At 41.5% G+C, this 51,903-nt stretch overlaps 1 protein-coding gene across 2 annotated transcripts; it reads left to right on the forward strand.

Moving 5' to 3' along the window:
• Nucleotides 1-9,174: 9,174 nt before the first annotated feature.
• Nucleotides 9,175-35,336, forward strand: LOC139387247 (E3 ubiquitin-protein ligase RING2). Of its 2 annotated transcripts, XR_011629144.1 has the most exons (9): nucleotides 9,175-9,225; nucleotides 12,833-12,928; nucleotides 15,840-16,000; nucleotides 18,336-18,551; nucleotides 19,003-19,102; nucleotides 19,615-19,793; nucleotides 20,544-20,733; nucleotides 30,246-30,681; nucleotides 34,318-35,336. XR_011629144.1 is itself a non-coding variant. In XM_071133356.1 (8 exons), exons 2-8 carry the CDS (start codon nucleotides 12,842-12,844, stop codon nucleotides 30,345-30,347), a joined length of 1,032 nt encoding a protein of 343 aa, XP_070989457.1. In that variant the 5' UTR covers nucleotides 9,175-9,225; nucleotides 12,833-12,841; the 3' UTR covers nucleotides 30,348-30,463. The 2 variants fall into 2 exon arrangements, 1 of the variants encoding a protein (XP_070989457.1); XM_071133356.1 differs by lacking the exon at nucleotides 34,318-35,336 and having other exon boundaries at nucleotides 19,618-19,793; nucleotides 30,246-30,463.
• The last annotated feature ends 16,567 nt before the right edge of the window (nucleotides 35,337-51,903 follow it).

Genomic DNA, 51,903 nt, shown 5'->3' on the forward strand with positions numbered 1-51,903 from the left:
GCAGAACAGCTAATGGTGCTTTCAAGATAACTGGGAACTCGGAAAAATGTGAGGTCAAATCAAATCATGAAGTCTGTGATTTTTAGGTCGGAAAGTCGGAGCTCTGGAAAGAGGCCCGAGTTCCCGAGTTGGAATTCCGAGTTGGATGTCCTTTCAAAACGATTTCCCCTGGTGTCTTGAACGCACTGAAGTCGGATGGGAACTCTGAAAAAAACAAGATCAAATCATGACATCACTGATCTTCAGTTCGGAAAGTCGGAGCTCTAGAAAGGTTTGCCAGAGTTCTCGAGTTGGAATTCCGAGTTGGATGACCAATCAAAAGATTTCAAAGTCAGAGCTCGTTTTTTCACTAGTTCCTAGTTGCACTGAAGTCAGAAGTCAGGGATTTCTGAGTTCCCAGTTGTTGTGAACACGCACAAGACAGCTGGGAACTCGGGCAAAAAAACTAGGTCAAATCATGATGTCAGTGATCTTCAGGTCGGAAAGTCAATGTTCTGGGAAGATGCCTGAGTTTGCAACTTTGAATTGGTGTGTCATGCCTGATGCCTCCTGTAAATATTGCCGCATTCAAAATAAATGGGAACTCTGAAAAATTTGAGGTCAAATCATGAAGTCAGTGATTTTCAGGTCAAAAAGTCGGAGCTCTGGAAAGAGGCCTGAGTTCCCGAGTTGGAATTCCGAGTTGGATGACCAATCAAAAGATTTTTCGAAGTCAGAGCTGTTTTTTCCCACTAATTCCTAGTTGCACTGAAGTCAGAAGTAGGACATTTCCAAGTTCCCAGTTGTTTTGAATGCAGCATTAGAAGTTTGGACGCACCCTACTCATTCAAGGGTTTTTCTAATAGTGAAGACATCAAAACTATGAAATAACACATATGGAATCATGTAGTAACCAAAAAAGTGTTAAACAAATCAAAACATATTTTATATTTGAGATTCTTATAAGTAGCCACCCTTTGCCTTGATGACAGCTTTGCACACTCTTGGCATTCTCTCAACCAGCTTCATGATGTAGTCATCTGGAATGTGTTATAAATACATAATACATGCATTATAAAAAATGGAATTGGAATATTATATTATAAATACAAGTTCAATCTGTACTTCAATGCACATCTGGCAACAACACATCTGCCATGCTGATCCTCAACACTGGGGCCCCTCAGGGGTGTGTACTTAGTCCCCTCCTGTACTCCCTGTTCACCCACGACTGCGTGGCCAAACAAGACTCCAACACCATCATTAAGTTTTCGACAACGATGAGACAGACTATAGGGAAGACGTCAAAGAACTGGCAGTGTGTTGCCAGGACAACAACCTCTCCCTCAACGATGAGACGGCCTATAGGGAGGAGGTCAGAGACCTGGCAGTGTGGTGCCAGGACAACAACCTCTCCCTCAATGATGAGACAGCCGATAGGGAGGAGGTCAGTGACCTGGCAGTGTGGTGCCAGGACGACAACCTCTCCCTCAATGTGAGCAAGACAAAGGAGCTGATCGTGGACTACAGAAAAAGGCAGGACGAACAGGCTCCCATTAACCTCGACGGGGCTGTAGTGGTTCCTATCATGGTCCAAACACACCAAGACAGTCATGAAGAGGGCACGACAAAACTTTTGCCCCTCAGGAGACTGAAACCCCATGCATTGTCACATCCACCAAAACCCCATGCATTGTCACATCCACCAAAACCCCATGCATTGTCACATCCACCAAAACCCCATGCATTGTCACATCCACCAAAACCCCATGCATTGTCACATCCACCAAAACCCCATGCATTGTCACATCCACCAAAACCCCATGCATTGTCTCATCCACCAAAACCCCATGCATTGTCTCATCCACCAAAACCCCATGCATTGTCACATCCACCAAAACCCCATGCATTGTCACATCCACCAAAACCCCATGCATTGTCACATCCACCAAAACCCCATGCATTGTCACATCCACCAAAACCCCATGCATTGTCACATCCATCACAACTATGACTATAACTGTCCATATCTATGGCTATAACTGTCCATATCTATGGCTATAACTGCCCATATCTATGGCTATAACTGCCCATATCTATGGCTATAACTGTCCATATCTATGGCTATAACTGCCCATATCTATGGCTATAACTGCCCATATCTATGGCTATAACTGTCCATATCTATGGCTATATATATGGCTATAACTGTCTATATCTATGGCTATATCTATGGCTATAACTGCCTATATCTATGGAAATATCTATGGCTATAACTGTCCATATCTATGGCTATAACTGCCCATATCTATGGCTATAACTGCCCATATCTATGGCTATAACTGTCCATATCTATGGCTATATATATGGCTATAACTGTCTATATCTATGGCTATTTCTATGGCTATAACTGCCTATATCTATGGAAATATCTATGGCTATAACTGTCCATATCTATGGCTATAACTGCCCATATCTATGGCTATAACTGTCCATATCTATGGCTATATATATGGCTATAACTGTCTATATCTATGGCTATATCTATGGCTATAACTGCCTATATCTATGGCTATATCTATGGCTATAACTGCCTATATCTATGGAAATATATATGGCTATAACTGTCTATATCTATGGCTATATCTATGGCTATAACTGTCCATATCTATGGCTATAACTGCCCATATCTATGGCTATAACTGTCCATATCTATGGCTATAACTGTCCATATCTATGGCTATAACTGTCCATATCTATGGCTATAACTGTCCATATCTATGGCTATAACTGTCCATATCTATGGCTATAACTGCCCATATCTATGGCTATAACTGTCCATATCTATGGTTAGAACTGCCCATATCTATGGCTATAACTGTCCATATCTATGGCTATAACTGTCCATATCTATGGCTATAACTGTCCATATCTATGGCTATAACTGTCCATATCTATGGCTATAACTGTCCATATCTATGGCTATAACTGTCCATATCTATGGCTATAACTGCCCATATCTATGGCTATAACTGTCCATATCTATGGCTATATCTATGGCTATAACTGTCTATATCTATGGCTATATCTATGGCTATAACTGCCTATATCTATGGAAATATCTATGGCTATAACTGTCTATATCTATGGCTATATCTATGGCTATAACTGTCCATATCTATGGCTATAACTGTCCATATCTATGGCTATAACTGTCCATATCTATGGCTATAACTGCCCATATCTATGGCTATAACTGTCCATATCTATGGCTATATCTATGGCTATAACTGTCTATATCTATGGCTATAACTGTCCATATCTATGGCTATAACTGCCCATATCTATGGCTATAACTGTCCATATCTATGGCTATAACTGGCCATATCTATGGCTATAACGGTTCATATCTTTGGCTATAACTGTCCATAGCTTTGGCTATAACTGTCCATATCTATGGCTATGACTGTCCATATCTATGCCTATAACTGTCCATATCTATGGCTATAACTGTCCATATCTATGGCTATAACTGTCCATATCTTTGGCTATAACTGTCCATATCTATGGCTATAACTGTCCATATCTATGGCTATAACTGTCCATATCTATGGCTATAACTGTCCATATCTATGGCTATAACTGTCCATATCTATGGCTATAGCTGTCCATATCTATGACTATAACTGTCCATATCTATGGCTATAACTGTCCATATTTATGGCTATAACTGTCCATATCTATGGCTATATCTGTCCATATTTATGGCTATAACTGTCCATATCTATGGCTATAACTGTCCATATCTATGGCTATAACTGTCCAAAGTAACACAAGTTCACATGCACTATAGCACCCCTTGTGGGCTGTCACATGCGCTGAATACAACATGATGAGTTTAAGTTGAGTTTATTTTTATTTTTACAATGCACATTAATCAACGTTTCAGTAAAAGTGCCGGTTTTAGCCAGCCGGCTAATTTTCAACCGATATTACCGTTCCCATGCGGTAGCAGAGAGAACAGTCTATGACATAGTGGCTGGAGTCTTTTTCAATTTTTAGGGCCTTCCTCTGACACCACCTGGTATAGAGGTCCGGGATGGCAGGAAGCTTAGCCCCAGTGATGCACTGGGCCGTACTCACTACCCTTTGTATCGCCTTGTGGTTGGAGGCAGAGCAGTTGCCATATCAGGCGGTGATGCAACCAGTCAGGTTGCTCTCGATGGTGCAGCTGTAGAACTTTTGAGGATCTGAGGACCCATCCCAAATCCTTGTAGTCTCTTGAGGGGGAAAGGCATTGTTGTGCCCGCTTCATGACTGTCTTGGTGTGTTTGGACCATGATAGTTTGTTGGTGATGTGGACACCAAGGAACTTGAAGCTCTCAACCTGCTCGACTGCAGCACCGTCGATGACAATGGGGGCGTGCTCGGCCCTCCTTTTCCTTTAGTCCACAATCATCTCCTTTGTCTTGATCACGTTGAGGGAGAGGTTGTTGTCCTGGTACCACCAGGTCTCTGACCTCCTCTCTATAGGCTGTCTCATCATTGTCGGTGATCAGGCCTGCCACTGTTGTGTCGTCGGCAATCTTAATGATGGTGTTGGAGTCGTTCTTGGCCACGCAGTCATGAGTGAACAGGGAGTACAGGAGGGGAATGAGCACGCAACCCTGAGGGTCCCCCATGTTGAGGATCAGCGTGGCAGATGTGTTGCATCAGCGTGGCCAGGATTCAGTTGCAGAGGGAGGTGAACAATGGAGAAATTTTAAAATACATGCAACTTAAAAGTGTCACAAAATGTAAAATGCAAAGTCCAAAATTTATGGGCAGAGTTAGATATTTTGCTGTCAGGGGTTTTACAATGTACATGTACTTTTAATCCGTCTGTCCGCATATTTCCAGATATGTTTTTATTTTAACTTTATTTAACTAGGTTTGGCAGTTAAGAACAAATTCTTATTTTACAATGATGGCCTACCCTGGCCAAACCCTCCCCTAACCCGGACGACCCTGGGCCAATTGTGGTCCGCCCTGTGGGACTCCATATCACGGCCGTTTGTGATACAGCCCAGGATCGAACCCGGGTCTGTAGTGACGATGCAGTGCCTTAGACCGCTGCACCACTCAGGATCCCTAACATATGAGGGTGCAGGGATATACCCAGTGGGTTGGACAATACTTTTCTCCTCAATCATCATGAAAAAAAATGTATACTCAACTGGAAATCAACCAATCCTCCATCATTAAAACAACGGAAAGGTGACCTGGTTTATTATCTAAATGTTGAACGTGTGTGGGTGACAGAGAGAAACTACATGGTGCAGTTTGAGGCCATGTGGCGGAGAGTGATGTGGGCGCTGGAGGGGGGGGGGGGGGGGGGGGGGGGGGGGTGACAGAGAGAAACTACATGGTGCAGTTTGAGGCCATGTGGCGGAGAGTGATGTGGGTGCTGGAGAGGGGGGGGGTTGACAATGTCGCGGAGAGTGATGTGGGCGCTGGAGAGGGGGGGGGGGGGGGGGGGGGGGGGGGGGGGGCAGAGCAGGTGGTTCTGGGCAGGTGTGATGTCATGTGTGTGCATCTCTATGCTGTTGTTTGTATGTGTATGTTTTGTATTGTTAAAAAATATATATACAAATGTTTTAAAAAAAATGTTGTGCATAAGCTAATGATCCATCATTCCTGGTAGTGTGTACATTTAAATGTATTTCCATAGCATGTTTGTATGTTCTCTATAGTTATGTACTTGAAAATGTATCAATTGACCAATATCGGCACATTTGGGCAAACTCCTGGCGGACTTGATACAAAATATTGTACAGCAATGTAATTCTTCACTGGATCAGTCTGAAACTTTGCACATACACTGCTGCCATCTGGTGGCCAAAATGTAAATGACACCTCGACTCCTATCTGAAAGTATGGCCTTTCTCTTGCATTTCAATGATGATGGATTATCTTTTAGCAGATCTTATCTCTTATATTCTCCTACGTTAATTTCACATTTCCACAAACTTCAGAGTGTTTCCTTTGAAATGGTACCAAGAATATGCATATCCTTACTTCAGGTCCTGAGCTGCAGGCAGTTAGATTTTGGTGTGTCATTTTAGGCAAAAAAAATGTTTTTAAAGGGTACAATCCTACAAAACTCCCCAGTACAGAAGATGCCTTCGTCCAATGACTCTTGTGACTGTAATGGAACTAGTCATGATCAGGGACTAGAGGAAATTTAGACCAACTTCCCTTATGAAATGACACCATATATAGATTCTACAGAGAGGAAGTAGAATCTCAACCCCACTTTAACTTCAGAACATCAAATCAAATTATATTGGTCACATACACATATTTAGCAGATGTTATTGCAGGTTTAGCAAAATGCTTGTGATCCTAGCTCCAACAGTGCAGTAGTATGTAACTAAATGCTTGTGATCCTAGCTCCAACAGTGCAGTAGTATGTAACTAAATGCTTGTGATCCTAGCTCCAACAGTGCAGTAGTATGTAACTAAATGCTTGTGATCCTAGCTCCAACAGTGCAGTAGTATCTAACTAAATGCTTGTGATCCTAGCTCCAACAGTGCAGTAGTATCTAACTAAATGCTTGTGATCCTAGCTCCAACGGTGCAGTAGTATGTAACTAAATGCTTGTGATCCTAGCTCCAACAGTGCAGTAGTATGTAACTAAATGCTTGTGATCCTAGCTCCAACAGTGCAGTAGTATGTAACTAAATGCTTGTGATCCTAGCTCCAACAGTGCAGTAGTATGTAACTAAATGCTTGTGATCCTAGCTCCAACAGTGCAGTAGTATGTAACTAAATGCTTGTGATCCTAGCTCCAACAGTGCAGTAGTATCTAACTAAATGCTTGTGATCCTAGCTCCAACGGTGCAGTAGTATGTAACTAAATGCTTGTGATCCTAGCTCCAACAGTGCAGTAGTAGTAGCTGAATACAACAGGTGTAGTAGACCTTACAGTGAAATGCTGAATACAACAGGTGTAGTAGACCTTACAGTGAAATGCTGAATACAACAGGTGTAGACCTCACAGTGAAATGCTGAATACAACAGGTGTAGTAGACCTTACAGTGAAATGCTGAATACAACAGGTGTAGTAGACCTTACAGTGAAATGCTGAATACAACAGGTGTAGTAGACCTTACAGTGAAATGCTGAATACAACAGGTGTAGTAGACCTGACAGTGAAATGCTGAATACAACAGGTGTAGTAGACCTTACAGTGAAATGCTGAATACAACAGGTGTAGTAGACCTGACAGTGAAATGCTGAATACAACAGGTGTAGTAGACCTAATAATAGAGCAGCAGTAAAATACAGTAGCTATATACACTATATTCGCTACACTCGCATTAACATCTGCTAAACATTGATATACAAGAGGTACCGGTACAGAGTCAATGTGGAGGCGATATACAGGGGGTACGGGTACAGAGTCAGTGTGGAGGCTATATACAGGGGGTACCGGTACAGAGTCAGTGTGGAGGCTATATACAGGGGGTACCGGTACCGAGTCAGTGTGGAGGCTATATACAGGGGGTACCGGTACAGAGTCAGTGTGGAGGCTATATACAGGGGGTACCGGTACAGAGTCAGTGTGGAGGCTATATACAGGGGGTACCGGTACCGAGTCAATGTGGAGGCTATATACAGGGGGTACCGGTACCGAGTCAGTGTGGAGGCTATATACAGGGGGTACCGGTACCGAGTCAATGTGGAGGCTATATACAGGGGGTACCGGTACCGAGTCAGTGTGGAGGCTATATACAGGGGGTACCGGTACAGAGTCAATGTGGAGGCTATATACAGGGGGTACCGGTACAGAGTCAATGTGGAGGCTATATACAGGGGGTACCGGTACAGAGTCAATGTGGAGGCTATATACAGGAGGTACCGGTACAGAGTCAATGTGGAGGCTATATACAGGGGGTACCGGTACAGAGTCAATGTGGAGGCTATATACAGGGGGTACCGGTACAGAGTCAATGTGGAGGCTATATACAGGGGTTACCGGTACCGAGTCAATGTGGAGGCTATATACAGGGGGTACCGGTACAGAGTCAATGTGGAGGCTATATACAGGGTGTTACGGTACAGAGTCAATGTGGAGGCTATATACAGGGGGTACCGGTACCGAGTCAATGTGGAGGCTCTATACAGGGGGTACCGGTACAGAGTCAATGTGGAGGTTATATACAGGGTGTTAGGGTACAGAGTCAATGTGGAGGCTATATACAGGGGTACCGGTACAGAGTCAATGTGGAGGTTATATACAGGGTGTTAGGGTACAGAGTCAATGTGGAGGCTATATACAGGGGGTACCGGTACAGAGTCAGTGTGCGGGAGCACAAGTTAGTCGAGGTAATATTTACATGTAGGTAGAGGTAAAATGATTATGCATAAATAATAAACAGAGTGCAGCGTAAACTAACATAGTCTGGGTAGCCATTTGATGAGCTGTTCAGGAGTCTTATGGCTTGGGGGTAGAAGCTGTTAAGAAGCCTTTTGGACCTAGACTTGGCGCTCCGGTACCGCTTGCCGTATGGTAGCAGAGAGAACACTCTATGACTAAGGTGGCTGGAATCTTTGACATTTTTTTTTAGCCTTCCTCTGACACCGCCTGGTTTAGAGGTCCTGGATGGCAGGAAGCTTGGTCCCAGTGATGTACTGGGCCGTACTCACTACCCTCTGTAGTGCCTTGCGGTCGGATACCGCTCCATTGACTCAATTCCAGACATTTTTATGGCCCGCCTCCACTGATAGATGCTGTTGACCCCACTGCGTCTTTTCAACCACACTTGTACCTCTATTTGACATCTAAATATACATTTGCTTTATCTTGTCCAGGTCGCACTTGTACATCAGAACTTGTTCTCAACTGGCCTACCTGGCTAAATAAAGGTGAATGAAAAAAAATATATAATAATAATATATACGTTTTTTTCTCTGCAGTCTCATGTTTTGAACAATCTGGACATTGTATTTTTTTTTCAATAGGGGTTTTTAGAAGCATATTTGTAATTGTTTCCATTAAGTCTTTCTAGCATTTGCTAACAAGCACACTAAAAATGGACATTGACTAAAATGTAATGTATTTTTGAATTAGTTATCCACATTTATGTTTTTTTTTTAAACGCGGGCTTTTATTTTGAATGATTCCTCATTACCATACAGGGTAACGTCAGTGTTTGTGCTGCTGGCAGAGTACTCGTCTGGTTCGTCTGTATCCACAACACGTAAGTACATAAACAAACACGCTTTGGTCATATATTTGATTGTTTTTCATCTAGACTCACACAGTAACGATAAGACAAGGGTTGACCGTCTAAATGTACATTGAAGAATACATATCTTCGTCTATTTTAGTGCATCGTTGATTGGTCGTGAGGCTTCGTCACAGCTCTAACGTTAGCAATCTAGCTAGCTAGCCTGTCTTTTTCTAGTGACATTGCAGAACGATATGCATATAAAGCGGTTTTATCTTGATGCACATACACCATTATTTCTAAACACGATTACAATTGAGCATGTAAAAGGCAAAAGCATATTTTATCCAGGCGATTCAGTATTTGCACATCTGTAGCACGCAGCCGGGATCCTACACAAAGAAGCTCTGTTAATACTGTGTTAAACTGATGTTACTTAATAATGTGGTGTCTGTGACATGAAACTGGAAATATAAAATACAGTTTGACAGTTTCCTCCCAACATAGTGTTCAGTATTCATTGGTGTGAATGTAACGTTATTCGGGGTAACTAGTTAATTCATGTGCTTTGGAGGCAGGACATTAACCCCACGGTAGTTACCTGTCAAACCATCAGATTGATTTGACAACTATTACCATGTTGAGGTTATTTTTTGTTGTCCAGTTGTTCCCTGATGATGTAGCTACAGTATTAATTTATCTACCTAGCTATCTATACTGAACAAAAATATAAACGCAACAATTTCAGAGATTTTCTTGAGTTTTATATTTCATATAAGGAAATCAATCAAGTGAAATAAATCAATTATGCCCTAATCTATGGATTTCACATGACTGGGGAAGGACACAGCCATTGATGGGCCTGGGAGGGCATATGCCCACCAACTTGGGAGCCAGGCCCAGCCAATCAGAATTAGTTTTCCCCCTCAAAAGGGTGTTATTACAGACATAAATACTCCTCAGTTTCATCAGCTGTCAGGGTGGCTGGTCTCAGACAATCCCTCAGGTGAAGAAGCAGGAAGTGGAGGTCCTGGGCTGGTGTGGTTATACATGGTCTGCGGTTGTGAGGCCGGTTGGACGGACTGACAAATTCTTTAAAATGACGTGGTTGCGGCTTATGCTAGAGAAATAAACATTAAATTATCTGGTGACAGCTCTGGTGGACATTCCTGCAGTCAGCATGCCAATTGCCCATTCCCTCAAAATTTGAGACATCTGTGGCAATGTGTTGTGACAAGTGCAGATTTTATTGTCTCCAGTACAAGGTGCACCTGTGTAATGATCACAATGACAGCATACCACCCTGCCTATGAAGGTAAACAGGGTTGGTCCTGGTCAGTCCCAGGATGGGAGACCAGATGCTGCTGGAAGTGGTGTTGGAGGGTCAGTAGGAAGCACTCTTTGGTCTAAAAAAATATCCAAATGCCCCAGGGCAGTGATTGGGGACATTGCCCTGTGTAGGGTTCTGTCTTTTGGATGTTATGTTAAACGGCTGACCTGACTCTGTGGTCACTAAAAGATCCCATGCCACTTATCATAAGAATAGGGGTGTTAACCTCGGTGTCCTGGCTAAATTCCCAATCTGGCCCTCATACCATCATGGCCACCTAATCTTCCCCAGCTTCCAATTGGCTCATTCATCCCCTTCATCTTCTCTGTAACTACCGCCCAGGTCATTGCTGACAATGTGTCCTCAGTCAACTTATCTGGTAAAATAACAAATCTACCTAGCAAGCTATTGGATTTATCTACCTATCTTGCTTCTCTGTTTTTGGCCATATACAGTTGAGGTCAGAAGTTGACATACACCTTAGCCAAATACATTTAAACTCAGTTTTTCACAATTCCTGACATTTAATCATAGTAAAAATTCCCTATCTTAGGTCAGTTAGGATCACCACTTTATTTTAAAAATGTGAAATGTCAGAATAATAGTAGAGAGAGTGATTTATTTCAGCGTTTATTTCTTTCATCACATTCCCAGTGGGTCAGAAGTTTACATACACTCCATTAGTATTTGGTAGCATTGCCTTTAAAATGTTTAACTTGGGTCAAATGTTTTGGGTAGCCTTCCACAAGCTTCCCACAATAAGTTGGGTGAATTTTGGCCCATTCCTCCTTGACAGAGCTGGTGCAACTGAGTCAGATTTGTAGACCTCCTTGCTCGCACATGCTTGTTCAGTTCTGCCCACAAATGTTCTACAGGATTGAGGTCAGGGCTTTGTGATGGCCACTCCAATACCTTGACTTTGTTGTCCTTAAGCCATTTTGCCACAACTTTGGAAGTATGCTTGGGGTCGTTGTCCATTTGGAAGACCCATTTGGGACCAAGCTTTAACTTCCTGACTGATGTCTTGAGATGTTGCTTCAATATATCCACATAATTTTTCCCCCTCATGATGCCATCTATTTTATGAAGTGCACCAGTCTCTCCTGCAGCAAAGCACCCCCACAACATGATGCTGCCACCCCCGTGCTTCATGGTTGGGATGGTGTTCTTCGGCTTGCAAGCCCCCCCCTTTTCCCTCCAAACATAACGATGGTCATGATGGCCAAACAGTTCTATTTTTGTTTCAGCAGACCAGAGGACATTTCTCCAAAAAGTACGATCTTTGTCCCCATGTGCAGTTGCAAACCATAGTCTGGCTTTTTTATGGCGGTTTTGGAGCAGTGGCTTCTTTCTTGCTGAGCGGCCTTTCAGGTTATGTCGATATAGAACTCGTTTTACTGTGGATATAGATACTTTTGTACCTGTTTCCTCCAGCATCTTCACAAGGCCCTGTGCTGTTGTTCTGGGATTGATTTGCACTTTTCGCACCAAAGTACGTTCATCTCTAGGAGACAGAACACGTCTCCTTCCTGAGTGGTATGACAGCTGCGGGGTCCCATGGTGTTTATACTTGCGTACTATTGTTTGTATAGATGAACGTGGTACCTTCAGGCGTTTGGAAGTTGCTCCCAAGGATGAACCAGACTTGTGGAGGTCTACAATTCTTTTTCTGAGGTCTTGGCTGATTTCTTTTGATTGTCCCATGCTGTCAAGCAAAGAGGCACTGAGTTTGAAGGTAGGCCTTGAAATACATCCACAGGTACACCTCCAATTGACCTAAATGATGTCAATTAGCCTTTCAGAAGCTTCTAAAGCCATGACATCATTTTCTGGAATTTTCCAAGCTGTTTAAAGGCACTGTCAACTTAGTGTATGTAAACTTCTGACCGACTGGAATTGTGATACAGTGAATTATAAATGAAATAATCTGTCTTTAAACAGTTGTTGGAAAAATTACTTGTGTCATGCACAAAGTTGATGTCGTAACTGACTTGCCAAAACTATAGTTTGTTAACAAGAAATTTGTGGAGTGGTTGAAAAACAAGTTTTAATGACTCCAACCTAAGTGTATGTAAACTTCCGACTTTAACAAACCCCAAGGTGCATTATTGCTGTTGTAAACTGGTTACTAACGTAACTAGAACAGTAAAGAAAATGTTTTGTCATACCCGTGGTATACGGTCTGATATACCATGGCTTTCAGCCAATGGTACATCAACTATGTTTTTTTTTTGATGCTGACCAAAAGTAAACTGTGTGCCTGTGTGTTTGGTCCATTTTAATGATGCTAATGTTTTTTTATTCCAGGTTGGGAGTATGACACAGACAGTGCAGACGAATGGGGTGCAGCCCCTCAGTAAGACATGGGAACTCAGTCTGTATGAGCTACAGAGGACTCCACAGGTAGGGGAGCACATTTACTGTAACACCTCTCTTTCTCTGAGCTACAGAGGACTCCGCAGGTAGGGGAGCACATTTACTGTAACACCTCTCTGTCTCTGAGCTACAGAGGACTCCACAGGTAAGGGAGCACATTTACTGTAACACCTCTCTGTCTCTGAGCTACAGAGGACTCCGCAGGTAGGGGAGCACATTTACTGTAACACCTCTCTGTCTCTGAGCTACAGAGGACTCCGCAGGTAGGGTTGCTTTTCATTTTTAGTTTTAAAGTGTTATTACGTAGATTTCCGTGTTTCACAGATCAGGGTTCGTATATATGTCCTGACATGGCTGCAGACACCGAACACCATCACTAGCTGCATTAGACTTAGCCCTAGTTCACCCGCCTGGTACCGTAGAGTGGAGGCGGAGCCGTCTGGTACCGTAGAGTGGAGGCGGAGCCGTCTGGTACCGTAGAGTGGAGGCGGAGCTGTCTGGTGCAGTAGAGTGGAGACGGAGCTGTCTGGTGCAGTAGAGTGGAGACGGAGCCGTCTGGTGCCGTAGAGCGGAGGCGGAGCCGCCTGGTACCGTAGAGCGGAGGCGGAGCCGCCTGGTACCGTAGAGCGGAGGCGGAGCCGCCTGGTACCGTAGAGCGGAGGCGGAGCCGCCTGGTACCGTAGAGTGGAGACGGAGCCGTCTGGTACCACATCCACAGTGGAAGGTAAAGGTACCACATCCACAGTGGAAGCACAGTAATGGCCTTGAATTGGCAGGTGGAGGACTTCTGTGAGGAGGGGAGCAGCTCTGTTTAAGTTAAAAGGTCTGAGGGGGTGTGGGATATGGCAAATTTACCACGGCTAAGGGCTGTGCTAAACCACGACACAACGCGGAGTGCCTGGATACAGCCCTTAGCCGTGGTATATTGGTCATATACAACAAACCCTTGAGGTGCCTTATTGCTGTTATAAACTGGTTACTAACGTAGTGTTTTGTCATACCCGTGGTATACTGTCTCAAATACCATTGCTTTCAGCCAATCAGCATTCAGGGCTCGAACCACCCAGTTTATAATATACGGTATTGATCACGGCATAGGCTAGCCAATCAGTTCAGATGTTACAGGGAGGCTCCTCATGGATTCCTTTGTAAAACGTTCTGAAATCTGAAGACATTACGTTAACCGAGACTCCTCAAATGCGTCATATTCACTGTTTCCAACATGAGCTTCTGTGTGAATCAGCTTTTTAGTGAAATAAACCCAGTGGTTTCTTTAGGTGGATGATGAGGCGCTGTATGAATCTAAAAATGATAAATAAGAAATTGTAACCCTTGGTGAATCTCTATTCCCTAGTTTCATTTTGTGTTGGTGTGTGTCTTCCGACATCATACCATGCCTTCGGAAAGTATTCAGACCCCTTGACTTTTTCCACATTTTGTTACGTTACAGCCTTAATCTAAAATGGATGAGGAAAATGTTGATTTAACCCATCTACACATCTATACCACATAATTACAAACAGTTTTTACATTTTTTGTAGAATAAAAAAACAGAAATGCCTTATTTACGTAAGTATTCAGATTCTTTGCTTTGAGACTTGAAATTGAGCTCAGGTGCATCCTGTTTCCATTGATGATCCTTGAGATGTTTCTACAACTTGATTGGTCTCCACCTGTGGTAAATTCAATTGATTGGACATGATTTGGAAAGGCACACACCTGTCTATATAAGGTTCCACAGTTGACAGTGCATGTCAGAGCAAAAACCAAGCCATGAGGTCGAAGAGCTCAGAGACAGGATTGTGTCGAGGCACAGATCTGCGGGAATGGTACCAACAAATGTCTGCAGCATTGAAGGTCCCCAAGAACACAGCGGCCTCCATCATTCTTAAATGGAAGAAGTTTGGAACCACCAAGACTCTTCCTAGAGCTGGCGGCCCGGCCAAACTGAGCAATCAGAGGACAAGGTCTGGGAGGTGGTCTGGGAGGTGACCAAGAACCCGATGGTCACTGGCAAAGCTCTAGAGATCCTCTGTGGAGATGGCAGAACCTTCCAGAAGAACACTCATCTCTGCAGCACTCCACCAATCAGGCCTTTATGGTAGAGTGGTCAGATGGAAGCCACTCCTCAGTAAAAGGCACATGACAGCCCACTTGGAGTTTGCCAAAAGGCACCTAAAAGACTCTGACCATGATCTGGAGGAAACCTGGCACCATCCCTACGGTGAAGCATGGTGGTGGCAGCATCATGCTGTGGGGATGTTTTTCAGCGGCAGGGACTGAGAGACTAGTCAGGATAGAGGTAAAGATGAACGGAGCAAAGTACAGAGAGATCCTTGATGAAAACCTGCTCCAGAGCGCTCAGGACCTCAGATTGGGGTGAAGGTTCACCTTCCAACAGGACAACGACCCAAAGCACACAGCCAAGATAACGCAGCAGTGGCTTTGGGACAAGTCTCTGAATGTCTTTGAGTGGCCCAGCCAGAGCCTGGACTTGGAGAGAGCTGAAAATAGCTGTGCAGAAATCCGCCCCATCCAACCTGACAGAGCTTGAGGATCTGCAGAGAAGAATGGGAGAAACTCCCCAAATACAGGTGTGCCAAGCTTGTAGCGTCATACCCAAGAAGACGTGAGGCTGTAATCGCTGCCAAAGGTGCTTCAACAAAGTACCTAGTAAAGGGTCTGAATACTTATGTGATATTTCATTATTTATTTATAATCTATACATTTGCTTTGTCAATATGAGGTATTGTGTGTAGATTGAGGGGGGAAAACAATTAAATCCATTTTAGAATAAGACTGTGAAGTAACAAAAAGTCAAGGGGTCTGAATACCCCATCCCCTGTGCAGGAGGCTATATAGGACCAGAGTAAGTATATAGGTTACTATATATAGGACCAGAGTAAGGTATATGTTTTCCTCTGTCCCCCCCGTACAGGAGGCCATCACAGATGGGCTGGAGATAGCGGTGTCTCCCAGGAGCCTCCACAGTGAGCTGATGTGTCCCATCTGTCTGGACATGCTGAAGAACACCATGACAACCAAGGAATGTCTGCACCGCTTCTGTGCCGACTGCATCATCACCGCCCTCCGATCAGGGTATGTACCCCTAACCTACCCTAAAGTAACCATACCTACCCTAAAGTAACCTACCCTAAAGTAACCTAACCTACCCATCATCACCGCCCTCCTATCAGGGTATGTACCCATACCCCAACCTACCCTAAAGTAACCTACCCTACCCATCATCACCGCCCTCCTATCAGGGTATGTACCCATACCCCAACCTACCCTAAAGTAACCTACCCTACCCATCATCACCGCCCTCCTATCAGGGTATGTACCCATACCCCAACCTACCCTAAAGTAACCTACCCTACCCATCATCACCGCCCTCCTATCAGGGTATGTACCCCTTCCCTAAGCTACCCTAAAGTAAACTACCCTAAAGTAACCTCACCTACCCATCATCACGCCCTCTGATCAGGGTATGTACCCCTAACCTACCCTGAAGTAACCTACCCTAAAGTAACCAACACTAACCTACCCTAAAGTAACCTACCCTAAAGTAACAATACCTACCCATCATCACCGCCCTCAGATCAGGGTATGTACCCCTAACCTACCCTAAAGTAAACTACCCTAAAGCAATCAACCCTAACCTACCCTAAAGTAACCTACCCTAAAGTAAACTACCCTAAAGCAACCAACCCTAACCTACCCTAAAGTAACCTACCCTAAAGTAACCAACCCTAACCTACCCTAAAGTAAGGTGGTAACCTACCCTAAACTACCCTAAAGTAACCTACCCTAAAGTAACCAACCCTAACTTACCCTAAAGTAACCTACCCTAACCTACCCTAAAGTAAGGTGGTAACCTACCCTGAAGTAACCTACCCTAAAGTAACCTACCCTAAAGTAAGGTGGTAACCTACCCTAAAGTAACCTACCCTAAAGTAACCAACCCAACCCTAACCTACCCTACTCTAACCTACCCTAAAGTAACCAACCCTACTCTAACCTACCCTAAAGTAACCAACCCTACCCTAACATACCCTAAAGTAACCAACCCTACGCTAACCTACCCTAAAGTAACCAACCCTAACCTACCCTAAAGTAACCTACCCTAAAGTAATCTACCCTAAAGTAACCAACCCTAAAGTAACCTACCCTAACGTAACCAACCCTAACCTACCCTAAAGTAACCAACCCTAACCTACCCTAAAGTAACCTACCCTAACCTACCCTAAATCAACCTAACCTAAAGTAACCAACCCTAAACTACCCTAAACTAACCTAGCTTAAACTACCCTAAACTAACCTAGCCTAAAGTAACCCAGCCTACCCTAAAGGAACCTAGCCTAGCCTGGCCTAAAGTAACCCAGCCTACCCTAAAGTAACCCAGCCTACCCTAAAGGAACCTAGCCTAGCCTGGCCTAAAGTAACCCAGCCTACCCTAAAGGAACCTAGACTAACCTGACCTAAAGTAACCCACCTACCCTAAAGGAACCTAGCCTAGCCTGACCTAAAGTAACCCACCTACCCTAAAGGAACCTAGCCTACCCTAAAGTAACCTAGCCTACCCTAAAGTAACCCAGCCTACCCTAAAGGAACCTAGCCTAACCTGACCTAAAGTAACCCAGCCTACCCTAAAGGAACCTACCCTAAAGCAACCTAACCTGACCTAAACTAACCCAGCCTACCCTAAAGTAACCCAGCCTACCCTAAAGGAACCTAGCCTAACCTGACCTAAAGTTACCCACCTACCCTAAAGGAACCCAGCCTACCCTAAAGGAACCTAGCCTAACTTGACCTAAAGTAACCCACCTACCCTAAAGTAACTTAGCCTACCCTAAAGGAACCTAGCCTAACCTGACCTAAAGTTACCCACCTACCCTAAAGTAACCCAGGCTACCCTAAAGGAACCTAGCCTTACCTGACCTAAAGTAACTTAGCCTAGCCTGACCTAGAGTAACTTAGCCTAGCCTGACCTCTAGTAACTTAGGTTACTTTAGGTCAGGCTAGGCTAACTACCTCTAACTAGTCTTGTGCTGACTGCATCATCATTGCATTCAGATCAGGGTAAAGGTTATGATAAAGATTTGTTATGTAGCCTAACCATGTTCACATGATGCTCCTCAGTTTGAGCAGAAAGCAGAAAGCAACACGACATGCCACTGTTGACACTAATCTATTCGTTTGGTCTCAGACACTGATTACTCTGCGGTTCTTTTTGTTGTATTTATCAAAGTCCTGATTGACAGCAGATATCTTTTGTTACACAGGACGTCATCACCACCACCACAGGGTTGATGTCCTGTATAACAAGGGGGTCAGGCTCTCATTGTAAATAAGAATGAGTTCTTTATTGACCTGCCTGGTAAAGAACAACTTAAAAGGGCTCGCTCGGTCTAACTCTGTCTGTTCCCCCTAGCAACAAGGAATGCCCTACGTGCAGGAAGAAGCTGGTGTCTAAGCGGTCCCTGCGGCCGGACCCTAACTTTGATGCCCTCATCAGTAAGATCTACCCCAGCAGAGATGAGTACGAGGCCCACCAGGAGAGGGTTCTGGCCCGCATCTCCAAACACAACAACCAGCAGGCCCTGTCCCACAGCATCGAGGAGGGCCTCAAGATACAGGCCATGAACAGGTACTGTACCCTGACCTTTAACCTCTAACCCCTGTCCCACAGCATCGAGGAGGGCCTCAAGATACAGGCCATGAACAGGTACTGTACCCTGACCTCTAAACCCTAACCCCTGTCCCACAGCATCGAGGAGGGCCTCAAGATACAGGTACTGTACCCTGACCTTTAAACCCTAACCCCTGTCCCACAGCATCGAGGAGGGCCTCAACATACAGACTGACTGTCCTGCTTCTCACTATTTCCCATTTCGGTGTCTCCTCACTAACAGAAACTATGATGTCTCCTCACCAACAGAAACTATGATGTCTCCTAACCAACAGAAACTATGATGTCTCCTCACTAACAGAAACTATGATGCAGAATATGTTTCTGGAACTATGTTCTTGAATGTTACTTTATCAATCCTCTCTGATCTTCCCTCCTCCCACCACTGGGTGTCCCCACCTCCCTCCAGGCTGCAGCGAGGGAAGAAGCACCAGCTGGAGAACGGGAGTGGGCTGGAGGACAACGGTGACTCCTCCCACTGCAGCAACGCCTCCGTCCACTCTAACCAGGTACAAGGATACCTTCATTCCCATGTAGGGTAGCAAAATTCTGGTAACTTCCCCCAAATTCCCAGGTTTATCAGAAATCCCGGTTGAAAAATTCCCAGGATCAGGGGGGGGGGGGGGGGGGGGGCTGGAAACCTCCCACTGGGACTCTTGATTAAAGGAGCTGGGGGGGTTTTCAACCCTAATCACATCTATCAAATACCTAAACGGCAATCAGTAAAGTTGAGCTGTGTTAGTACGCCTCTGACATAATGTGTAAGGGTAGGATATGTTATGTATGTGCCTATACGAGACGTGTGTGACATGGGATGGGTTAGCGTGCAATGTAATGTACTGTTATTATGACGCGATAACAATGCATGCATACAAATATACATTTTGTTGAGTAAAGATCAATCCCACCAGGAACGTGACACCAGGAACGTGACACCAGGAACGTTCTCCTGTCTTCCTGCTGTTACATGTTATCCCCTGGGTTGTACTCAGCGAGTCTTTCCCCCCCAATAAATGTAAAGCAGGAGGCGGGGCCGAGCATCAAGCGCACCAAGACGTCAGATGACTCTGGTCTGGACATGGACAACGCTACAGAGAACGGAGGGGGAGGGGACGTGGCCATGGACGGAGCCAGCGAGATAGAACTGGTGTTCTGTCCTCATCCTACGCTCATGGACAAGGAGGACACCGTGCAGACCAGGTGGCTTTGTGGGAGGGGATAACGTGTGGGAGGGGTTAACGTGTGGGAGGGAGGGGTTAATGTGTGAGAGGGAGGGAGGGGTTAGCGTGTGGGAGGGGCATAACGTGTGGTAGGGGTTAATGTGTGGGAGGGAGGAGGGGCATAACGTGTGGGAGGGGCATAACGTGTGGGAGGGGCATGACGTGTGGGAGGGGGGAGGGACATAACGTGTGGGAGGGAGGAGGGGCATCACGTGTGGGAGGGGCATAACGTGTGGGAGGGAGGGGGGGTGTTAACGTGTGGGAGGGAGGGGGGGGTTAACGTGTGGGAGGGAGGGGGGGGGGGTTAACGTGTGGGAGGGAGGGGGGGGGGGTTAACGTGTGGGAGGGAGGGGGGGGGGTTAACGTGTGGGAGGGGGGGGGTTAACGTGTGGGAGGGAGGGTTAACGTGTGGGGGGTTAACGTGTGGGAGGGAGGGGGGGGGTTAACGTGTGGGAGGGAGGGGGGGGGGTTAACGTGTGGGAGGTAGGAGGGGTTAACGTGTGGGGGGGAGGAGGGGGGTTAACGTGTGGGGGGGAGGAGGGGGGTTAACGTGTGGGGGGGAGGAGGGGCATAACGTGTGGGAGGGAGGGAGGGGTTAACGTGTGGGAGGTGGGAGGGGTTAACTTGTGGGAGAGGTTAACGTGTGGGAGGGGATACTTGTGTGTTGTTGTCTAAGTCTCTGGTCCAAGGCCCCTGGCTGAAGACATTAAGTAACACTTGTGTGTGGTAGTGTTGAGTTTGTTCCCAGGTACATCAAGACGTCGGGTAACGCCACAGTGGACCACCTGTCTAAGTACCTGGCTGTGCGTCTGGCTCTGGAGGAACTGAGGAAGAACGGAGAGGCCAGCCCTGTCAATGTAGACGCTGCCTCAGAGAAACAATACACCATTTATATCCCTACAGCCAACGGCCAGTTCACGGTAATGATACAATATATTACTACAATACACCATTTATATCCCTACAGCCAACGGCCAGTTCACGGTAATAATACAATATACTACTACAATACACCATTTATATCCCTACAGCCAACGGCCAGTTCACGGTAATGATACAATATATTACTACAAATACTACTACAATACACCATTTATATCGCTACAGCCAACGGCCAGTTCACGGTAATGATACAATATATTACTACAAATACTACTACAATACACCATTTATATCGCTACAGCCAACGGCCAGTTCACGGTAATGATACAATATATTACTACAAATACTACTACAATACACCATTTATATCCCTACAGCCAACGGCCAGTTCACGTTAATAATACAATATACTACTACAATACACCATTTATATCGCTACAGCCAACGGCCAGTTCACGGTAATGATACAATATATTACTACAAATACTACTACAATACACCATTTATATCGCTACAGCCAACGGCCAGTTCACGGTAATGATACAATATATTACTACAAATACTACTACAATACACCATTTATATCCCTACAGCCAACGGCCAGTTCACGTTAATAATACAATATACTACTACAATACACCATTTATATCCCTACAGCCAACGGCCAGTTCACGGTAATGATACAATATACTACTACAATACACCATTTATATCCCTACAGCCAACGGCCAGTTCACGGTAATAATACAATATACACTGCTCAAAAAAATAAAGGGAACACTAAAATAATACATCCTAGATCTGAATGAATGAAATATTCTTATTAAATACTTTTTTCTTTACATTGTTGAATGTGCTGACAACAAAATCACACAAAAATTATCAATGGAAATCAAATGTATCAACCCATGGAGGTCTGGATTTGTGTGGAAAACCACACTACAGGCTGATCCAACTTTGATGTAATGTCAAAATGAGGCTCAGTAGTGTGTGTGGCCTCCACGTGCCTGTATGACCTCCCTACAACGCCTGGGCATGCTCCTGATGAGGTGGCGGATGGTCTCCTGAGGGATCTCCTCCCAGACCTGGACTAAAGCATCCGCCAACTCCTGGACAGTCTGTGGTGCAACGTGGCGTTGGTGGATGGAGCGAGACATGATTCCCAGATGTGCTCAATTGGATTCAGGTCTGGGGAACGGGCGGGCCAGTCCATGGCATCAATGCCTTCCTCTTGTAGGAACTGCTGACACACTCCAGCCACATGAGGTCTAGCATTGTCTTGCATTAGGAGGAACCCAGGGCCAACCGCACCAGCATACGGTCTCACAAGGGGTCTGAGGATCTCATCTCGGTACCTAATGGCAGTCAGGCTACCTCTGGCGAGCACATGGAGGGCTGTGCAGCCCCCCAAAGAAATGCCACCCCACACCATGACTGACCCACCGCCAAACCGGTCATGCTGGAGGATGTTGCAGGCAGCAGAACGTTCTCCACGGCGTCTCCAGACTGTCACGTCTGTCACATGTGCTCAGTGTGAACCTGCTTTCATCTGTGAAGAGCACAGGGCGCCAGTGGCGAATTTGCCAATCTTGGTGTTCTCTGGCAAATGCCAAATGTCCATCACGGTGTTGGGCTGTAAGCACAACCCCCACCTGTGGATGTCGGGCCCTCATACCACCCTCATGGAGTCTGTTTCTGACCGTTTGAGCAGACACATGCACATTTGTGGCCTGCTGGAGGTCATTTTGCAGGGCTCTGGCAGTGCTCCTCCTGCTCCTCCTTGTACAAAGGCGGAGGTAGTGGTCCTGCTGCTGGGTTGTTGCCCTCCTATGTCCCCGCCACGTCTCCTGATGTACTGGCCTGTCTCCTGGTAGCGCCTCCATGCTCTGGACACTACGCTGACAGACACAGCAAACCTTCTTGCCACAGCTCGCATTAATAATGTGCCATCCTGGATGAGCTGCACTACCTGAGCCACTTGCGTGGGTTGTAGACTCCGTCTCATGCTACCACTAGAGTGAAAGCACTGCCAGCATTCAAAAGTGACCAAAACATCAGCCAGGAAGCATAGGAACTGAGAAGTGGTCTGTGGTCACCACCTGCAGAACCACTCCTTTATTGGGGGTGTCTTGCTAATTGCCTATGATTTCCACCTGTTGTCTATTCCATTTGCACAACAGCATGTGAAATGTATTGTCAATCAGTGTTGCTTCCTAAGTGGACAGTTTGATTTCACAGAAGTGTGATTTGACTTGGAGTTACATTGTGTTGTTTAAGGGTTCCCTTTATTTTTTTTGAGCAGTGTATTACTACAAATACTACTACAATACACCATTTATATCCCTACGGCCAATTCACGGTAATAATACAATATACTACTACAATACACCATTTATATCCCTACAGCCAACGGCCAGTTCACGGTAATGATACAATATACTACTACAATACACCATTTATATCCCTACCACTGTTACTGCTACTTCCACTGCAATTACTACTACTAATACTATCACTATTACTATCAATATTACTGATGCTACGACCAGTATTATTACTACTGCTACTATTACTACTGCTATTATTAATATCACTACCACTACTATTACTACCACTATTACTACTATTACTTTCACTACTATTACTACCACTACTATTACTACCACTATTACTACTACCACTATTACTACTATTACTACCACTACTACTACTACTACTACCACTATTACTACCACTATTACTACCACTATTACTACTATTACTATCACTGCTATTACCACTATTACTTTCACTACTATTACTACCACTATTACTACTATTACTACCACTACTACTATTACTACCACTATCACTACTATTACTATCACTATTACTACCACTATTACTACTATCACTACTATTACTATCACTATTACTACTATTACTATCACTATTACTACTATTACTACCACTATTATTACTACCACTATTACTACTATTACTACCACTCCTACTACTACTACTATTACTACCACTATCACTACTATTACTACCACTATTACTACTATTACTATCACTACTATCACTATTACTATCGCTATTACTATCGCTATTACTACTATTACTACTGCTACTATTACTATCACTATTACTACTATTACTATCACTACTATAACCATCACTACTATTACTACCACTATCACTACTATTACTACCACTATTACCACTATTACTATCACTACTATTACTATCACTATTACTACTATTACTATCACTACTATTACTACCACTAGCACGACTATTACTTCCACTATTACTACTATTACTATCACTACTATTACTACTGATATTATTACTACTATTACTACCACTCCTACTACTACTACTATTACTACCACTATTACTACTATTACTATTACTATCACTATTGCTACTATTACTGTCACTATTACTACTATTACTATCACTACTACTATTACTACCACTGTCACTACTATTACTACCACGATTACTACTATTACTATCACTACTATTACTATCACTATCACTACTATTACTACTGCTACTATTACTATCACTACTATTACTTTCACTACTATTACTACCACTAGCACGACTATTACTACCACTATTACTACTATTACTATTACTACTGATATTATTACTACCACTATTACTACTACTCCTACTACTATTACTATTACTACCACTATTACTACTATTACTATTACTATCACTATTGCTACTATTACTGTCACTATTACTACTATTACTATCACTACTACTATTACTACCACTGTCACTACTATTACTACCACGATTATTACTATCACTACTATTACTATCACTATCACTACTATTACTACTGCTACTATTACTATCACTACTACTATTACTACCACTATTACTACTATTACTACCACTATTACTACTATTACTATCGCTACTATTACTACCCACTACTATTACTATCACTACCACTACTGCTATTATAACTATCACTACTATTACTACTATTACTATCACTACTATTACTACTATTACTATCACTACTATTACTACTATTACTATCACTACTATTACTACTATTACTATCACTACTATTACTACTGATGTTATTACTATCACTACCATTACTATTACTACTGCTATTATTACTATCACCATTACTACTATTACTACCACTATTACTACTATTACTACCACTATTACTACTATTACTATCGCTACTATTACTACCCACTACTATTACTATCACTACCACTACTGCTATTATAACTATCACTACTATTACTACTATTACTATCACTACTATTACTACTATTACTATCACTACTATTACTACTATTACTATCACTACTATTACTACTATTACTATCACTACTATTACTACTATTACTATCACTACTATTACTACCATTACTATTACTACTGCTATTATTACTATCACCATTACTACTATTACTACCACTATTACTACTATTACTACCACTATCACTACTGCTATTATAACTATCACTACTATTACTACAATAACTATTACTACTATTACTATCACTACTATTACTACTATTACTATCACTACTATTACTACTATTACTATCACTACTATCACTACAATTACTACCACTAGCACTACTATTACTATCACTACCACTACTATTACTACTATTACTGTCACTATCACTACCACTATTACTACTATTACTATCACTACCACTTTCACTACCACTATCACTACTATTACTATCACGTCCACTATCACTACTATTACTATCACTACCACTATTACTACTACCACTATTACTACTATTACTACCACTATTACTACTATTACTATCGCTACTATTACTACCCACTACTATTACTATCACTACCACTACTGCTATTATAACTATCACTACTATTACTACTATTACTATCACTACTATTACTACTATTACTATCACTACTATTACTACTATTACTATCACTACTATTACTACTATTACTATCACTACTATTACTACTATTACTATCACTACTATTACTACTATTACTATCACTACTATTACTACCATTACTATTACTACTGCTATTATTACTATCACCATTACTACTATTACTACCACTATTACTACTATTACTACCACTATCACTACTGCTATTATAACTATCACTACTATTACTACAATAACTATCACTACTATTACTACAATAACTATTACTACTATTACTATCACTACTATTACTACTATTACTATCACTACTATTACTACTATTACTATCACTACTATCACTACAATTACTACCACTAGCACTACTATTACTATCACTACCACTACTATTACTACTATTACTGTCACTATCACTACCACTATTACTACTATTACTATCACTACCACTTTCACTACCACTATCACTACTATTACTATCACTTCCACTATCACTACTATTACTATCACTACCACTATTACTACTACCACTATTACTACTATTACTACCACTATTGCTACTACCACTATTACTACTACCACTATTGCTATTACTACTATTACTACCACTATTACTACTACCACTATTACTACTATTACTATCACTACTATTACTACCACTATCACTAATATTACTATCACTACCACTACTGCTATTATAACTATCACTACTATTACTACTATTACTATCACTACTATTACTACTATTACTATCACTACTATTACTACCACTGTCACTACTATTACTACCACGATTACTACTATTACTATCACTACTATTACATCACTATCACTACTATTACTACTGCTACTATTACCATCACTACTACTATTACTACCACTATTACTACTATTACTATCACTACTATTACTACTGATGTTATTACTATCACTACCATTACTATTACTACTGCTATTATTACTATCACCATTACTACTATTACTACCACTATTACTACTATTACTACCACTATTACCACTATTACTATCGCTACTATTACTACCCACTACTATTACTATCACTACCACTACTGCTATTATTACTATCACCATTACTACTATTACTATCACTACTATTACTATCACTTCCACTATCACTACTATTACTATCACTACCACTATTACTACTACCACTATTACTACCACTATTACTACTATTACTACCACTATTGCTACTACCACTATTACTACTACCACTATTGCTATTACTACTATTACTACCACTATTACTACTACCACTATTACTACTATTACTATCACTACTATTACTACCACTATCACTAATATTACTATCACTACCACTACTGCTATTATAACTATCACTACTATTACTACTATTACTATCACTACTATTACTACTATTACTATCACTACTATTACTACCACCATCACTACTATTACTACTATTACTATCACTACTATCACTACCACTATCACTACTATCACTACTATTACTACCACTATCACTACTATTACTACTATTACTATCACTACTATTACTACCACTATCACTACTATCACTACTATTACTATCACTACTATTACTACTATTACTATTACTACTATTACTATCACTACTATTACTACTATTACTACTATTACTATTACTACCACTACCACTACCACTATTACTACTATTACTATCACTACCACTATCACTTCTATTACTATCACTACTATTACTATCACTACTATTACTACTATTACTATCATTACTATTACTATCACTACTATTACTACCACTATCACTACTATCACTACCACTACTATTACTACTATTACTATCACTACCACTACTATTACTATCACTACTATTACTACTATTACTACTATTACTATTACTACCACTATCACTACCACTATTACTACTATTACTATCACTACCACTATCACTTCTATTACTATCACTACTATTACTATCACTACTATTACTACTATTACTATCATTACTATTACTATCACTACTATTACTACCACTATCACTACTATCACTACCACTACTATTACTACTATTACTATCACTACCACTATCACTACTATCACTACTATTACTATCACTACTATTACTACCACCATCACTACTATTACTACTATTACTATCACTACTATCACTACCACTATCACTACTATCACTACTATTACTACCACTATCACTACTATTACTACTATTACTATCACTACTATTACTACCACCATCACTACTATTACTACTATTACTATCACTACTATCACTACCACTATCACTACTTTCACTACTATTACTACCACTATCACTACTATTACTACTATTACTATCACTACTACTACTATTACTATCATTACTATTACTATCACTACTATTACTACCACTATCACTACTATCACTACCACTACTATTACTACTATTACTATCACTACCACTACTATTACTATCACTACTATTACTACTATTACTACTATTACTATTACTACCACTATCACTACCACTATTACTACTATTACTATCACTACCACTATCACTTCTATTACTATCACTACTATTACTATCACTACTATTACTACTATTACTATCATTACTATTACTATCACTACTATTACTACCACTATCACTACTATCACTACCACTACTATTACTACTATTACTATCACTACCACTATCACTACTATTACTACTATTACTATCACTACTATTACTACCACCATCACTACTATTACTACTATTACTATCACTACTATCACTACCACTATCACTACTATCACTACTATTACTACCACTATCACTACTATTACTACTATTACTATCACTACTATTACTACCACCATCACTACTATTACTACTATTACTATCACTACTATCACTACCACTATCACTACTATCACTACTATTACTACCACTATCACTACTATTACTACTATTACTATCACTACTATTACTACCACTATCACTACTATCACTACTCTTACTATCACTACTATTACTACCACTATCACTACTATTACTATCACTACTATTACTATCACTACTATTACTACTATTACTATTACTACTATTACTATCACTACTATTACTACTATTACTACTATTACTATTACTACCACTATCACTACCACTATTACTACTATTACTATCACTACCACTATCACTTCTATTACTATCACTACTATTACTATCACTACTATTACTACTATTACTATCATTACTATTACTATCACTACTATTACTACCACTATCACTACTATCACTACCACTACTATTACTACTATTACTATCACTATCACTACCGCTATTACTACTATTACTATCACTACCACTATCACTACTATTACTATCACTACCACAACCACTATTACTACTATTACTATCACTACCACTATCACTACCACTATTACTACTATTACTATCACTACCACTATCACTACTATTACTATCACTACCACTACCACTATTACTACTATTACTATCACTACCACTATCACTACCACTGTCACTACTATTACTATCACTACCACTATTACTACTACCACTATTGCTACCACTATTACTACTATTACTACCACTATTGCTACTACCACTATTACTACTACCACTATTGCTATTACTACTATTACTACCACTATTACTACTACCACTATTACTACCACCACTATTACCACTATTACTACTATTACTACTACTGATACTTCCACTGTTACTCTATTACTGTCACTATTACTCTATTACTACCTCTACTACTACCACTATTATTACTACCGCTATTACTACTACCGCTATTACTACTACCACTATTACTACTATTACTACTACTATTACTACCACTATTACTGCTATTACTGACACTATCACTACCACTATTACTACCACTATTATTACTATTACTACCACTATTACTACCACTACCACTATTACTACTACCACTATTACTACTACCACTATTACTACTATTACTACCACTATTACTACCACTATTACTGCTATTACTGACACTATTACTACTATTATTACTACCACTATTATTACTATTACTACCACTATCACTACCACTATTACTACTACCACTATTACTACTATTACTACCGCTATTACTACTATTACTACCACTATTACTACTACCACTATTACTACTATTACTACCGATATTACTACTATTACTACCACTATTACTACGATTACTACCGCTATTACTCTGTTACTACCACTATTACTACTACCACTATTACTATTACTACTACCACTATTACTATTATTACTATTACTACTACTATCACTACTATTACTACCACTATTACTACCACTACTATTACTGCTATTACTGACGCTATTACTACTATTACTACCACTATCACTACTTTTACTATCACTGTCACTACTATTACTATCTCTACTAGTAGTGATAGTGGTGGCCTGTGTTAAACATTTAGGATCCCATGGTTTAACAGCCCTCCTATCCAGAGAGACGTAAGAGGGTCAAGTATGTCAATCAGTATTTCCTGGTGACCTTTACCCTAGTGTTATCTCCTCTCACTCTTGGTGAGGTGAGCTTGTCTATCTGTATCTTGTGAACTGTGGGAAACATTTCCTCCTGAGGATGATGAACATCAACCAATCATCTGTCCTCTAGGTGCTGAACGGGTCTTTCTCTCTGGAGCTTGTCAGTGAGAAGTACTGGAAGGTGAACAAACCCATGGAGCTGTACTTCGCCCCCACCAAGGAGCACAAGTAGACCGCCTGGAGTACACCTGGGGGGGTAGACCACCTGGAGTACACCTGGAGCACACCTGGGGGGTAGACCACCTGGAGTACACCTGGGGGGTAGACCACCTGGAGTACACCTGGAGCACACCTGGGGGGGTAGACCACCTGGAGCACACCTGGGGGGGTAGACCAACTGGAGTACACCTGTGGGGGTAGACCAACTGGAGTACACCTGGGGGTAGATCACCTGGAGTACACCTGGGGGTAGATCACCTGGAGTACACCTGGGGGTAGATCACCTGGAGTACACCTGGGGGTAGATCACCTGGAGTACACCTGGGGCACCCTATTTCCTATGTAGGGCTTTGGCCAAAAGTAGTGCACTATATAGGGAATAGGGTGCCCTTTAGGACACAACCCTGGATGAGACCTGCCAGGAGGACGAGGTGTCTAATGGACTCTCAACATCTATACATCTCTCTCTACATCTCTCTCTCTACATCTCTCTCTCTCTCTCTACATCTCTCTCTCTCTCTGCATCTCTCTCTCTCTCTCTACATCTCTCTCTCTCTCTCTCTCTCTCTCTACATCTCTCTCTCTCTACATCTCTCTCTCTCTCTCTCTCTCTCTCTCTCTCTCTCTCTCTCTCTCTCTCTCTCTCTCTCTCTCTCTCTACATCTCTCTCTCTCTCTCTACATCTCTCTCTCTACATCTCTCTCTCTTTCTCTCTCTCTCTCTCTACATCTCTCTCTCTCTCTCTACATCTATACATCTCTCTCTACATCTATACATCTCTCTCTCTCTCTCTCTCTCTCTCTACATCTCTCTCTCTCTCTCTCTCTCTCTCTCTCTCTACATCTCTCTCTCTCTCTCTCTCTCTCTCTCTCTCTACATCTCTCTCTCTCTCTCTACATCTCTCTCTCTACATCTCTCTCTCTTTCTCTCTCTCTCTCTACATCTCTCTCTCTCTCTCTACATCTATACATCTCTCTCTACATCTATACATCTCTCTCTCTCTCTCTCTCTCTCTACATCTCTCTCTCTCTCTCTACATCTCTCTCTCTCTCTCTCTCTACATCTCTCTCTACATCTCTCTCTCTACATCTCTCTCTCTACATCCCTCTCTCTCTACATCTATACATCTCTCTCTCTCTCTCTCTCTCTCTCTCTCTCTCTCTCTCTCTCTCTGTCTCTCTCTCTACATCTCTCTCTTACATCTCTCTCTCTCTACATCTCTCTCTCTCTCTCTACATATCTCTCTACATCTATCTCTCTCTGTACATATCTCTCTACATCTATCTTACATCTCTCTCTCTACATCTCTCTCTCTCTCTCTACATATCTCTCTCTCTCTCTCTACATCTCGCTCTCGTCATCTCTCGCTCTCTACATCTCTCTCTCGCTCTCTACATCTCTCTCTCGCTCTCTACACCTCTCTCGCTCTACACCTCTCTCTCTCTCTCGCTCTCGCTCTCGCTCTACATCTATCTCTCTCTACATATCTCTCTCTACATATCTCTCTCTCTACATCTCGCTCTCTACATCTCTCTCTCTCTCTCTCTCTACATCTCTCTCTCTCTCTACATCTATACATCTCTCTCTACATCTATACATCTCTCTCTCTCTCTCTCTCTCTCTCTCTCTCTCTACATCTCTCTCTCTCTCTCTCTCTACATCTCTCTCTACATCTCTCTCTCTACATCTCTCTCTCTCTCTACATCCCTCTCTCTCTACATCTATACATCTCTCTCTCTCTCTCTCTCTCTCTGTCTCTCTCTCTACATCTCTCTCTTACATCTCTCTCTCTCTACATCTCTCTCTCTCTCTCTACATATCTCTCTACATCTATCTCTCTCTGTACATATCTCTCTACATCTATCTTACATCTCTCTCTCTACATCTCTCTCTCTCTCTCTACATATCTCTCTCTCTCTCTCTACATCTCGCTCTCGTCATCTCTCGCTCTCTACATCTCTCTCTCGCTCTCTACATCTCTCTCTCGCTCTCTACACCTCTCTCGCTCTACACCTCTCTCTCGCTCTCGCTCTCGCTCTCGCTCTACATCTATCTCTCTCTCTACATATCTCTCTCTACATATCTCTCTCTCTACATCTCGCTCTCTACATCTCTCTCTCTCTCTCTCTCTACATCTCTCTCTCTCTCTCTACATCTATACATCTCTCTCTACATCTATACAGCTCTCTCTCTCTCTCTCTCTCTCTCTCTCTCTCTCTCTTTCTCTCTCTCTACATCTCTCTCTCTCTCTCTCTACATCTCTCTCTCTCTCTCTCTCTACATCTCTCTCTCTACATCTCTCTCTCTCTACATCCCTCTCTCTCTACATCTATACATCTCTCTCTCTCTCTCTCTCTCTCTGTCTCTCTCTCTACATCTCTCTCTTACATCTCTCTCTCTCTACATCTCTCTCTCTCTCTCTACATATCTCTCTACATCTATCTCTCTCTGTACATATCTCTCTACATCTATCTTACATCTCTCTCTCTACATCTCTCTCTCTCTCTCTACATCTCGCTCTCGTCATCTCTCGCTCTCTACATCTCTCTCTCGCTCTCTACATCTCTCTCTCGCTCTCTACACCTCTCTCGCTCTACACCGCTCTCGCTCTCGCTCTACATCTATCTCTCTCTCTACATATCTCTCTCTACATATCTCTCTCTACATCTCGCTCTCTACATCTCTCTCTCGCTCTCTACATCTCTCTCTCGCTCTCTACATCTCTCTCTCGCTCTCTACATCTCTCGCTCTCTACACCTCTCTCTCTACATCTCTCTCTCTCTACATATCTCTCTCTCTCTACATCTCTCTCTCTCTCTACATCTCTCTACATCTCTCTCTCTCTGTCTCTCTCGCTACATCTCAATTCAATTTCAATTCAAGGGCTTTATTGGCATGGGAAACATGTGTTAACATTGCCAAAGCAAGTGAGGTAGACAACATACAAAGTGAATATATAAAGTGAAAAACAACACAAATTAACATCTCTCTCTCTCTACATCTCTCTCTACATCTTTACATCTCTCTCTCTACATCTCTCTACATCTCTCTCTCTACATCTCGCTCTCTCTGTCTCTACATCTCTCTCTACATCTTGCTCTCTCTGTCTCTACATCTCTCTCTCTCTACATCTCTCTCTTGCTCTCTACATCTCTCTCTCGCTCTCTACATCTCTCTCTCTCTGTCTCTACATCTCTCTCTACATCTCTCTCTCTCTCTCTACACCTCTCTCCCTGCCGGCTGTGAATTTGTTGGTAACATGTTAGTATAGGGGGTATGTATAAATGTATCTGATATAGTCACTAGCCATGCAGAACGTCACTGCAATTCCAGGGTGGCGTTCAGGAGGGCACTGCATACCGAACGCTGCTGCTAGAAATGGATTTGTCATGATTCCTTACTCTACATGTCAGAGTATGTTCTCTCTCTCTCTACATCGCTCTCTCCAGGGCTGTCTACCTGCTTACCTGTGTTTAGGTCCTAATGCCGAGGTGGTACCTGGTAGTTTAAGGGCCTTCTACCTGCTACCTGCTCTCTGTGTTCAGGTCCTAATACGGGGGTGGTACCTGGTAGTTTCAGGGCCTTCTACCTGCTACCTGCTCTCTGTGTTTAGGTCCTAATACCGAGGTGGTACCTGGTAGTTTCAGGGCCTTCTACCTGCTACCTGCTCTCTGTGTTTAGGTCCTAATACCGAGGTGGTACCTGGTAGTTTCAGGGGCTTCTACCTGCTCTGGATAACTGTGGCTGCTTCAGGATGTTGTATGGTCTTTTTGTATCTGGGGGACGGCGAACTGGGTTGGGGACGGGGTGGGAGGTGTTTTGGGATATATTAGCGGTGTTTCCGTACAGAGAACTAATGTTTTTGTTGTGTTTTTAAAAACATGTCCAGCAGAGAGGTCATGAAGCTGTTTTCTATAAACCCACAATCCTGTTGTATTTGTTGACATTGTGTGACTCAAATGGCACCCTATTTCCCTATGTAGTGCACTACTTTTGACAAGGGCCCATACGGAATAGAGTGCACTTTAGGACAGAACCATATTGATGTCACTTCACCTGACTGATCTGGGAGCCATGACAACATATCATTGGTTAAATCATCACAGTGGATGGAGTAAGGTCTACTGTTCCTCTCCTGTTCCCTTTGACTAAAATGGCAAACTAGGGCTTTGATACATAATAATTAGGGTGCTCCAATGACAAACAAACGTCTGCTATGACACGAGGACATTATGTTATAGTAACCTGAAGAGACAGACTTCATCTCTTTGTTTTCCTTCTCTAGTCTGCTTGGCTTTCATTTTGTTCTCCTAGAAAACGCTTGATGTTAACAGCAGGGTTGGGCTCAATTCCTCTTCACTTCAATCAGATCAGGAAGTGGAATAATCTCTAAACCTTCCATCTGCCTTAGTCGGATGAATCTCTTCTGTCCTGTGTGCTGTGACTTCTTCAAGGATCCAGTTGTTTTTTGAAAACAATGAACAATTTTCTATTCCTGATTTTGAGTTTGAATCCACCTCCTCCTGAATTGATTAAGGCTAAAATTGACCCCTAACCCTGCTTCACTGAAACATTTCATTAGCTCAGCGGGCTAACAGTCCAGTTCAATACAACTAGGCTGGTTATTCTTTCTGTGTATTGTCCAGGACCTTTGTTCATGCCAACATCTCAACCACATTTTGGGAGAAGAATGAATGAATCGTTCATTCACAGGTCAGACGTCATCAGCTGTATGGAAGTAATGTCTGTACATAAACCAACCAGCTCCATTCATCACCTTCAAGCTTAGTGTGAGATAGAAGAGGGACCCAAATCGGGTTTTCTCCCCCCAAAAAATGTTTCAGAACGACGATACCGTGGAAGAAAAATGTGCAAATGTACTTTTTAGAAGCATGTTCAGTTTTACAGTTTGACAGCATCCTTTGTATAAATATCAGTTATTATTGTTGAAAGTGTAAATGGAAATACTTGTTTGGAAAATAAACAAAACAATGTGTGTTCATCATTGAACCCAAGTCCCATGATATCTCAATGCTCCTGGGTGTAGTTTCCCCTAGGTACAGTCCCATGATATCTCAATGCTCCGGGGTGTAGTTTCCCCTAGGTACAGCCCCATGATATCTCAATGCTCCGGGGTGAAGTTTCATGACGGCTCAATGCTCCTGGGTGTAGTTTCCCCTAGGTACAGGTTCATGACGGCTCCTGGGTGTAGTTTCCCCTAGGTACAGGTTCATGACGGCTCCTGGGTGTAGTTTCCCCTAGGTACAGGTTCATGACGGCTCCAGGGTGTAGTTTCCCCTAGGTGCAGGTTCATGACGGCTCAATGCTCCTGGGTGTAGTTTCCCCTAGGTACAGGTTCATGACGGCTCCTGGGTGTAGTTTCCCCTAGGTACAGGTTCATGACGGCTCCAGGGTGTAGTTTCCCCTAGGTGCAGGTTCATGACGGCTCAATGCTCCTGGGTGTAGTTTCCCCTAGGTACAAGTTCATGACGGCTCAATGCTCCTGGGTGTAGTTTCCCCTAGGTACAGGTTCATGACGGCTCCTGGGTGTAGTTTCCCCTAGGTACAGGTTCATGACGGCTCCAGGGTGTAGTTTCCCCTAGGTGCAGGTTCATGACGGCTCAATGCTCCTGGGTGTAGTTTCCCCTAGGTACAAGTTCATGACGGCTCAATGCTCCTGGGTGTAGTTTCCCCTAGGTACAGGTTCATGACGGCTCCTGGGTGTAGTTTCCCCTAGGTACAGGTTCATGACGGCTCCAGGGTGTAGTTTCCCCTAGGTGCAGGTTCATGACGGCTCCAGGGTGTAGTTTCCCCTAGGTACACCTCTCTATAAGAAACTAAACTATTACTGACCAGGAGCTCTATAAGAAACTTCAGGCCCTCAAATTTAAAAAGCATGTGGACCTGATGGCCTCCTAAATGAGATGCTCAAACTCACTAGTGCAACATTTCAATTGCCTATATTTAAACAGTTTAATTTGATACTGATTTTAGGTTATTTCCCTGACTTCTGGAATCAAGGACTCATAACCCCAATCTTTAAGAACAGAGACAAACTTGACCCTAACAACTACAGAGGCATTTGTGTGAACAGTAACCTGGGGAAGGTTTTCTGTAGTATTATAAATGTAAGAGTTCTAAACTTCCTTAATAAGCACAATGTCTTGAGTAAAAGCCAAATTGGATTTATGCCAAAACATGGCACGAACAATCATATTTACACCCGACACACCACATCTAATTTGCATACCGCACCAACAGATCCACAGATGACACAATCTCTATTGCACTCAACACTGCCCTTTCACACCTGGACAAAAGGAACACCTATGTGAGAATGCTATTCATTGACTTCAGCTCAGCGTTCAACACCATTGTGCCCACGAAGCTCATCACTAAGCTGAGCACTCTGGGACTAAACACCTCCCTCTGCAACTGGATCCTGGACTTCCTGACGGGCCGCCCCCGGGCGGTGAGGGCTGCCCCCAGGTGGTGAGGGTAGGTAACAACACCTCCGCCACGCTGATCCTCAATACGGGGGCCCCTCGGGGGTGCATGCTAGAACTATTATGCACTGTTATACTGTACTCTGTATCAACTTCTGCCTACAATCGTATTACAATTGAGTATTTTAATACTTAAACTAAGAGTCTGTGTTTCCTTTCCATTACTAATGTATGTTTCAGAAGTACATAGACCTGATCATTTGTTGAAGAAATTGATCAACAATTTTTTAAACTTATTTTTACTTTATTATTATTTTTTTTTCTTAACTTCTTAAAGTTAAGGGCTTGTAAGTAATTAACTGTGAGGTCTACTACACCTGTTGTATTCAGTATTTCACTGTGAGGTCTACTACACCTGTTGTATTCAGCATTTCACTGTAAGGTCTACTACACCTGTTGTATTCAGCATTTCACTGTAAGGTCTACTACACCTGTTGTATTCAGCATTTCACTGTAAGGTCTACTACACCTGTTGTATTCAGCATTTTACTGTGAGGTCTACTACACCTGTTGTATTCAGCATTTTACTGTGAGGTCTACTACACCTGTTGTATTCAGCATTTTACTGTGAGGTCTACTACACCTGTTGTATTCAGCATTTCACTGTCAGGTCTACTACACCTGTTGTATTCAGCATTTCACTGTAAGGTCTACTACACCTGTTGTATTCAGCATTTCACTGTAAGGTCTACTACACCTGTTGTATTCAGCATTTCACTGTGAGGTCTACTACACCTGTTGTATTCAGCATTTCACTGTAAGGTCTACTACACCTGTTGTATTCAGCATTTTACTGTAAGGTCTACTACACCTGTTGTATTCAGCATTTCACTGTAAGGTCTACTACACCTGTTGTATTCAGCATTTCACTGTGAGGTCTACTACACCTGTTGTATTCAGCATTTCACTGTGAGGTCTACTACACCTGTTGTATTCAGCATTTCACTGTCAGGTCTACTACACCTGTTGTATTCAGCATTTCACTGTGAGGTCTACTACACCTGTTGTATTCAGCATTTCACTGTAAGGTCTACTACACCTGTTGTATTCAGCATTTCACTGTGAGGTCTACCTACACCTGTTGTATTCAGCATTTCACTGTAAGGTCTACTACACCTGTTGTATTCAGTATTTCACTGTGAGGTCTACTACACCTGTTGTATTCATCATTTCACTGTCAGGTCTACTACACCTGTTGTATTCAGCATTTCACTGTCAGGTCTACTACACCTGTTGTATTCAGCATTTCACTGTCAGGTCTACAGCTGATAAACATATCCACCAGAATAGTAAAAACATGTGCACTTTATCGACTTTCAAAAAGCATTTGATTCTATTTGGATTATAGGACTGTTCTACACATTTATTGAAAGTGGTCTAGGGGATAAACATATGACATCATTTAATCAACTGGCAATACTTGCAGCATCAAAATTGCCAATAAATATTCAATATTTACATCAAAGAATTGGCCACTATTCTAGAGAAATCCCACAATTCAGGGGTTCAGTGCCTCCTCTTCGCAGATGACCTGCGCCTGCTGTCACCGACCCCCTGGTAGTAAACCCCAAAAAGACCCAAATAATTACTCTGGTATAGTAATAGTAGTTAGTTATATAGTAATAGTAGTTAGGTGGTTCTATAGGAATAGTAGTTATGTAGTAGTTAGTTATATAGTAATAGTAGTTAGTTATATAGTAATAGTAGTTAGTTATATAGTAATAGTAGTTAGTTAGTTATATAGTAATAGTAGTTAGTTCTATAGTAATAGTAGTTAGTTATATAGTAATAGTAGTTATGTAGTAGTTAGTTATATAGTAATAGTAGTTAGTTAGTTATATAGTAATAGTAGTTATGTAGTAGTTAGTTCTATAGTAATAGTAGTTAGTTATATAGGAATAGTAGTTATGTAGTAGTTAGTTATATAGTAATAGTAGTTATATAGTAATAGTAGTTATGTAGTAGTTAGTTATATAGTAATAGTAGTTAGTTATATAGTAATAGTAGTTATGTAGTAGTTAGTTATATAGTAATAGTAGTTAGTTATATAGTAATAGTAGTTAGTTATATTGTAATAGTAGTTAGTTATATAGTAATAGTAGTTAGTTATATAGTAATAGTAGTTAGTTATATAGTAATAGTAGTTATGTAGTAGTTAGTTATATAGTAATAGTAGTTAGTTATATTGTAATAGTAGTTAGTTGTATAGTAACAGGAGTTAATTAGTTCTATAGTAATAATAGTTAGTTGTATAGTAACAGTAGTTAGTTAGTTCTATAGTAATAGTAGTTAGTTAGTTATATAGTAGTAGTAGTTAGTTCTATACTAGTTAGTTAGTTCTATAGTAATAGTAGTTTGTTCTATAGTAATAGTAGTTAGTACTGGTAAGTTAGTTATATAGTAGTTAGTTAGTTATATAGTAATAGTAGTTAGTTAGTTGTATAGTAACAGTAGTTAGTTATATAGTAGTTAGGTAGTTCTATAGTAATAGTAGTTATATAGTAGTTAGTTATATAGTAATAGTAGTTAGTTAGTTCTATAGTAATAGTAGTTAGTTGTATAGTAATAATAGTTAGTTCTATAGTAATAGTAGTTCTATAGTAATAGTAGTTAGTTAGTTCTATAGTAATAGTAGTTAGTTAGTTCTACATTAATAGTAGTTAGTTCTATAGTAATAGTAGTTCTATAGTAATAGTAGTTAGTTAGTTCTATAGTAATAGTAGTTAGTTCTATAGTAATAGTAGCTAGTTCTATAGTCTAATCAAATGTATTTATATAGCCCTTCGTACATCAGCTGATATCTCAAAGTGCTGTACAGAAACCCAGCCTAAAACCCCAAACAGCAAGCAATGCAGGTGTAGAAGCACGGTGGCTAGGAAAAGCTCCCTAGAAAGGCCAAAACCTAGGAAGAAACCTAGAGAGGAACCCGGCTATGTGGGGTGGCCAGTCCTCTTCTGGCTGTGCCGGGTGGAGATTATAACAGAACATGGCCAAGATGTTCAAATGTTCATAAATGACCTGCATGGTCCAATAATAATAAGGCAGAACAGTTGAAACTGGAGCAGCAGCACGGCCAGGTGGACTGGGGACAGCAAGGAGTCATCATGTCAGGTATTCCTGGGGCATGGTCCTAGGGCTCAGGTCCTCCGAGAGAGAGAAAGAAAGAGAGAATTAGAGAGAGCACACTTAAATTCACACAGGACACCGAATAGGACAGGAGAGGTACTCCAGATATAACAAACTGACCCTAGCCCCCCGACACAAACTATTGCAGCATAAATACTGGAGGCTGAGACAACTACTATAGTAGTAATAGTAGTATAGTAATAGTAGTTAGTTAGTTAGTTATATAGTAATAGTAGTTTGTTCTATAGTAATAGTAGTTAGTTATATAGTAATAGTAGTTAGTTAGTTATATAGTAATAGTAGTTAGTTCTATAGTAATAGTAGTTAGTTCTATAGTAATAATAGTTAGTTCTATAGTAATAATAGTTAGTTAGTTCTATAGTAATAGTAGTTAGTTCTATAGTAATAGTAGTTAGTTCTATAGTAATAATAGTTCTATAGTAGTAGTTAGTTCTATAGTAATAGTAGTTAGTTCTATAGTAATAATAGTTATATAGTAATAGTAGTTAGTTAGTTCTATAGTAATAATAGTTCTATGGTAATAGTAGTTAGTTAGTTCTATAGTTATAATAGTTCTATAGTAATAGTAGTTAGTTAGTTCTATAGTAATAATAGTTAGTTCTATAGTAATAATAGTTCTATAGTAATAGTAGTTAGTTCTATAGTAATAATAGTTCTATAGTAATAGTAGTTGGTTCTATAGTAATAATAGTTCTATAGTAATAGTAGTTAGTTAGCTCTATAGTAATAATAGTTCTATAGTAATAGTTGTTAGTTAGTTCTATAGTTATAATAGTTCTATAGTAATAGTAGTTCGTTCTATAGTAATAATAGTTCTATAGTAATAATAGTTAGTTCTATAGTAATAGTAGTTAGTTCTATAGTAATAATAGTTCTATAGTAATAATAGTTCTATAGTAATAGTAGTTAGTTCTATAGTAATAATAGTTAGTTCTATAGTAATAGTAGTTAGTTCTATAGTAATAATAGTTCTATAGTAATAATAGTTCTATAGTAATAGTAGTTAGTTCTATAGTAATAATAGTTCTATAGTAATAATAGTTAGTTCTATAGTAATAGTAGTTAGTTCTATAGTAATAATAGTTCTATAGTAATAATAGTTCTATAGTAATAGTAGTTAGTTCTATAGTAATAATAGTTCTATAGTAATAGTAGTTAGTTCTATAGTAATAGTAGTTAGTTCTATAGTAATAATAGTTCTATAGTAATAGTAGTTAGTTCTATAGTAATAGTAGTTAGTTCTATAGTAATAATAGTTAGTTCTATAGTAATAATAGTTATATAGTAATAATAGTTAGTTCTATAGTAATAATAGTTCTATAGTAATAGTAGTTAGTTATATAGTAATAGTAGTTAGTTCTATAGTAATAATAGTTAGTTCTATAGTAATAATAGTTCTATAGTAATAATAGTTCTATAGTAATAGTAGTTAGTTAGTTCTATAGTAATAATAGTTCTATAGTAATAGTAGTTAGTTAGTTCTATAGTAATAATAGTTCTATAGTAATAGTAGTTAGTTAGTTCTATAGCAATAGTAGTTAGTTGTATAGTAATAGTAGTTAGTTAGTTCTATAGTAATAGTAGTTAGTTCTATAGTAATAATAGTTAGTTCTATAGTAATAATAGTTCTATAGTAATAGTAGTTAGTTAGTTCTATAGTAATAATAGTTCTATAGTAATAGTAGTTAGTTATATAGTAATAGTAGTTAGTTAGTTCTATAGTAATAATAGTTAGTTCTATAGTAATAATAGTTCTATAGTAATAGTAGTTAGTTAGTTCTATAGTAATAATAGTTAGTTCTATAGTAATAATAGTTCTATAGTAATAGTAGTTAGTTCTATAGTAATAGTAGTTAGTTCTATAGTAATACTAGTTCTATAGTAATAGTAGTTAGTTAGCTCTATAGTAATAATAGTTCTATAGTAATACTAGTTCTATAGTAATAGTAGTTCTATAGTAATAGTAGTTAGTTCTATAGTAATAATAGTTATATAGTAATAATAGTTCTATAGTAATAATAGTTCTATAGGAATAATAGTTAGTTCTATAGTAATAATAGTTCTATAGTAATAGTAGTTAGTTAGTTCTATAGTAATAATAGTTAGTTCTATAGTAATAATAGTTCTATAGTAATAGTAGTTAGTTCTATAGTAATAGTAGTTAGTTCTATAGTAATACTAGTTCTATAGTAATAGTAGTTAGTTAGCTCTATAGTAATAATAGTTATATAGTAATACTAGTTCTATAGTAATAGTAGTTCTATAGTAATAGTAGTTAGTTCTATAGTAATAGTAGTTAGTTCTATAGTAATAATAGTTATATAGTAATAATAGTTCTATAGTAATAGTAGTTAGTTCTATAGTAATAATAGTTCTATAGTAATAATAGTTAGTTCTATAGTAATAATAGTTCTATAGTAATAGTAGTTAGTTCTATAGTAATAATAGTTCTATAGTAATAATAGTTCTATAGTAATAGTAGTTAGTTAGTTCTATAGTAATAATAGTTAGTTCTATAGTAATAATAGTTCTATAGTAATAATAGTTCTATAGTAATAGTAGTTAGTTGTATAGTAATGATAGTTAGTTCTATAGTAATAATAGTTCTATAGAAATAATAGTTCTATAGTAATAGTAGTTAGTTCTATAGTAATAATAGTTCTATAGTAATAATAGTTCTATAGTAATAGTAGTTAGTTCTATAGTAATAATAGTTCTATAGTAATAATAGTTAGTTCTATAGTAATAATAGTTAGTTCTATAGTAATAATAGTTCTATAGTAATAATAGTTAGTTCTATAGTAATAATAGTTCTATAGTAATAGTAGTTAGTTAGTTCTATAGTAATAATAGTTCTATAGTAATAATAGTTAGCTAGTTCTATAGTTATAGTAGTTAGTTATATAATAATCGTCGTTAGCTAGTTCTATAGTAATAGTAGTTCTACAGATAACCATGTATATGGTCTCCTACAGATAACCATGTATATGGTCTCCTACAGATAACCATGTATATGGTCTCATGAATGGAGATGGATGCTATGCTATTAGCCTCATGAATGGAGAGAGATGCTATGCTACTAGCCTCATGAATGGAGAGAGATGCTATGCTACTAGCCTCATGAATGGAGAGAGATGTTATGCTATTAGCCTCATGAATGGAGAGAGATGCTATGCTGCTAGCCTCATGAATATGCATAGCCATCTGGAGACAAATCCGATATAGTTTTTTTTTGTCAAAGTCACGTGTCCTACTTATATCAGTACACTCGTAACAACAGCATTACCAAACTTCTATTAGATCAAATAAACCTCATGTAGCAAGTCATTTGTTGACCAAATCTGACACACTCATTGACCTCCACACAAAAACGTATTTGTTGGTGCGCGAAACAATGAACACACGCCACCTGCTGGAGGGAGACAGATTTTCCGCCTCTCGCTTCCTCTCTGTCAGATAAAATCCCTGACCCCTGACCTCTAACGCTTCATAAACCAAACCCTACCACCACATACACTACACAGAAAACAGTTTACTTTGTGAAAGCCCTGACCCCTGACCCCTGTGTTATCATTTTCAGTGACAGCTACAAGGTCTCCTAGGCACCTGAAATTATACTGAATAACGTTATAAACGCAACATGCAACAATTTCAAATATTTTACAGAGTTACTGTTCATATAAGGAAATCAGTCAATTTAAATGAATTCATTAGGCCCTAATCTATGGATTTCACATGACTGGGCAGGGGTGCAGCCATGGTGGGCCTGGGAGGGCATATGCCCAACCACTGGGGAGCCAAGCCCAGCCAGAATGAGTTTTTCCCCACAAAAGGACTTTACAGGCAGAAATACTCCTGGCATGCTGGCATGTTTACAAGTGCTGGGGTTATGAGGCCAGTTGGACGTTCTGCCAAATTCCCTAGAGCGACATGGGGGACAGCTTATGATAGGGAAATTAACCTTCAATTCTTTGGCAACAGCTCTGCACAAAATTTGAAAGAAAAATATTTTTGTGCGTATGGAACATTTCTGGTGTCTTTTATTTCAGCTCATGAAACATGGGACCAACACTTAACATGTTGTGTTTATATTTTTGTTCAATGTATTTATTTTTAAAACCGATGCTTCGGCACATCTCTTGATGCTCTGATGCGTCAGCCTGTCCCACCGAAAATACACAGCTGAAATGAGATGACGTTTCTGAGAAAGATCATTTGAAAAATAAAATATTATTGAGTAAGTGTATTCAGCGGGTTTCGTTAAATGTTTATAAGATATAAAAAAGGAAATGTAATGCTTTGAGGGTTGTGTGGGGTCCCCATTAGAATACCACTGGTTTAGGGGTCAGGGGTTAAGGGTTAGAGAGCAGGGGTTAAGGGTTAGAGAGCAGGGGTTAAGGGTTAGAGAGCTGGGGTTAGGGGTTAGAGAGCAGGAGTTAAGTGTTAGAGAGCAGGGGTTAGGGGTTAAGTGTTAGGGGTTAGGGATTAAGTGCAGTGGTTAGGGGTTAAGGGTTAGAGAGCAGGGGTTAAGTGTTAGAGAGCAGGGGTTAAGGGTTAGAGAGCTGGGGTTAAGTGTTAGAGAGCTGGGGTTAGGGGTTAGAGAGCTGGGGTTAGGGGTTAGAGAGCAGGAGTTAAGTGTTAGAGAGCAGGGGTTAGGGGTTAAGTGTTAGGGGTTAGGGATTAAGTGCAGTGGTTAGGGGTTAAGGGTTAGAGAGCAGGGGTTAAGGGTTAGAGAGCAGGGGTTAGGGGTTAAGTGCAGGGGTTAGGGATTAAGTGCAAGGGTTAGGGGTTAGGGATTAAGTGCAGGGGTTATGGATTAAGTGCAGGGGTTAGGGGTTAAGTGCAGTGGTTAGGGGTTAAGTGTTAGAGATTAGGGGTTAAGTGCAGGGGTTAAGTGTTAGGGGTTAAGTGCAGGGGTTAAGTGTTAGAGGTTAGGGGTTAAATGTTAGGGTTTAGGGGTTAAGTGTAAGGGGTTTGGGGTTAAGTGCAGGGGTTAAGGGTTGGGGGTTAAGTGTTAGAGGTTAAGTGCAGGGGTTAGGGGATAAGTGTAAGGGGTTAAGTGTAAGGGGTTAGGGGTTAAGTGCAGGGGTTAGGGGTTAAGTGTAAGGGGTTAGGGGTTAAGTATAAGGGGTTAAGTGCAGGGGTTAAGGGTTGTTTCTGGACAGGACCCTCTTTTCTATGTATGCAGAGACTCTCCATGGCCACTGGGGGGCCCTAAGTAACTACAACATCAACAACCACTGTGGGTTTTAATCATATACATGGTTAAATGAACAGTAAACCTTACACTCACAAAGTTCCAAAAGAATAAAGACATTTCAAATGTCATATGATGTGCAAATAGTTAAAGTACAAAAGGGAAAATAAATAACCATAAATATGGGTTGTATTTACAATGGTGTTTGTTCTTCACTGGTTGCCCTTTTCTTGAGGCAACAGGTCACACATCTTGCTGCTATGATGGCACACTGTGGTATTTCACCCAGTAGATATGGGAGTTTATCAAAATTGGGTTTGTTTTCAAATTCTTTGTGTATCTGTGTAATCTGAGGGAAATATGTCTCTCTAATATGGTCATACATTGGGCAGGAGGTTAGGAAGTGCAGCTCAGTTTCCACCTCATTTTGTGGGCAGTGAGCACATAGCCTGTCTTCTCTTGAGAGCCATGTCTGCCTATGGCGGCCTTCCTCAAGAGCAAGGCTATGCTCACTGAGTCTGTACATAGTCAAAGCTTTCCTTAAATTTGGGTCAGTCACAGTGGACAGGTATTCTGCCACTGTGTACTCTCTGTTTAGGGCCAAATAGCATTCTAGTTTGCTCTGTTTTTTTGTTATTTCAAATGTGTAAAGCAATTATCTTTTTGTATTCTTATGATTTGGTTGGGTCTAATTGTGCTGCTGTCCTGGGGCTCTGTGGGGTGTGTTTGTGAACAGAGCCTCAGGACCAGCTTGCTTAGGGGCCTCTTCTCCAGGTTCATCTCTCTGTAGGTGATGGCTTTGTTATGGAAGGTTTGGGAATCACTTCCTTTTAGGTGGTTGTAGATTTTATTTTATTTTTTACCCCATTTTCGTGGTATCCAATTGGTAGTTACAGTCTTGTCCCATCGCTGCGACTCCCGTACTCCCATTCGTCCTCCGAAACACAACCCAGGCAAGCCACACTGCTTCTTGACACAACGCCAGCTTAACCTGGAAACCAGCCGCACCAATGTGTCGGAGGAAACACCGTACACTTGGCGACCGTGTCAGCGTGCACTGCGCCCGGCCCACCACAGAAGTCGCTAGTGTACAATGGGACAAGAACATCCCTGCCGGCCAAACCCTCTCCTAACCCGGTGGGCCAATTGCGCACCTCCCCATGTGTCTCCCGGTCGCGGCCGGCTGCGACAGAGCCTGGACTGGAACCCAGAATCTCTAGAGCTGTGACGCCTTAGAACGCTGCTCCACTCAGGAGACCCAGGTGGTTGGAGAATTTAACGGCTCTGTCCTGGATTTTGATAATTAGCGCATATCGACCTAATTCTGCTCTACATTATTTGGTGTTTTACGTTGTACACAGAGGATATTTTTACAGAATTCTGAATTGCAGAGTCTCAATTTGGTGTTTGTCCCATTTTGTGATTTCTTGGTTGGTGAGCGGACCCCAGACATCACAACCATAAAGGGTAATGGGTTCTATAACTAACTCAAGTACTTTTAGCCAGATCCTAATTGGTATGTTGAATTTGATGTTCCTTTTGATGACCTAGAAGGACCTTCTTGCCTTATCTTGTCTCTCAGATCGTTCACAGCTTTGTGGAAGTTTCCTGTGGTGCTGATGTTTAGGCCGAGGTAGGTATAGTTTTTTGTGTGCTCTAGGACAACGTTGTCTAGATGGAATCTGTTACTGGACCATTAGTTGTGTCTGTTGGTGCCAGAGATGGCTGCCTCGCTTCGCGTTCCTAGGGAACAATGCAGGATTATTATTTTTTTTATGTGTTATTTCTTACATTGGTACCCCAGGTAATCTTAGGTTTTATTACATACAGTCGGGAGGAACTACTGAATATAAGAGCAACGTCAACTCACCATCATTACGACCAGGAATACGACTTTCCCGAAGCGGATCCAGCCGGTGAACCAAAACAACAACGCCGTAAAAGGGGCAGACAAAGCGGTCTTCTGGTCAGGCTCCGGAGACGGGCACATCACGCACCGCTCCCGAGCATACTACTCGCCAATGTCCAGTCTCTTGACAACAAGGTGATGAAATCCGAGCAAGGGTAGCATTCCAGAGAGACATCAGAGACTGTAACGTTCTTTGCTTCACGGAAACATGGCTCACTCGAGAGACGCTATCGGAGTCGGTGCAGCCAGCTGGTTTCTTCACGCATCGCGCCGACAGAAACAAGCATCTTTCTGGTAAGAAGAGGGGCGGGGGGTTATGATTAAAGAGACGTCGTGTGACCATAAGAACATACAGGAACTCAAGTCCTTCTGTTCTCCTGACTTAGAATTCCTCACAATCAAATGTCGACCGCATTATCTACCAAGAGAATTCTCTTCGGTTATAATCACAGCCGTATATATCCCCCCCCCCCCCCAAGCAGACACATCGATGGCCCTGAACAAGCTTTATTTGACTCTTCGCAAACTGGAAACCACATATCCTGAGGCTGCATTAATTGTAGCTGGGGATTTTAACAAGGCTAAACTGAAAACAAGACTTCCTAAATTCTATCAGCATATCGATTGCGCAACCAGGGCTGGTAAAACCCTGGATCATTGTTATTCTAACTTCTGCGACGCATATAAGGCCCTCCCCCGGCCTCCTTTCGGAAAAGCTGACCACATCTCCATTTTGTTGCTTCCAGCCGATAGACAGAAACTAAAACAGAAACTAAAACAGAAAGCTCCCGCACTCAGGTCTGTTCAACGCTGATCCGACCAATCTGATTCCACGCTTCAAGATTGCTTCGATCACGTGGATTGGGATATGTTCCGCATTGCGTCAAACAACAACATTGAATACGCTGATTCGGTGAGCGAGTTCATTAGAAAGTGCATCGGCGATGTCGTACCCACAGCAACTATTAAAACATTCCCAAACCAGAAACCGTGGATTGATGGCAACATTCGTGCGAAACTGAAAGTGCGAACCACTGATTTTAACCAGGGCAAGGTGACTGGAAACATGACCAAATACAAACAGTGTAGGTATTCCCTCCTCAAGGCAATCAAACAAGCTAAGCGTCAGTAGAGAGACAAAGTAGTGTCGCAATTCAACGGCTCAGACACAAGAGGTATGTGGTAGGGTATCAGACAATCACGGACTGCAAAAAGAAAACCAGCCCAGTCGCGGACCAGGATGTGTTGCTCGCAGACAGACTAAACAATTTATTTGCTCGCTTTGAGGACAACACAGTGCCACTGACACGACCCGCTACCAAAACCTGCGGACTCTCCTTCTCTGTGGCAGACTTGAGTAAAACATTTAAACGTGTTAACCCTCGCAAGGCTGCAGGCCCAGACGGCATCCCCAGTCACGTCCTCAGAGCATGCACAGACCAGCTGGCTGGTTATGTTTACGGACATATTCAATCAATCCTTATCCCAGTCTGCTGTTCCCACATGCTTCAAGAGGGCCATCATTGTTCCTGTTCCCAAGAAAGCTAAGGTAACTGAGCTAAACGACTACCGCCCCGTAGCACTCACTTCCGTCATCATGAAGTGCTTTGAGAGACTAGTCAAGGACCATATCACCTCCACCCTACCTAACACCCTAGACCCACTCCAATTTGCTCACCACCCCAATAGCTCCACAGATGACGCAATCACAACCACACTGCACACTGCCCTAACCCATCTGGACAAGAGGAATACCTATGTGAGAATGCTGTTCATCGATTACAGCTCAGCATTTAACACCATAGTACCCTCCAAACTTGTCATCAAGCTCGAGACCCTTGGTCTCGACCCCGCCCTGTGCAACTGGGTACTGGACTTCCTGACGGGCCGCCCCCAGGTGGTGAGAGTAGGTAACAACATTTCCACCCTGCTGATCCTCAACACTGGGGCCCCACATGGGTGCGTTCTGAGCTCTCCCCCTTACTCCCTGTTCACCCATGACTGCGTGGCCACGCACGTCTCCAACTCAATCATCAAGTTTGCAGATGACACTACAGTGGTAGGCTTGATTACCAACAGCGACGAGACGGCCTACAGGGACGGGGTGAGGGCCATCGGAGTGTGGTATTAGGAAGGAGATGATCGTGGACCTCAGGAAACAGCAGAGGGAGGACCCCCCTATCCACATCGACTGGACAGTAGTGGAGAGGGTAGTACGTTTTAAGTTCCTCGGTGTACACATCACGGACAAACTGAATTGGTCCACCCACACAGACAGCATCGTGAAGAAGGTGCAGCAGCGCCTCTTCAACCTCAGGAGTCTGAAGAAATTTGGCTTGTCACCAAAAGCACTCACAAACTTCTACAGATGCACAATCGAGAGCATCCTGTCGGGCTGTATCACCGCCTGGTATGGCAACTGCACCGCCCTCAACCGTAAGGCTCTCCAGAGGGTAGTGAGGTCTGCACAACGCATCACCGGGGGCAAACTACCTGCCCTCCAGGACACCTACACCACCTGATGTTACAGGAAGGCCATAAAGATCATCAAGGACAACAACCACCCGAGCCACTGCCTGTTCACCCCGTTATCATCCAGAAGGCGAGGTCAGTACAGGTGCATCAAAGCTGGGACCGAGAGACTGAAAAACAGCTTCTATCTCAAGGCCATCAGACTGTTAATTAAACAGCCATCACTAACATTGAGTGGCTGCTGCCTACATACTGACTCAACTCCAGCCACTTTAATAATGGAAAAATGTATGTAAAAAATGTATCACTAACCACTTTAAACAATGCCACTTAATATAATGTTTACATACCCTACATTACTCATCTCATATGTATATACTATACTCGATACCATCTACTGCATCTTGCCTATGTCGTTCTGTACCATCAATCATTCATATATCTTTATATACATATTCTTCAACCCTTTACACTTGTGTGTATAAGGTAGTTGTTGTGTAATATTTAGGTTAGATTACTCCTTGGTTATTACTGCATTGTCAGAACTAGAAGCACAAGCATTTCGCTACACTCGCATTAACATCTGCTAACCATGTGTGTGTGACAAATAAAATGTGATTTGATTTGTCTTACTGAGATTTACTATCACGACTCAGGTCTGACAGAATCAGTGCAGAAGATCTAGGTGCTGCTGTAGACCCTCCTTGGTCTCTCTTTCTCTCTCTCTCTCTCTCTTTCTTTCTCTCTGTCGCTACCTGTTGCTCTCTCCTCTCTCTCTCTTTCTCTCGCTACCTGTTGCTCTCTCTCTTTCTCGCTACCTCTCTTTCTCTCTGTCGCTACTTCTCTCTCTTTTTCTCTCTCTGTCGCTACTTCTCTCTCTTTTTCTCTCTCTGTCGCTACCTCTCTCTTTTTTCTCTTTCACTCTCTCCTCCTTTATCTCTGTCGCTACCTCTCTCTTTCTCTCTCTCTCTCTCTCTCTCTCTCTCTCTCTCCTTCTTTCTCTCTGTCGCTACCTGTCTCTCTCTCTTTCTCTCTGTCGCTACTACCTCTCTTTCTCTCGCTACCTCTCTCTTTCTCTCTCTCTCTCTCTCTCTCTCTCTCTCTCTCTCTCTCTCTCTGTCTTTGTCTCTCTCTGTCTCTCTGTCTCTCTCTCTCTCTTTCTCTCTCTCTCTCTCTCTCCTTCTTTCTCTCTCTCGCTACCTCTCTCTCTCTCCTTCTTTCTCTCTCTCGCTACCTCTCTCTCTCTCTACCTCTCTCTCTCTTTCTCCTTCTTTCTCTCTCTCGCCACCTCTCTCCTCTGACATTTGTCTTCTTACAATGATTTTCTCTATATATAAATCGCTGTGTTGTGGCCTCCCATGACCTTATTGTAAAAGAAAATTGGTTCTTCAATAATGGTTAAATAAATAAAACAACCCTTCCCACAGGAAGTCAGTTGGGATATTTCCTGTCGTTAGCTTTGGTTGGTTCAGATCTAAACGATTATAACGTTGATCAGAGAGAATGCCCTTTCCTGTTCTTTTAATCAGACATCCGTAACACACACACACACAAACACAGAAATACACTCACGCGCGTGAACACGATTAAACACACTCAAGCTCATACACAGATACAGACGACCGCTGTTCTTTGGTCACCAACATGTTTAGAGTTACATTACAGTCTCCTCCAGGAGCTGTGAGTCATAGTGGAACACACACACACACACACATGCATGCACTTACACACACACACACACACACACACACACACACACACACACACACACACACACACACACACACACACACACACATGCATGCACTTACACACACACACATGCATGCACTTACACACACATGCAGGCACACACACACTGTAAACAGTAATCTTCTCCATCTGGGCTGAGTTGAGTTGAGGAGAGTAATGATGTTTCTCTTTAAGCTGGAGAAGGAAAATACTCAATGTGGTTCATGTAAACTCATCTCTCTCGCTCTCCCTTTCTCCCTCTCTTTCTCTCTCCCTCTCTCCCTCTCTCATCTCTCTCCCTCGCTTTCTCTCTCTCTCTCATCTCTCTCTCTCTCTATCTCTCTCTCACTGTGGTTTACGTACACCTCCCTCTCCCCTTCCTCTAACTCAGTCTTGCTCATTCTTATTAAATAAAACCAGTGATGATGAATTTCCATGTTCAAAGGTTGAGTAGCAACACAAAGCGTTGTATTGAGGGTTGTTCTGTGGTTATTTAAGGTAGTGTTAGCCAGATCTTACACAGAACTGGGTTCACACACACATGTTGTTTTTCATGCCAAAATTAATATTCCTCAGAACTTCAACAGAACTAAGGACAGAGTGGGAG

This window comes from Oncorhynchus clarkii, chromosome 28, assembly GCF_045791955.1.
Source record: "Oncorhynchus clarkii lewisi isolate Uvic-CL-2024 chromosome 28, UVic_Ocla_1.0, whole genome shotgun sequence".
Lineage (NCBI taxonomy): Eukaryota > Metazoa > Chordata > Actinopteri > Salmoniformes > Salmonidae > Oncorhynchus > Oncorhynchus clarkii.

Excerpts from the sequence above, each read along its gene's own strand:
- LOC139387247 (XM_071133356.1), top strand. The coding sequence starts at position 12,842 with ATGACACAGACAGTGCAGACGAATGGGGTGCAGCCCCTCAGTAAGACA. Across the intron at positions 16,001-18,335 it reads ATCACCGCCCTCCGATCAGG|CAACAAGGAATGCCCTACGT; the intron begins GTATGTACCCCT and ends TGTTCCCCCTAG. Across the intron at positions 19,794-20,543 it reads GAGGACACCGTGCAGACCAG|TGTTGAGTTTGTTCCCAGGT; the intron begins GTGGCTTTGTGG and ends TGTGTGTGGTAG.